Source organism: Mauremys mutica, chromosome 9 (genome assembly GCF_020497125.1).
Source record: "Mauremys mutica isolate MM-2020 ecotype Southern chromosome 9, ASM2049712v1, whole genome shotgun sequence".
NCBI classification, from domain to species: Eukaryota; Metazoa; Chordata; order Testudines; family Geoemydidae; genus Mauremys; species Mauremys mutica.
The window spans coordinates 8,352,767-8,424,855 of NC_059080.1; positions in this window are offsets into that span (position 1 = coordinate 8,352,767).

Consider the following 72,089-nt stretch of genomic DNA (forward strand, 5'->3'; position numbering starts at 1 on the left):
TTATTCTACTAAGGTTCACAATGCAAAATGTGAACATCACTATCTGGAGCTGAGATTCTAGTCTCAGCCTGAAACAATAGTTCTTAGAGGGACATGTTACTTCACATTGTCATCCTAAGGATGACGAGTCAACACCATCTATATAGCAGCAATATTAGTCTACTTAACAGTGATCTCCAGCATGATTTTTGGACACAGATGGATAGAAGGGTGAATGGTCGCCATAGGTATAAAGGAAGTGCAATGCTAGAAGCAGTGCAGTCCTGCAATGCTGGCCTCTCGTGCCTTGATTCACTGCCAGAGCCCATCCTCTGATTGACTCCATTCCCAAAAGAAGTGGGGGAGGAGACACTAGGTACTAGTGGGTTTCTTCACTCTTTGCCTGAGAAAAACTGGAGACAGAAGGAAGGATCAAGAAGAACAGCAAGTGGCTGTTGAACTTTCCCATTCCCTGTGTAGGGGCCATATTTTATCCTTCACTTTGGGTTGTTATCTTGGTGCAAAGCTCCCACTGGCACAAGTGAGAATTCTGCTTTGGATGAAGGACAGAGGGAGTGAAAATTTCAAAAATGCCCCGTAACTTAGCAGCTTAAGTATCCTTGACTTTTATTGAAACAGATACCTAAGGTCTAGATCCTCAAAGATATTTAGGCTCCCAACATCTGCTGAAATCATTGTAAATTGGGAGTCTAGACAACTTTGAGCATCTGGGCCTAATTCCATAAGTCACTTTTGAAAATAGGACTTAGATATAGACTCAGCTCCCAGACACTCCTTCATATAATGTGGCCGTCTTCACACATATGGTTCAGGTCACACATGTTACAACAGAATCACTTTCAGAACAATAAAGCATGGTGCAGGGTCTTGCAGCCTTCAATGTACTTTCAAGGAAATGTTTCATTTTATACCACCTTTTAAGGGGGAATCTCTGGGCCAGAAACTCAGCTGTTTCAACCGGTAGCACTGAAGTCAACAGAGCTACGCTGATTGAAACCAACTGAGCATCTAACCTTGTGTGTTTATAATTAGGACAGATAGATAGAAAGGAGACAGGACAAATAAGGCATGAGGAAGGAAGAGAGAGGTAGGTTCAAAATACAAATCAAGAGCATTGGGAATGTGACAATTTTTGTCCTGTTTGTGTCAGTGCAGCAAGTAGCAGTTACACTTACACATCAGGTCAAATGTTTTCATTACGGAAGGCTGACCATGAAAAGAAACCTAAAATTGCCTTTGGGAATGATTTTTTTTTAAACTATCATTAGATTTTGAAGAATTGACCTTTTGTTTTCCTGCACTCTCTCTCAGTAGAGCCATTTATAAATGTCATCAAGGTAACAGACCACATTATCTTACCCTTTTGACAACTAATCTATAACACACTGGGAAATACCCAGTGTACCACCACAGACTAGCTATTAAGGCTAGTGATTATATTGATAAAAAACCTCTGTGCATATTAATTAAACAAGACTTTGAATTAATCTCTGCTCATTGCAGGGAGTTGCATTAGTTGGTGCATGCCACTCTGTTTGCAAACCTCGGAACACGCCCATTCAGAAAAGACTACCTTGCTTTCGTGTAATCACTAGAGAAAAATATTTAAGGACCCACTGATGCTACCCAGAAAGATTTTATTTTCAAACAGTTCTGCTCCCATTTACACTCAATTCAGCAGCTCTGGCTTGTTCCTCACCTGAACTCACAACCCAGCTAAAGGAAAGTGCTAGGGTAGTACTTTGAAAAGTGACCAGCTTCGGCCTAACTATGCTTTTTAGTATTGGCTTCTAATTGAGCAGTTAGGCTAGTACTGAGTGCTTGAGCCGACCCCTCCACTCTTCTTAAGTTGAAAGAACACAGTTATTAATCATTCCCAATCCGAACAAAGATGGCCATAGAGTTGGGAAGACAATGTGGATGGGCCCTCCTCAGCACCAGGCTTTACTCTTTCAGTTTCTCTCATCCCTTCCTTTCTCTTCTGCTCCCTGTTGTAGATTGCTGATCCATGACACTATCAGTCTGTAATTGTCCAGGTCACTCCATATGATATTTTGTCTTAAGAAGTCTCCCCAAGTTCCATCAGAGACACAGACAATGCAGTATCATTCATCTTCTCCTTTACCATCCATCTCACTTGTACGTGTTCCTGCATTATACCAATTTACCTTTAATATTTAGTATTTGTACTACAGTAGCACCCAAAGACTCCAACAGAGATAAGAACCTCATTGTGCTAGGTGCTATTGTAACCCACCCACCTCATAGGTGTGGGGCTGGGTCCCATCTAGTGGCACCAAGACCACTTAGAGTCTGCTACAGTCCTAGCTGAGAGCCATGTGGCTCATGAAGTAATAGCTCATGCAGTTAGCTTCAGAGGTCCCAGGTTCTATCCTGCCCAACAACAAGGGTCTCTTGGTGTTAAACTGTACAAACACCTCATGAGAGACAGTCCTGACAAGATGAGTAGGGGAGAAGAAAGTGAGGAAGCAACTGGCCTTGGTTCATACAGCAGTTCAGTGACAGAGCTGGGAACAGAAACCACCTCTGTTGACTTCCAATCAGGTACAGTTTCCATGAGACTATATGGCCTCATTGAGCCATTTTTTTTTATTCCATTACCTAAAGACTGTGTGTACATTTAATCAGATAGATTGTGTGTCCTTTAAAAAAAAAATACACAGCAGGACAAAAAGATGCTGCAGCCACCATGAGAAAAACTAAAATAGTTTCAACAACCAAATGGAGGTGATGAAGTACCGGCAGTCGTGGTTCCTGAGGAGTCCATCCACTCTTCCAAGTCCTAGCTGGATGATCCTGGCCAGTCCAGTTGAGCTTTGCAGTCATCAGTTTTCTTGTTAACAGAATTTGTTCCTTTATTATGCCCCATGCTTGATTAGCTTCAGCTGCCCTTTTCTTTAACTTGGATGGGGTCCTTATCTTATGAAACCTTCCTACTTTATGTGAAAGATTGTACGGAGGCTAGTGAAGTTTTGTAGTTCTAGAAGTTTTGAGAGATTACACGGTGCTCAACTGGAAGAGTGTCAGATACTGGTGTCAGTAGACATCCAGCATCACAGGACTGGGGCTGGTGGGAGGGAAAGAAACTTCACCCACTATTGAAGTGACACGGAAAAAGGTACTAGATTATTCAAGATCAGCCAGAACCTAGCCAAGTCCCACCCCTTTAAAGCCCATATGTAATTCCCTAGAATTTTCTTCAGCTCTACCCCATAGAACAAATAGGGAAATCAGGACTTCCTTTGGCCAATGCTCATCTACCTTCAGTCACTTGCTGCATGTACGGGGGAGAGAGGTTACATCTCTCTGCAAGAACCGCCCCCCCCAATCACCATATGCTCCTTAATTCCCTCTTAATGAGTCCCAGGAGCAGCCTGGGAAGAACTCCCCTCTCTTCCTGACAGGATAGGCACTTTTCCTAGAGCTGGGTAGACCTTCTCTTTTGCACCCCATCAGCCTGTTAACTCTCTTTATGTCCGATCCATGGAGAGATACATGAACCTCATCAGAACATGGCAAAGCCAAATAGCATTGGTTCAGAATCCTAAGACTGCAGGTAGGCATCTTCCTGTGCATAAACTCCGAAGGCTAAGAAGACAGCTTCTTAGATAGTGTTTAACGCAAAAATTGCACCAGCTAAAAGTCCTGTGTTTTCTAATGCTTGAGCAATTTGAAATTGATTATACATCAGGCAGCAATGTCTGCAAAATTATCAGCTCCAGACAAATCTAGCTAAAGCAGTTTGCAGTAAATCCATTTGGGAAATAAGTGATCAACTACTTTTAAGTCTATAAACTCAGCATACTGTGGGCCTCAATACGTATTCCGGTCAACTGAAGTTAGATACTAAAGGATCCATCCTCAGGCCCATGTATTTATATTTGATAATGATTTTCAGTAATATATTTTCTTTGGTTCAAAGCTCCAGTGGCTTGCAGACTTTCCATAATGTATTTCTGCCCCAGAAACAGTACTTGGGTTTTATTTGCATGTATTAATAATTGATTTCCCCTAGCTGCAGTTGCAAATTTTTATCAAACTCAGACAGAAAAGAAGAAAAGAATGGCTAACAGAGGGAAAATCCTGCCTTCTACTGGGTGGGGGAAGGGCAGCATAAGACAATTCATCCCTTCTCTTTGCTCCCACAGCAAAAGGACAAGACTGCAAGTGCAACATAGTGCTAAGTGTCCTGGCTGGTGCACAGTTGTCGATTTGGAGTGTGGTTTGCCAGGCCCCTTGCTCCCCTGGTACTTCATTAAAGATGAATCCTACCTCCACATTCTTCCTCCTCCCTCCCCAGAGCCTCCATGAACCATCCTGCCCAGCATCAGCCTCTCTCAGAGACCAGCCATATCACCAATCCCTCTCTGAACCTCCCTTCACCCCTCTGCTTTCGTTCCCCAGAAGAGGTTGAGATCAAAGTAGAAATGATCAGATCCAAAGCGTTGCTGGTGTGAACAAAACAAAGAGCAAGTAATTCAAGCACACGAAGACATGACAGCTATAAAAACAGCGGTCCCTAGGACTGCAAAAATGAGGAGCATCCTGAGTAAGGACTATGCCACTTGTCTGATGCTCATTATATAGGCAGGAAAAAAAGTGACCCCAGAACTGGCAACCCTCTCCAATTCTGTACCCTGCTAGTTCAAACTCATCAGTGTCGGATAGATACCATATGTGTTGGCATCAAATGTGCTCCTATTTCTGGAAGGTGTTTACATCTTCCTTATGTTTGAACCACACTGTTTAAAAAGTTCTATCACTCTCAGCTTTCAAGCCTGGAATATTAATTAAAGGCAGGCATATTAGGAAAGGGTTAGTCATTTAAATGTGTCAAGTACAAGACACAGTAAGAGCTAATGCAGAGAAGTCTCCCATCTAGGGATCATATCCACATAGAGAGGGGAGGATACAGAGTATAGCAAGAGAAGTCAGGGACTCACGAACATGCAAGGCCCCACATCACGACAGGTCATTGGACAGATGCATTAAGTACAGTATATTTCTCATTGTACCTCTTTGTCCCTGCATAAGCCATGGTGGTAGCCACACAGCCAGTCTCTTGTTGTGGTCCCTCTGCTGTATTAGGGAAGACATCTTCTGACACTGCTGTGGGGTAGGGAAATATTATCCCTATTTTACAGGAAGGACACAGTGTCACACAGAGATTAAGGGGCAGGTTTTCACAACAGTCTTCAAGGCCAGAACAGACAACTGTGATCCTGTACTCAGACCTCTTGCATAACACAGGCCAGAAAACTTTAGCACACACAACCGGGGAGGCGGGGGGAACAGATTGGGAACTGTGCTTGTTTGACTTTTAGGTTACTAAAAATAAAGGCCAGTGTGGCAAAGTACCTTCTCAGTCTCCCCAGTCTCTGCTGTTTTTAGCCCTGGGGAGACAGGCTTGGGTAATTGCAGTCCCCCTTAGGACTCAGAGGAAGTCTGTTCCCTGTCTTCCCACCAGCCTTGTTTAAAGTAATTTTTTCCTGCCTTGTGGGAGAGCGTACTGCTGTTCCTCCTGGGGAGGCTTGCTGCTCCAACACTCCTGGCAGCCAGGCTCCTTCTCTCTCTCTGCTTCCCCCTCCTTCCTCCAGGAAGGGGTTTAAAAAGGTCTCAGGCAGCCCCAAGTTGGAATCACCTGGTCCTAATTACCTTCAGGTAGCTCCCCCTCAGCTGATTCTAATTTGCTACCTTGGTAACCCTTTCTCAGCTGAACCTGATTGACCTGTAGTTGTCTCTCAGTTGATACAGAGGAGGGCATTTTAACCCTCTGGGACTGACTCCTACCCGCCCCCCCCTTGCAACTGTCTGTCCTGAGTTTATCACACCAGGTTTTGCCGAAGTAATCAGCAGGCTGGGGGCTAGGAATTGTCTAAAAATCAGCCCAGAAGTCACCGCAGGTGCTTCTGGGTACTGAGTACTGCTGAAAGTCTGGTCCTAAGTGATTTGGCCAGGAAACCTGTGACAGAACTAAAAAAAATCAAATTCATATATCCCGCTTCCTAAGCCACTGTCTACTAAATTATCCTTCCTCTCCACTTCGGTTTTTCAAAGCACATCCCTCAAAATCCCTTTTCAGAGTCTACCTCAAAGTCAGGGCTGTATAGAAAGAGTCATGATTATTTTCTTTTGTAATTTGTCTGTAAGCCATCCTTGCCTCTCTCCCTAGTGTGAGCCGACGGTGCTCTTTAGAGGAGGGATAGTTTTGCACCCCTCTGGTTTGATGTCTTGTCACCATCTCTTAGTGGCCTCAGTTTCTGCTGACTGACTCCCCTTAGCTGGCTCTCAAGCAGGTCAGTGCCTGGACCTGCACCTCCAATGAAGCCTGTCAGCCCTTCACTTTTTGGGCTTGCAGTCACCTTCAGGCAGTTTTCTTGGAGGCACTCTGGTGCAGGGCTTTTCCCCTTTGCTATACCCAGCCTTCCTGCCCTCTTTTCCCTCCCTGTACTCTCCCATTTATAGAAGGTCTTGTCTCCTCTATTGGCCGCAGCTGTGGGTGCCTGCCTGCATGACCGGCAGCTGCATGGGGTTGTGATGCTTGTAAACAGCAGAGACTCGCCTCCCTCCCCTCCACACTCTCTATCCTCAGTATGAAGTTTGTAGAGCCCATTACATGTCAATGAAGATTATTTTAAGTAAATACAAAGATACAATTGTTCATTATAATACGGAACCCTGCAGGCCCATTGTTGCATACTCTGTAGTGCAGAAATATTTTCCCTAGCAAACAATAAGCTATTGTCTATTTTTATGCAGCCTTCTTTGCAAACAAGTATCCTACAAGCACTTATCTACAATGATATGATGATCTAGTGTATCAAAAGCTCATTAGCACACTTTTCATCCATGGCCAAAAAAAAAATGTCATTACACAAATGATTGCTATAGTAGGGTCACTGCTGTGTACTAAGCAGAAGCTTGTTTGGGACGGATCTGAATGCGGAATCATGGTGCTTTAGAGATGGCAAATTATTGTGTCTCTCCGTATTTGTCAAAATCTGAAAATGAGGCAAGATGCCTGTGGCTACAGTGATGACATGGAAACCACCTGTATAAAGCAGGGAACAATATATTTCAGCTATTTTCCAGTCCATAGGCAGCTCAGCTGAAGACAAAGATCTGTCAAACTGCGTAGTTGCTGCCTGATGCAATACTTCATTATCTATTCCTAACAAACATGCTTGAAAAATTACCATCTTGATGAAAAGCTTCACTGTTTCAGCTAGAATAATTGTGAATTTATCACGTGAATACCAAATATTCAATCAAAAACACAGCACACACCCTCACCATTCAAATCGTTATCCACTCAGAAGACTCTGGATAGAACTCCCCCAGTCAGATCTCATTTCCTAGCTTTTCTTTTAAAGCCATCTTGTTCTGCCACATCAGTTATTGATATTAACACACACTGCTAATAATGTAGTCATTTACAATATCAGGAAATGCACTGATATATTTTATTTAAATATTCCTGTAGTAATAAACCCACATTATCAGTTCTGTTGAGAAATAGTGGGCCTTAAATGCACCCTTGAGCTTGTCTTAAGGCAGGATTCGACTCATTATCTCCCAGTGGAGCTGGCAATGTCAAGTAACAAAGCTTAATTACAGATTCTTCTACTGCTAGTTGTAAATCCTGGCCTTAGACCTTCTCTTGTCATAAAGAGGAATTGATCACAGAACAAAAAATTAGGGGTAGTTTAAGTCAAGTACATTTGTACCTAATCACTTTTGCAAACTGAATGACGTTCAAACCAGCAATATGCATATATACATACACTTATGCATATAGTGTAAGCAATATGCATACACACACACACACACAACCACATAATGATTCGAAAAAGCCAATTTCACAAAGCTGAAAACAATTATGAGCCAAACAATTGGGAGAAATAATTTAAACAGAAAGATGTGAATAATGATTGAGAATTGTTTAAGGACATTATATTAGATTCTCCAAAAGCTACAATCCCATTGTCAAGAAATAAAGTTAAAACACCAAGCTATCTTAGAATAGAAGTGGAAGTAACTATAAATAAAGCTAATAAAAATAATAATTCACACTATATAACAAGGAAGAAAGGGGAATTTGATAATAATGAATATTTCTAAGAAGCTAGGAATTGTAGCAAATTGATAAAGGAAGAAAAAGAACACAAGGTGACATCTATAGCTAGCAGAATTAAGGACAATAAGGGGGAATATTTGTAAGTATATTAGGAAGAAAAATAATCCTGACAATGATATTGGTCCATTACAATGTGGAAATTCTAGCATTTGAATTTGAATAATGAAGAAAAGAAAAGTGTTGAATAAACATTTCTGTATTTGGGAAACCAGTGTTCTGTAATAGAAAAAAAAAACAAAAAAAAAACCAGATGTATGTGTACTACATGATGATGATCAAACACTTTATATTCCAATAGTAACTCAGAAAGATGTTTAAACAGCAGGTATTAAACTTTTAAACATTTCTAAAATCAGCCGGATCTGGATAACTAGTATACAAAAGGTTTAGATGAGCTGGCTGAGGAACTCTCTGAAATGTTAATGCCGATTTTTCAATAACCCTTGGAACACTAGGAAAGTTCAATATTGTTGTGCCAATATTTAAAGAAAAAGATAAATTGGACAGACACAGGTAATTATAGACATCTCAGCCTGACACCTCTCCTGAGCAAAATAATGGAATGGCTGGTACAGGATATGATTAATAAAAGAATAAAGGGGAGGGAGTAATACAATTACTATCAACGAACAAGGGCTTATGGAAAATAGATCCTCAGAAATGAACTTATCACTTCTGAATGGCATTTGACTTGGAACCACATGCTGTTTTGATTAAGGAAACCAGAATGACACAACATTAACATTGCATACATGAAAGGGAGTAAAACACGGCTAACTAATATGTCTCAAAATGTAATTCTAAATGGGGACTCATCATCGAAGGGCTCTGTTTCTACTGTGGTCCTGCAGATTTTTTCTTGGCTCTGTGCTATTTAACCTTTGTCAATGACCCAGAAGAAAACATTTCATCATCACTGAGAAAGTTTGCAGATGACACAAATTGTGAGAGTGGGAAATAATGAAAAGTGTGATCTGGATTGCTTGGTAAGGTGGGCACAAGCAAACGATATGTTTCTAGGAACAAAATATGTAAGCCAGCCTTTCATAATTCTATCCTGGGAAGCAGTGACTTTGAAAAAGAGTTGTGGGTAATGGTGGCTAGTCAGCTGAACATGAGCTCCCAATGTAATGCTCTGGTCAAAAGAGAGAATGTGATCCTTGGATGTATAAATGGAGAAACATAGAATATCAGGCTTAGAAGGGACCTCAGGGGGTCATCTAGTCCAACCCCCTGCTCAAAGCAGGAATAATCCCCAGATAGATTTTTACCCCAGTCCCCTAAATGGCCCTCTCAAAGGATTAGAACTCACAATGCTGGGTTTAACAGGCCAGTGCTCAAACCACTGAGCTATCCCCCCTGATCAGGTATGATGATTATATAACCTCTGTATTTGGCACTGGTGTGACCACTATGGGACTACTGTGCTTCTGCTGTACATAACTCAGTAAGGTTGTTGATAAACTGAAGAGGGTTCAGAGAAGAGCCACAGGGATCATTAAAAGATTGGAAAACATGCCTTATGATTGAGCTCCTGGAGTTTATCTCTTAAGCTTAACAAAGAAATGGTTAAGGGGTGACTTGATCATACTCTAGAACAGGGCTGGGCAAACTATGGCCCGCGGGCCGGATCCGGCCCTTCAGGGCTTTGGATCCGGCCCGTGGGATTACCCCTGGTGGTGCTGCGGGCCTGGCGCTGCTCTCAGAAGCAGCCCCCGGGCCGGGAGGCAAAGGGCTCCATGTGCGCACGCAGAGCCCTCTGCCCCGCCCCCAGGGGCCGCAGCACTTCCTGGAGTGGCGTGGGGACAGGGCAGGCATGCAGGGAGCCTGCCCTGGCCCTGGTGTGCGCCACTGCCACCCCGGAGCCACTTTAGGTAAGCGGCACCGGGCTGGAGCTCAAACCCCTCCTGCCCCGTGCCCCCCAACTTCCTGCCCTAAGCCCTCTGCCTGTACCTCGCACCCCTCCTGCACCCAACTCCCTGCCCTGAGCCCCTTTCTGCACTCCTGTGCATTCCAACCACCTGCCCTGAGCTCCCTGCTGCACCTTGCACGCCGTGCACCCCAACCCCCTGCCCTGAGCCCCATCCTGCACTCCGTACCCCTCCTGTACTCCAACCCCCTTCCCTGAGCCCCCTCTTACACTCTGCACCCCTTCTCTGCCCCAATCCCTTGTCCTGAGCCCCTTCCTCCACATCCCGCACTCCACCCCCCCTGCCCCGGCCCTGCATACAATTTCCTCACCCAGATGTGGCCCTCGCCCCAAAAAGTTTGCCCACCCCTGCTCTAGAAGCATCTACACAGGGAACAAAACTTTGATAATGGTTTTGCAGTCTAGCAGACAAAAGTATAAGAAGATCCAATGGCTGGAAGTTGAAGCTAGACAACTTCAGAATAGAAATAAGGCACAACTTTTAAATGAGGATAATTAACCATTTGGGACAATTTAGCAAGCACTGTGGTGGATTCTCCATCACAGGCAACCTTTAAATCAAGATTGGATATTTTCTTCTGAAAGATATACTCTAATTCAAATAGGAATTAGTTCAGGGAAGTCCCATGGCCCACGTTATGCAGGAAGCCTGATTAGACCAGGGTTTCTCAAACAGGGGTCGCCGCTTCTGTAGGGAAAGCCCCTGGTGGACCGGGCTGGTTTGTTTACCTGCCCCGTCCACAGGTCCGGCCGATCGTGGCTCCCACTGGCTGCGGTTCGCTCCTCCAGGTCAATGGGGGCTGAGGGAAGGGCAGCCAGTACGTCCCTTGGCCCAGGCCTCTTCCAGCAGCTCCCATTGGCCCAGAGCAGTGATCCGCAGTCAGTGGGAGCCGCGATCGGCCGGACCTGCGGACGGGACAGGTAAACAAACCAGCCCGGTCCACCAGGGGCTTTCCCTACAGAAGCGGCAACCCCTGATTGAGAAACCCTGGATTAGATGATCAGCAGGGTCCCTTCTGGCCTTAAAACCTATGCATCTAAGAATCTGTGAAACCCAGGAAATATTTTTGGGGAAAAGTAACAGATTTAAACCTTTTTCTCTTTTTAGTCCATGTAATGCCTTTGTTAAAAGGGCACCGATCCTTCCAATTGACATCCATGAATGTTTAGCCACTGACTGAAATGATGTCAGAGCAGCTGCTAGGTCACTAACACTAGTCCACTTAAATGGTTCTCCTCCCACCCCTAATGCTCAAGGCGTAGGTTGCAAAGCCGGGGAGGGACACCTGAGCCATGGTCTGACCACACTTTGGCCCACCACAGTCCAGCTCAGGGTGGGCGATCAGGGTCCGGAAGAGGATCCCACCTGCACACTGTGGCAAGAGACAGCGGGGGATGGAGCAGGGAACCAGGTCAGCCCCAAGGGACAGGAGCAGCGGCAGGATGAGTGTAGAGTAGACTCACTCTCCAACCCTCCTCCCATTGCCTCAGACCCACCCCATCCCCCACACACTTTAAATGGTGCTCCATGGTTTCTGATTCAAGGGCTTGAGCCACCAAGGGGATGAACATGCTGATCCAGTTGAGTAATTAAGCACAGTCTTAACTTTAAGCACCTGAGTAGTCCCATTGAAGTCAGAGTACTCACATGCTTAAAGTCAAGCATGTGCATATGTATCTGCAGGGTATGGAGTCTATATTTATGTGTGCTATTTCTCACTATAAATGTGTGTCTTTGTGTACCGAATCCACAACAATTCAATACTCACTGCTGTCATTACTTGTTATACCATCTATTAGCAACCTGGCTTTTTAAGAGGGCCAGGGACTTATGTGACTGGCACACTTTGACTTGAATACTAGTTGACTCCAATAACAAAGCATTGTTAAACCCTATTCATCTAGCATCCTTGTCTCAGAAAGAAGTGCCATCCTTCACATGCAACATTAAATAAAAATCTCATTTTCCCCATCTCAAGACACCTTTAGCCTCTTAAAATGAGTAATATCCATAGTTGCATGACCAATTTCTCCTGTGTCAAATAAAAGCATTGAAGATTAAATTGATACAATTCAAAGCTGCACTGAAAAGGATGCAGGATAGATATGGCTTTTTATAAACTATCCTCATTACACCCTGAATGTATTCTTCTGTTATTGGAGACAATCTTGGAATACAGTTTAATAAGAGTCAATAAATCTCTCATTAAATACAATTGCAATAGCACCATAGCACCAATAAGTAATTCCTTTTAATTAATTAATGTCTGTGTCTGATGTTTCTTAAACAAGAGCTGGTGACAATAAAACCCAACGTGTTCTTTTAACTATTTTGCTCATCTGGTCCTTAGGTTGTGACAAAAGCTCCAGCAATTGATCTATACTTACCCCTCACAAAAACATATAATAACATTGTTGCTTATAAGAAATGACAACGGGATTTCCTAGCCAGTCTGTTTCTATCAGAATAAAATACGGAATAGATTCAATACATGGTACCCTATAGCTTAATTTGTTTCATATCACAAAATGCTTTAATGACTACAATGGCACAATTAAAATTAAGGAAAAAGCCCAAGGAAGTAGAGGGAGATTAAAATGTTTTAAAGGTACTGGCTGGGTGGAAATGATATGTTTTCAGATGGGATTTGAAATCTGATGGTGAGTCAAACAGAGAGAGAACAGAAGTCTTTTCCAGAGAGCAGAAGAGAAGGTTCGTGCACAGTTTGAAATTAACCTCACCCACAGAGGGTATGGGTACTAGGGGTCCACACGGTGGAATGTGGAGCTAAAATCCTGCTGAGGGCAGGATAAAGGACTCAGAGGCTATGGACTGAAATAGCAGCTGCAATCCACAATGTCAATGGCAGGCCCTACCCCCGGATCACCCACTTTGTGTCCTCTGCACTGTTCTATGCAGGGCTACCACCAAGATCTAACAGATATTCTAGCTTCTACCCTAAATCTAGGTCAATTTGAAAAGCTATAGGCAGTGGACAAGTATTTTAATACCTGTTCCACTATCTTTATATTCTAAGGAGTTTTTCATAGAATGAATAGTCCTGTTTTACACAGAATCATAGAAGATTAGGGTTGGAAGGGACCTCAGGAGGTCAGCTAGTCCAACCCCATGCTCAAAGCAGGACCAATCCCAACTAAATCATCCCAGCCAGGGCTTCGTCAAGATGGACGATAAAAACCTCTAAGGATGGAGATTCCACCACCTCTCTAGGTAACCCATTCCAGTGCTTCACCACCTCCTAGTGAAATAAGGTTTCCTAATATCCTCCCTAACTGCAGACCTCCCCCACTGCAACTTGAGACCATTGTTCCTTGTTCTGTCATCTGCCACCACTGAGAACAGCTGAGCTCCATCCTCTTTGGAACCCCCGTTCAGGTAGTTGAAGACTGCTCTCAAATCCCCCCTCACTCACCTTCTGCAAACTAAACAGCCTCTCCTCATAAGTCATGTGCCCCAATCCCCTAATCATTTCTGTTGCCCTCCGCTGGACTCTCTTCAATTTGTCCACGTCCTTTCTGTAGTGGGGGGGCCCAAAACTGGACGCAATACTCCAGATGTGACCTCACCAGTGCCAAATAGAGGGGAATAATCACTTCCCTTGATCTGCTGAGAATGTTCCTACTAATGCAGCCCAATATGCCGTTAGCCTTCTTGGCAACAAGGACTCACTGTTGACTCATATCCAGTTTCTCATCCACTGTAATACCCTCATCTTTTTCTGCCTAACTGCCTCTTAGCCAGTCAGTCCCCATAGTCTAGCTTTAAAATGTAGGGATGTTTGCACACGTTGTAAGCCAAGAATTTGAGCAGTACTGTAAAGGCTTAATTTTTTAACTTTGTTTAAGGTCAAACTTTTGTCTGTCTGTGACGGGGGACAATCACCTCTCATCAGTTCCTCCTTCTGGCTGGGTGCAGTGATGCCATCTTTTCTTGGTTTCTGCTAGCCCCTGGAGGTGGTTGACCTCCCTAGTTGGGTCTTCAGTGGCTCAATCCTCCATCAAAGTCATATAGTTAATAGGTGAATGGATGAACCTTTCCAAGGGTAACAGAGTTAAACAAATGGATGCCCCTCACCAGGGTCTTCAACCCCATCTCTGGTCCTGTTTAAATTCCAGCCCCTTTCTCAGGATTTTACTAAAGAGTCTTGTCCCCTTTGGGGATATAGGCCTCTTCCCCATGGGCCAGTGGGGGGACCTGAGCCCACCCACTAGTTCAAGACCCAATCCAGGGATCCTGTGAACAGCAGCCACATTCCACTTCCCTTAATAGATTATGCTAAATGCCCTGGCTGCTTTCTACTTGGTGCTATCACCTTCATCTGTTACCTTAGGGTTACAATCCTCGGGTTCTCTCTGCCTGTTCCCTGTTTGAGCAGAGTCTCTACCAAGCCTCCTTATCTGAAGAGTTTCACAGTCTTCCATCCCTTCCTCACCCTTCTGGTGCCAACCAGCAACTAACCTGCTCCAGCCCTACAGCTCCTTTTATCTGAGCCTGCTGGGCCCTGATTGGCTGCTTCCCTGCAGCCATTGTAGGTAGGCCTGGAGGGTCTACCTTCACTGCTCCTTTTCTGGACCTGGATGTCATAGGCTTCTAGCAGGAAGCCTCAAAAGGCCTGGAACACAGTGTCACAAGAGTTTTAATTTACTAGCAAATAATATAATTCATTTTAATTAAAAAAAGACCCCATCAGAAAGAATAATGTAATTCACTCATGCCCAAAAGTACTTAACACTGATAAATGCTAACTGTAGCTTTTATACTGTCTCTGACTAGGAAAAATCCCCTATCAGTGATATAGAAATATTACAATTCGAAAAATAAAGCCAACAAGAATACTAATGGGAGTATATTTACAGATGTTAATAATAGAAGAGAAACATAAAAATAAACTGGATGTGTACAGAAAAGGGCAAGACATAACCTACCTGTATTCAGAAAGATAAATTATTACAATATCTGATATTAGAGACATGTCACACTGAGACTGGCAGTAAAGTTGATTGAGTGGCGCTACCGTGAGACTAGGATTAACAAAAGGGTAAAGAAGATGAGGAAAAAATGGGGAATAAGCCACCACATCCATCTTGTGAATCCTTGATCCCATCAATCAGCTGTGCTAAGATTATTATATAAAGTAGGTGAGAAATTGGGCTAAAATGTTAATGATCTCATGATTTACATCCTGCCAAAATCTCTTCCCTTTCACATATAGCCTCAGAAATAGTATATAAAGAAGCCCAGGCTTTGGATTTGAGAGGAAACAGGAGGAAGGGAATATTTTTTTAAATGCATCAACATTTTACAATGCAGCACATTATTATTTGTGTACGCAACCCAGTAGGGCAGCGTTCTTCTGCTGACCACCCTTTCAGCAAGTATTAAACTGGTGCATGAATATCTGCTGAGGATCTGCTGACTCATCATGGCACACATTTTAATTTCTCCCTGGATGTCAGAGACGTGGGAGGGCATAACAAAAGAAAAGGCACCGGGATGCAGGAGATCCTGGAGGGAAATCCTAGGGACAGGCAAGTTCACAGAGGAATTTTAGGCTGAAGTTTTATATTGTGTTATTGTTTCTTAGTTCTTAATAAAGTCAAACCCAAGGAAGGAGATGCATTTGCCCAGAGCTGATCAGAAGAACATTGACAGAAGAGTCAAAGTACTCTATGCAGATGACTCACGCAGAGTTATCTCTGTACTCAAGACTTGTCTTGCCTCCAAACAAAAGCCTCATTCTGTCTTGCTGACATCTCCTTGTGGATTTCTAGCCATCAGCACAAACTCAATTTGGCTAAAACAGAGCTCCTAATCTTCCCTCTCAATCCCTCCCCACTACGTCCTTTCTTGATCACAGTGTGTGGACAATACCACATTCTTGACTGTCAGTTAGGCCCATAACCCGGGCACCATCTTTGACTTTTAAGTCTCCCGTAGGTCCTCACATCTAGATTATTTCTAAATCCTTCCTGGCCATCCACACAGATAAAACGCTTATCCAGACTTTCATCATCTCATGTCTCGATTACTGCAGCATCTTTTTCTTTGGTCTTCTTAAAAATCTCTCCCCCCCCTCCCCAATTCAGAAGGCAGCTGCAAAGTTCATTTTCTTAGCTTGTCACTTTGACCTGGTCACCCCTCTCTCTGCATCCCTCCACTGACTCCCTTTTTACTGCATCAAACACAAGCTACTTGTTTTCACTTTCAAGACCCTTCACATCCTATTCCCACCCATTCTAATTTCTCATCATTTCTCATTCAGTATCAAAAGGTCAACTTCCTCTTCCAATGGGCCCATGATGCCAGCCTCTATTTACCACCGGTTAAATTTTCAAACAAGCCCTCTGCTTTCTCCTATGCTGCCGCTCATGCTTGGGAGAAGCTGCCAACAAACATAGACTCTCAGGGTTGGAAGGGACCTCAGGAGGTCATCTAGTCCAACCCCCTGCTCAACACAGGACCGATCCCCCACTAAATCCCCAAATGGCCCCCTCAAGGGCTAAACTCACAACCCTGGGTTTAGCAGGCCAATGCTCAAACCACTGAGCTAACATCTGCAAAATTAACTCATTATTCTCAAATCTCTCCTTAAAATGCTCTGCTAAGAAGCCTACAAAAAACATAACCATGGTTAGTCAGAGATCATTGCCTATTATTCTAACCAATTTGTAATATTTTCCTTGTATTCCCCCATCAATCAGTCTATATCCAGCTGTAGTCTCTTGTCACATATACTTAAACTAATTTTGGGGCGGCAGGGACTGTCTTTTTCTTCTGTGTTAGGAGAACTGCTACTGATTGAAATATATTCTATTCTAGGTCAGAGGGTCTCCTGTTTGTGTTATAATGAAACAGTTTGGCAACCAGAAGAAGTAAAAGATTATAAGTACTCAGTGTTCTAATTTGAAGAGTAGCTGTTTTCACTCTCCTTGTGTTAGCCCAGAATCATTTTTTGTAGACGTTTAAAAACAGGTTCACTTCTAATTAGTATATAGTTCTTATCTTCCTTTGAAAGTATCAAAATGGGAGTATCACAATAGCATAAAGGAAAACAGAGAAAAGGAACCACCGGGATGGAGGGAAAAATTACAAGGACAAAAAAGGGATTGAAAGAACATGGAGAAGGTGATGGGAGATAGAACAGAGGGAAAGAAAGGTGGAAGAGGTAAATGCAGAGAGAAGCAGCATTGGGAAAGAGGAAAAGGTTTAACAGAATGGATGTGGAGGAGGAAAAGATGGAATGAAAGAGCAGGACACATTCCAAAAAGGGAAAGGATGGGTCAAAATACCAGGTAAGGGGAATGAAAGAAAAGGTGGGGGTGAATGTGCAAAGAATGGAAAAGAGAAAAATGAAAATCAAAAGGATATACAAAAATGGAGAAATCTACTAGTCGGGAAAAATAGCAAGGGGTTTGGGGCCATTCTACAAAATTATTTTTCATTGGCAGATGGGAGTACAATTCCTCTAGCCCCCTTTGAAAATTCAAGATAAATTGCTATTGGTTTGCTGTGATGAGGTCTACAAACCCCCACATAAAATACAGGCAGGAAAGGGTTAATACCCTTCCCTGCTTCCAGACCCCCAAGCTAGCTGGGCTTTGAGAAATGCCAATTATGGAGAGACACACCCAGGGCTGCAGGGATTGATGATGGCAAGCCCAGCTATAAAGTGTGAGGAACAGGGCAACACAGGGTAGAAACCAGAGTAAAGGGCAGTGTGATACTCCAAGTGATACTCACGGGATCAGGGAGGTACTCAGAGTTAGAATGTGTAACTAGTAATAAACAGTAATTTATATTTCCTGAAGAGATACAAAGATGGATTCTGTAACACAGGTAAAGTTACAGGAGCAGTGGATCATCTGTATGGGAATGCCAGGAAAGAAAGAAAGGCTCTTTATGACTTAAACACTTTCAGGTGACAGACTAGCCTATGAGGGATTTAGTGAGTATTGGGAAAGTGGGGTAACATTAAAAAAGCTCTGCTACATTTTTGAGAAAATAGAGTAAGAGAGTGTAGAGGTGTGAATGCACTGGATATATAGTACACCTCTACCCCGATAGAACGTGACCCGATATAACACGAATTCGGATATAACGTGGTAAAGCAGCAGGGAGCCCCCGGCCCTTTAACGCGCCACTCGAGCCCTGCTGCTTTACCGCGTTATAGCCGAATTTGTGTGGAACCCTGAGCGCTTTAAATCACTGCCCGACCCCCGCTGCCAGAGTTCTGGTGGGGATTTAAAGGGACCAGGGCTCCCCACAGCAGCTGGAGCACCCAACCCTTTAAATCCCCACCAGGGCTCTGGCAGCTGGGCTCGGGTGGTGATTTAAAGGACCAGAGGCTCCAGCCACTGCAGGGAGCACCAGGACATTTAAATAACCACTGGGGAAGCCAGTCCAGTCCGGCACAGCATACCGGCTCTTGCCGGTCCACCATACCAGACCAAACCCAATATAACGCGGTCTCACCTATGAGGCGGGAGATTTTTTGGCTCCTGAGGACCACGTTATATCAGGGTAGAGGTGTATGTGGTGTTTATAGACTCAGTAGATGAGTCTGCTTCTCCGTAAAACATCAGAAGAAGAAGAAAGGGCAGAAGGGCTTGCTGCTGCTAAGAAGCAATAACTCTCTGCCAGCCAGCCAGATGAGTTAGCGCCAAACTGCTTCAGAGACTATTAACCCCCTTGGAGGGACAAGAGAGATAAACAGACATGAAAGCCCAGAGGATCTTGGGCCTTTGGACTCTTTGTTATCTTACGCTTGTTACTCTACCTTTTTCTTGATGATTTGATTTTAACCATTGTTGCATGGTTCAGGGAGTGACCCAGACTGCCTGAAGTAGAATTTTTCCATAAGGTTGTGTTCGTCACAGCCAACACATCAGTTACTATGAAAGAATACCTAACAAAATGTGTGTTTGAAAAGTTTTCATATCTTCTAAAATGCAGAACCCTGCATCTAGCACTTCATAATATTCTTCAGAGGGCCGCTGGACCATGCTCTTTCCCTCTTGTGCTGAAAATAATTTGCTAGCCTTCCCTCCTTTTCTTGACCCTATAGTCCATCACTCAGATTAATTGACGTTAAGAAAGCCCCAAAATAATGTTCCACATTTGGAAAGCAAACCCCCAAAGACCTTTCTTTTCATCATTAGGGAAAGCTTAATGAGGACAGTTTTCATGTGCATCACAAAAAGAAGCCAAACCCAAAGTATATGTCATTGCCTGAATCAGATGGGACAGCAGGAAATGAGTGTGATGCTTATTATCTGGCACTAATGCAATATCAAAAGAATAAAACCATATTTGGCAATCTTGATTAGAGACACTGATTCTTGATCAAGTTCATGTTAATGAGGAAAGCCAATAATATGCCAGAATCCATCTGATATATTATACCAAGTAGCTAAAAATAGAAAAAAAGGTTTGGGAATTGAGATTTCTGAGTCAGCAAGTGGAGACAATTCTGAGACATATTATAAAATAAACTACTTTGTATTGAACTAAACCAGCCTATTTCATTAAAAATACTGAGCCTCTAGTTTTTGTTTTAACTAATTAATCCAAGCTTTCAAAACAGAACATCTCATTAGAGAAAAACTGAAAACAATGGTGCAGTATTTAATTGCATTTCCAGTGATTCACACAGCACAAAGGTGCCATCCGTCCTTTGTCTCTCCGAGTTTTTTCTTATATTCACTATGAGCATTAAATGTGCATAACTGTGTGTACAAAAGTGTGACCTCAATTTTCTGTAATTGTACACACAATTGCAGTAATTGCACGTGCAAATTACCAATTACACGTGCAATTGTATCCATGGAATTATGAAAATCTGGCCTAAAGGGTCTGCTGAAAGTCAGGGTTTGCCTTTTTCATGTAAATATGGTCATTTTCTATAAAAACAAGAATGAATTAAACAAAAATAACTGATAGGAAGATTATACCTTAGAAACTTTTTGGGCTTGATGCTATACTTTGTGTCATCATTTATAACTTGTGCAAAGTTGGTGTAATTGCTAACTGATCAGAACTGGTAGCATTTCACCCTCTTACTGCACAGGTGAAAGCAATGACGTATCTTACAAAGTAGAATCAGGCCCTGCCTCTTTTAAATTCAGATTATCCTTTTATGCTGATCAGAATAAGTGCGGTTATCAAGGCTCTGTCTGCCTTGATATTAAATAAGTCAATATTTGAAAAAAAAAGTGTTGAGTGAATGCACAAGCCTCTATCATATAGCAAAATGCAAACCTGCAACTGCCACAGAGAGCAAAGTTTTGATGGAAAGAATTAAAAATACCTTAGGTGAAGACATCAGGAACACTAGCCAATGACATTTTAACACCTGAGAAAGCAATTCTTTGGGTCATATCTTTTCAGATTTCATAGCCAGCCTTTTAGTTATATTTTCAATGTGATGGAAAGCTTTTTCTGTCCTCCATTGTGCAAATCCTTGTAGCAGAGTGGTGGATTTTGTACAACTGAATTGTTCTTTTGGAGTAGTAGCAGAAAAGTATCCTACTGCTTTTCATGCCGTTTGTTTTCATCAGTACCTAAAGCAAATCTGTGAGCACTTGTTAATTCATAAGGCTGGTCAGTGACCAATGAGTGGAAGAAATTCTCTCTCAGACTTCTAAAGCATGAGCAGAATGGAGCAATTTGCAGAGGTGAGCAATAGTATTGGCATAGTGTATGAAAGAAAGAGCCATCGAACAGGAACATCTAAAATGGGTAATTAATGGAATGTTCTTGAAGAATTTGCTGCTTCTTGGCTACAGTTTGTCCTTTTTTATTTTGCAGTTTCTCATCTGGAAGTACATAGTGGTGGAAGAGTAGAATATTTGACTAGTAGGAATGTCAAACAGTATCTTCCATAACAAATGCACAGCCAATTAAGCTCTGTATTTTAATTGCAATATCAGGCTGGGTGGTCTATTTCAGGAGAAAGGCAAAAGCCCATGAAGGTTTTCTCTTAAGAGAAGAGTCCTTCAGGAATCTTTACAACCAAGATCCTAGTATATGAACATGTATTACGCCTGTCCCTAAATCCAGTGAAATTAACAGGAAGACTCGTCTTGACTTCAATGGAGGAGGCCCAGGCAACAAAATATTGGTTGAATGTTATTTTTTGTTTTATTAAAGACATGTTTTAATATCTGTGGCATGAATTAGTACTGTTACATAGAGCTATCTAAAAGAAAACAGACACATTCCATTGTAACATGGGGTTCTGTCCACCAAATATAGACCTTTGGCATAGGAACATCTTAGGGCAGGTCTATACTTACGTGCCGGGTCGACGGGTTGCGTTCGACTTCTCGGAGTTCGAACTATCGCCTCTAATCTAGACGCGATAGTTCGAACTCCGAACGCACTCCCGTCGACTCCGGAACTCCACCACCATGAACGGCGGTGGCGGAGTCGACGGGGGAGCTGCGGACTTCGATCCCGCGGCGTCAGGACGGGGAAGTCGCGTACCTTAGTTCGACCCCCCCCCCGCCCCCCGCCAGTGTAGACCAGGCCTTAGTGGAAGTGACCTCCTGGGCCATCAAGTCTAATTCCCTGCTAGCACAGGCCACCCCACCATATAATCCCATTCATACATTTTATTAAAAATTTAACCATTTGCAGCCTAAATGTATTCACAGTCTCTTTATACACAAACATCTTATGCAGGGTTGTTTGTCCTGTCATATTTCAAGTGAGAAAGAGGAGACCAACAGTCATTAAAATGAACAATAAAACAACAAGTACTCACCTGATTGGAATATGCTCAGCCTAATGTAACATATTTTGATATTATATTGGAGATGACAAAAGTCTGACCAACAGTGGCATTGTTATTTTAAGGTGCTCAGACACTTTAGAGCTGATCATATATACTATTCATTTACTATACACTTGTTACTATTTCAATCTATTTTGAATTCTCACAGCAGCAATCTATCCATATATATAAATATTTGTGGTGAATACAAATATGGAATTTTGCATTCATGTCAACACAAACTGCTCATGAGTTTGTAGCCTGTAATTCATCTGCAAACTAAAGCGAAAAAAGGGAACTTTGCAGAATCTTTTGCAAACGGAAGTTGGCAGGGTTCATTCAGCTCCAGTCATCTACACATCTGGGCCTTTCCTGCAGTCTCTGTCTGGCATCTTAAAACAAATCCATTTGTCCTGAGTGATTTGTCAAGAAAGTGAAACTGATCGAAGACCCTTATCCCGCTGACCTTTGTAATCATGGTAGATGTTGGGAGAAAGTGTCCTAATAATAAAATAACATTTTACTTATGTAGCCATTTCCCTGTGGATCTCAATTCACTTTATGACAGGAAAGCTCACAATTCCCCAGGAAGTTAGATAAGAACTCTTAAACCCTTTTCACAAAGTCATGGAGGCTAAGTGAGTTGACCAATGTCACAAAGCAATTCAATTGCACAGGTGGAACTCCTAATCCCCAGCTCCAACTCAGAGTTTTGTGATTTTTTTGTTGTTGTTACATTTACTACTAGTAACTATGATATGCTCTTGATTTCTCAGTACTTATATCTGAATTACACAAATTGTGGGAAATGGAGTTGGTTTGCAAATGTGTAACAAATTAATACAAAGCATCCATGTTTAGGAACTGATCCAAAGGCCACTGAAATAAATTGACTGCAGTTGCTCTCAATAACCTTCAGTATCGTTATCATTATTTATATTACAGTAGTGCTTAGAGGCCCCAACAAAGAATGAGGACCCCCTTGTGCTTGCATTATACATACACATGGAAAGAGGCAGTCTCTGCCTCTAAGAGCTTACTGTCTAAATATACAGGATTGCAAAATGGGATTGATAATATTTTGTCTGATGGGGAACAGAAGCACCAAGAAATTAAAATAACTAGTCCAAAGTCACACGGGAAGCTAGAAGTAGACCCATCTCTCCTGAGTCCCATTCCTGGCCTTACTCACAAGACCATCCCTCCTCTCAACCTTACATTTCCGTAGGCTGTGAAATTGCACTTTGCTTACGAAGACCTCCAGATAACACTTCCTTAACCACCTCAGAAGCAGAGACTTTAAAATTAGCTGTATGTCCTCATAAGTATTTGGGGAACAGATTTTTTTTTTAAATGGTGGTAAAACACACATAGAACTTTGCTTCTGAAACTTTGAGTGAAACTGTTGAGAGCTATTGAAGGAACGTGTAATAAACAAGTTCGGAGACCAAAGTAAAGTGAATTGGTTCTAGTGTAAATTTTGTAGATGGGATTAGATAATGGTTAACCAGAACTATTTTCTGCTGTCTCCTGTTTGGTGAAAACTCTTCTAAAACAGCTAGCCTCACCATTATCTGTCTTGCAGTTTTCTTGTCTTTGATTGTGTGGATCTATTCTTTGAATCGCCTTCGTTTACATATTTTAATTTATACATAAATCATAAATACTTCCTTATCTGTAAGGCTATCACTCAAAAATGGCAAAGATCTTTTTATGGTGATTTATTTACACCAGATCCCCAGATACTTATGCTCAGTTTTGATATCTCAGCTTCCATCAGTGCTAAAAGCACACTTGTATCAAGCAAGTGTCTGACACTAATGGTTCACAAGTGATAGCAGATTGCCACTGGAAAGTGTTTTACTGCATTATCTAGACTCGCAGATTCAGACGACCTTAGCTTTAATTCAAGGGCCTACTTAGCTATAAGCATGACAGCCAAGAAAATGTTGTGCTGTGCCAGATATTAAAAAGAGACATGCCATTTTATCTGCTATGTGGCAAAAGAGTATAAAGTAAATTTTTAAAAGAAAAACTTGGTAGTTCATGATCCTACCACAAATAGTACAGTAATCTTGTCTCCATAGAGACAGCACAGATTTCTGTTACTCAACACAATTACAGAGAAAAGCTCATACCAACAATTCTGTTACAAGACCTTACAGGATGCAGCAGAAAGCTACCTGATTTGTCACCCTTTAGATGTATATTCTGAACCATATTATTAAATTCAATATGCTGAAGTAGTTGTCTCTAAATCTATTGATCTCTACAAGAATGAGACTGTGCTACTTTTCCACCAGTCAATCTAGCCACATTCTGTTGCCTCCTGATCATTCCTGAGCTTTTTTGTAGTCAGAGTGTAAGGCTTTGGCTACACTTGCACTTCAAAGCGCTGCCGCGGCAGCGCTTTGAAGCGCTAAGTGTAGTCAAAGCGCCAGCGCTGGGAGAGAGCTCTCCCAGCGCTGTCCGTACTCCACCTCCCTGTGGGGAATAACGTACAGCGCTGGGAGCCGCGCTCCCAGCGCTGGGGCTTTGACCACACTGGCGCTTTGCAGCGCTGCAATTTGCAGCGCTGGAGAGGGTGTGTTTTCACACCCTGCTGCAACGCTGCAAATTTGCAAGTGTAGCCAAGGCCTAAGTGATGGCTTACTACAGATATTTAGTCCAACAAGCAGGTCACATATCATAAAAACAATATTCTAAAGAGCTCATGAGAAGGCAGTCACCAAAACATTCAAGAAGACAGGAAAACTAGTCAGTCTCCCTAACTATATATTGCAAATATCTTTAGATATCGTTAATCCTTCCTTCAATCTTCCAGGTCACCTTCTTTCTCCGATTCTCTTTCCCATCTTCATAAGGTTCTTAAAGGGAAACTTTGAAGCTAACAGTAAGAAGTTTTACCTACAGTAAGCCAAATAATTGCTCCATGCTTTTACCATTTCCTGGAGTATACCAGTAAGAATGCCAAACCTTAGGATATACATACATTCATTAATTAAAAAAAAAATGAAAGGACAAACTACAGCAGAGGGAGAGAAAAACCGTTTCTGACAGGAACTTTATAGCTACAAATTTCCTTCACTACTAACTCATACATTAATATAATAGTGCTTCTTGTATAACTTAGCATTTAAGTAACATAACTAAAAGACCATAATAAGGACCCAGAAATAATTATGTCAGCTGGAAAAGTATCACTATTCTCTATTTTTTATTTTCCTCCACTCTTGTAAAATGTGCTGCAACTGGCTGTAAAATTTAAAATAAATAAATAATAAACAAGAATAATACTGTGGGTATTCTTCAAGTTAATTGCTAGATCATCTCTGTGTTCATGCAGAGCAGGGTGAAAAGTCCCTGTGCAGGCAGAGGGAATACCCTGCCATCTAACAAGGGGCTAAACAGAGTAGGTTAAAAATAGTCCTGTCTAGGATTTTAGGGTACCAGGAGAGGGATAGCTCAGTGGTTTGAACACTGGCCTGTTAAACCCATGGTTGTGAGTTTAATCCTTTAGGAGGTCATTCAGGGATCTGGGATAAAAATCTATCTGGAAATTGGTCCTGCTTTGACCAGGGGGTTGGACTAGATGATCTCCTGAGGCTCCTTCCAACCCTGATATTCTATGATTACAACTAATTTTAATCTTTTTTGAGGGGGGAGGGATAGCTCAGTGGTTTGAGCATTGGCCTGTTAAACCCAGGGTTGTGAGCCCAATCCTTGAGGGGGCCATTTAGGGATCCAGGGCAAAAATCTGCCTGGGGATTAGTCCTGCTTTGACCAGGGGGTTGGACTAGATGATCTCCTAAGGTCCCTTCCAACCCTGATATTCTATGTCAAATAGAGCATCAGGGCTCAGCAGGTTAGAGAATGATAAAATGTAGAAACAACATGAATGAGCCTAACTGACATCAGATTACCACACCACTCTGTGTGGGTTTGTTTGCTAGTTTAACTGCTGGCTGTATAATTTCAATAATTAGAATCCAACTGGCTAAGCAACATTGCAATGCAGCTGCTACACCCTAAAGAAATTTTAGACAGGCTATTAAAGAATGATTTATGAAGCAGGCTTTTGTTCAACCAAGTGTTTAGAATTTAATAACATAGCCTACTTAATTTTGAACTGGACACAGCCAAGCTAAGCAACAGCAAAGAACAACAAAAAGAAATGAAGCATCACAATATCAGTGTAGACAGGACAAGTAGGGTGATGTGAAAATGATTAAAAGTTTGAGCAACATTTCACCCTTTCATTTTGGGCAACTTGTCACATCTAAAATTGGGCTAAAGTCTTGAGACAAAGGTTATTTTTCCATTTTGAAACAAAAGAGAACCTGGGGGGAACAAACAATCAAACAAACCATCTTTTCGTTGAAAGTCCATGAGTTTTGGGAGGAACTGGTACAAAGGCCATCTTTGATATTTGCCTTTTGTGCTTTGCGGGCACAAACAGAAGCTGGGAGAGACAGAGGAAATAAATATTTATCAATATTCTAGAAGCTGATACTGACCTTCTTCCTAAACAAAATTTCCTTACCCAATGGGAACCCATATAGGCCGAATCCAATTCCATTAAAATCAGTAGACAGACTCTTACTAACTTCCAGGACCCAAAATGAATGTGCAGCTATTATTTGACCATTAGTGTTCATGATGGACCTGAAGAAGAGCTCTGTAAGCTTAAAAGATTCTCTCTCTCACCAACAAAAGTTGGTCCAATAAAAGCTATTACCTTGTCTCTCTAGTATCCTGGGATCAACATGGCTGCAACACCAATGCATACATTAGTGCAAAGGTCTATTGGGAAGCAAATTATCTCAGTTATACAGTTCCTCATGTCAGTGAACGAAAATGACAGTAAGTCAAGGTGAGGCATTTTTTGCCAACTTTGCACTAAGCAAGTGGAACATGAGTAGGCTAAGTAGGCAAGACATAGTGATCAGCAGCTCTCGTTAGCAATTGATTTTGACTAATACAATTTAGATGAGAAAGAATATGCACAATTGCACACAGAGAAGTGTCATCTGCTGTCACGTAACTGGGTGCTGGTTCTCCTGACAATGCTGTGCACAGTGAATAAGTCATAGAAGCAATAATTCTTTGGGTGAAGTGGGGACTTGGTAGGTTTTGCTGCTGCTGAGTTTTTGGCAGAAACAATGAGGCCACTTGCTCTGAATTCCACAAAGATGTTGCTTTATATTATTAATATGCATTTATTTTCCCCCAGCCCTTTACAATACAGAAAAAAACAAAGACAGTTTTAGTCCTATATGGCTTATTGTGTAAGTATAGACACATAGAAGACAGGTGACACTGGGAAATCCAGGGGATAATTTATGGGTAGGTCATCTTTTAAAATATTTTAAATAATTTATTACACAACATAATTAACACTGCATTCTGTCTTCCTGCCCCCCTTTCTCATACAACTCTCTAAAGCATAGGGGAAGAAGTACTTTTCTGGGAGGAAGAGATTTGAATGTGGCTTGGAAATTATTCCATAGATAGAGGGCAGCATCATAAAAACGGATCCAGTTGAGGGATGCAGAGATTGGAGGCTGATATGGTTAGGTTAACAGATAAAGAGGATAACTTTAGTGGCTGCCACTTTGGAAGAACTGGAGAGTGGTGATGTAGGTATCAGAAATGCTAAAGATGAGGAGCAGGGTGAAGGAATCAAGTATTTTGAGCATCTGGACAGAAAGGAAGAAGCAAGATCAGCAGGACTTGTTCACAACATGGATGTATGGAGCAGAGGAGAAGAAAGAGTCTAAGAGGAAACACAGATGCCTTTGTAATCAGGAAGTTAGTGGTACCGAGAAAAAGAAATAATACTGGGATGTGGTGGAATTTCAGATGGTGTGTGGGGAGAAGAAATAGATGGGTGGTGGGGAGGTCAGACTAGCCCAGCCGAGAGAGCCAGATGTACATACTGGGGAAAAAGCATAGGGGGATGAATGAGCTGTTCGACTCTCTCTCTTACAATATGCCAATAAGCAAATATAAAATCCACATTTTTACTTGCCTGTGGCAGCACTATATATTTCAGTGTCAAAAGTAGGGTTCAGAATGATGGTTCTTCCAGGAATCACATTAGATCGTAGCAGAACACTTATTTGCCATCATTTTATTCCCAGAAGTAGTTGATAGCAGGAGTAGTTCTAGGAATAACCTTACAAAGTAGCAGATACAATATGTCAAGCTCCATGCAAGGAGGCAGGGATTCTGTATTCAGTTAACTAAACATGTCAGTATTTTAGAGGCAAAGTAATAAAGCCTTTTATTTACTGACTATAATGAAGTCTACCTGCCTTTGCTGTTCAGAAGTGTGTGGGAAAAAGTGTATGGAAGAAAGACTTATTTCAGGAAACTTAAAGGGCGAATAAACTCAGCATAGAAACTTTTGATAAACTGCCTTTTCAAATTGTACATCTATTTATCAAAATACCTTTGAGACACACACTATTTCATCTCTTGCTCTGTAGATAGCTAGGCAATTTTTTCCCTAGCACTATTACACTTTCAGCACAACCTTATAATATATATATTTTTGCTGTCATTCAGACTTCCTCATCTTACCATCAAATGAAAGACAAGTTCTGAAAGGTTTTGAATAACCCTTTTAATATATACCAACCCTTTCAATTATACAAGAATCATGAGAACCCAAGATGATATGTACCTTTACTATCTGATTGACCAAATACCAAACATTCTGATATTGGCATAATTAAGTGTCTGGGCATAGGTCCATACAACACAAAATGAAGGACTACACTTGGTAACATTGTTTACTAGATTGACAGTCATATCACTGGTCAGAATATGCTAACCTGAAATTTACAATGAGAAAGGTCTGGCACATATTTTATTTTTGTTCCCTGTTTTGGAACAATGAGAAAGTTAGAAGGAGGAATTTAAAAAAAAATCCTGCAAAAAGAACAGATTATTAACCTGGGAAGCCTTGTTTCATCTCTTTGATCTTAGCTTATTAAGCAATGTCTTAGATGACAACAATTTGTAGCTAAGACTCTAGATCAGATTAACACAAAAGTGTGATACACACTCACATATAAGTGTCACAGTACAATGGAATCAAGAGATCTTGCATTAGCATCCTCAATGTGACTTTTATTAGGCCAGTGATGGAATTCCAAGATGTAGCCCACCAATTGATAAAGTGTGATACTGTAGCTCTTTGCTGCAATTCTTTGGGTGTCTCGGAACAATGCGTTTAGAGATGACAAGCTCAAAGAGGGTTTTCAGTTCATCCAGTCCAGCAATGTGCTGTGAATATTTTATCAAGCATCTCTCGAAAACATCTTCCCCTTTAGCCTGAGATTCAGCTTTACTCAGAGATGAGGAGTAAGAGACTGAACTATCTATTCATTTGTTTACTCATTCAAATTAAAATGTTTTCTTGTGATCAGAACCAAGAAAGAAAGCAGCACCAGTGGGGTTACTTTTCTGTGAGAGAATATTAGTGATAGTTCACTCCTGAAAAGAGAGAGGATATACCATGAATACAGTCAAACAAGGCTGGTGGATACTTAAAGTTTGGTAAGTGGTTGGAGAGAGGGTACTCTCTTTGGGGAACAGTTGGAAAATATCTTCCATTTAATTAAGTCCAGTCCATCCTAAGACAAACATTACTCTTCAGAAACATGTTGATAAAGCCCATGATAAAGCATTGCAGGCAGAAATTCAGAGAGCCAGGGTTATTTTCCTGTCAAATGAGCAGAATATTATAATTTCTATTATGATAGCAGCCAGAGCTTCCGTTGAGATCAAGGTCCCATTGTGCTAAGCACCGTTTAAAAACAGGGTGAGAGGAAGACCTTGCTGTGAAGAGCTTACCATCCAAAAAGATCAGAGAAGCAAAATGTAATAGAGGAAATGGGCACTGAGAGGCAAAGGGACAGATTTTTAAAAGTATTTAGTTCTTCAAGATGCAGCTATGTGCTGACTGGGATTTTGAAACCAATGGAAGATTGGTACCAGGGCTCTATTGAAAATCTCACCTGGTGCCTATCTGTCTCATTAGGTGCCTAAATACCTTTAAAAATCTGGCCCAAGGTCAGTGATAGAGCCAAGAACACAACCTGAGACTCCTGACGCTCATCCATTTTCCTATCCACTGGACCATGCTGCCACTTAATTAGAACAAGGATCTCCTGTGAGCCCCCAAGCATGCCCTTTGATCTAGTCTAACACTTTGATTCAAGCACGAAGAGGGTGATCTATGTCTTAAAAACTTTTAATAGTGACCTCAGTGAGGAAGTTGTTCCACTAACGTAAGGGAGTTTAAACAACTTGACTTGTTTGGGGCCCATTTTGCTAGCATGAGAGCAAAATGTGTGGGGGCCTTCCTAAATCAGGCATAAAATAAAGCAACGTGATCCATTGTCTGATAGAGAATAAGATGGAGAATAGCTTATTGTCCTTATATAAATCCATGGTACGCCCACATCTTGAATACTGCGTACAGATGTGGTTTCCTCATTTCAAAAAAGATATACTGGCATTAGAAAAGCTTCAGGGAAGGGCAACTAAAATGATTAGGGGTTTGGAATGGGTCCCATATGAGGAGAGATTAAAAAGGCCAGGACTTTTCAGCTTGGAAAAGAGGAGATTAAGGGTAGAGGCGGCTCCAGGCACTAGCACGCCAAGTGAGTGCGTGGGGCGGCAAGCTGCCGGGGGCACTCTGCCAGTCGCCGCGAGGGCAGCAGGCAGGCTGCCTTTGGCGGCTTGCCTGCGGAGGGTCCGCTGGTCCCGCTGCTTCGGCGGACCTTCCGCAGGCGTGCCGCCGAATCCGCGGGACTGGGGACCTCCTGCAGGCAAGCCGCCGAAGGCAGCCTGCCTGCCGTGCTTGGGGCGGCAAAATGCCTAGAGCTGCCCCTGAATAAGGGGGGATATGATAGAGGTCTATAAAATCATGAGTGTTGCGGAGAAAGTCAATAAGGAAAAGTTATTTACTTGTTCCCATAATATAAGAACTAGGGGCCACCAAATGAAATTAATGGGAAGCAGGTTTGAAACAAATAAAAGGAAGATTGTTCTTCACACAGAGCACAGTCAACCTGTGGAACTCCTTGCCTAAGGAGGTTGTGAAGGCTAGGACTATAACAGGGTTTAAAAGAGAACTAGATAAATTCATGGAGGTTAAGTCCATTAATGGCTATTAGCCAGGATAGGTAAGGAATGGTGTCCCTAACCTCTGTTTGTGAGAGGGTGGAGATGGATGGCAGGAGAGAGATCACTTGATCATTACCCATTACGTTCACTCCCTCTGGGGCACCTGGCATTGGTCACTGTCGGTAGACAGGATACTGGGCTGGATGGACATTTGGTCTGACCCAGTACGGCCGTTCTTTTGACACTATATGTGTTACACCTTTAAGTTCTTTATTTATTTCCCAAGTGCTATATTAAGTCTTGTTTTTGTTGTTGTTGGTTTTTGTGTGTGCGGGGGGAAGGAGGAGGAGATGTTTTTGTTTGTTTTTTAAGCTTTTTGCTACTGGAAAGAATAGACTACTGTGACAGTCTGCTTGACACTGTGGCTAGTTACCAGTAGGGAAATAAGCTTAGATTTAGCTGCTGGAGCAAGACAGCTTGATTCGACATTCAAATGGAAAAGGTTTCCTTCAGCCAAGTCGAGACATAAAAGCAAAGAGCCTCTGAGATGTCAGTGGTTCAATATAAAGACTGTAAAGCCTGATTCTGCATTGCCCCGGACTAGGTGTAACTATTTGCACCTATGTCTAGTGGGTGTAAAATGCTACCCTTCTGATATGGCTCCATTTTACAGCCACTTTGCAGTGGTTAAAATGACTATGCAAGGAACAGGGCAGAAGTGAATCAGGCCTATAAAGTCCAACAATGCATGTCATGTCGGAAAAGCTCTCATTGTCAGAATGCTAACAATCTCAGAAAGATACTCAAGAGCTTGCAGCTGTCCTGGGGCTAAAGGTTTCTTGGCAAGAACAAAAATCCAGCGTATTGGCACAAAAGTTGTGATACAGATGTCTGTGCTTCTGGACAAACCATGGAAATAAGAGTGGATGACTTCATCTATCTAGGCAGTAAACTGTGATCAAACAGGTGCAGCCAGCCAGCCAAATGAAAGGAAAGCAGTTTAGCAGCCTCAGCCATGAAGGGCCTGGGGAGGGTCTAGAGCAGTGATATTCAGACCTCAGTGGTTCAGGAGCCAATTTAGCAAACATTACCCAGCAGAGCCCCAGCACTGTGAATTCATTGTTTCATTTACTAGAGTACTGTCTATATTATTCTTACAGCAAATAAGTTAAGAATTTAGTGCACATTGATAACTTAGTTGGTTAATAACATAGTAAAAATATCCTGCTTGGTTAATAATTAAATCATACAGCGTTTTAATATCATGTGCTGCAAAGAGCCACAGGAAACACATTAAAGAGTCACTTGTTGCTTATGAGCCTCAGTCTGAGTATCGCTGGTCTAGAGCTAAAAGAAGGCGAAACGATGTACAAAAGTACAGATTTATCAAACCTTTCTACTTCCGATCTTATTATATGCATCCTGCTTAAACAAGACATCCGGAGGCTGTAAGCATTTCATATGCGTTGTTAGCGGCAACTACTGAGTATAAGATGTTTTGACTGTATCAGTAATAGGGATGTATCATTGAGAACAGGCCTCAAGAGGATTGAAGACATCATTGGCCATTTTTGGTCACGATGCCCACCTTGAAGACAAAGTCCCTGCACACTGAGTCCTGAAGATCGGACCTGAGGTCAGGAGGGGACACTGCCCAGTCAGGGACTGGTGGCGGTCACACAGTTGTCTATGATTAACCAGGCTGCACCAGATCAGTAATATCCTGTAGAGTTCTTAGATGCCTGTAATAAAGCCATGCAGTGGAGTTACGGAAAGTTGGTGCTACGGACCTCCACTCTCTCAATGTATTGTTGTTATTAAGCATGGTTTCTATACTAGCAGAAGCTGCAGGACTTCTACTTGCCTAGGGCAGGGTTTTAAGTCTTTGCTTGCCAGGCGTTATGTGGGGCTCCATCTAGCCTGTTTGAAATAGGCATTTTGCTTTTCTATAGATCGTCCTTCAATCGGCATCTCATAATTCTTACAGTGGGTTGTTGCTGTTTTGGATTTTGAATACTTTACATTAACAGCAGAAAAGGTAGGGAAAGCCATGTGCTTGTTCCAGAGGCTGATGACATACTGAGACAACATAGGGCTAACTAGAAGATAATATAGTGTGTCAAGTTCTTCTCTCGGGATGATATAGTCGAAGGAGATGAAGAGATCTGGGCAGCTTCTGATTCTGTTAGGTTCCCAGTCAAAGCTACCCAACTGATTTCAGTAGGTTTGCATGCATGTAACTGAAGACAGAATTTATGTCCCAGTCTGATTTTTATCTATTACTTTGTTCTCTAGAGTTCTTGTTATTAAACAAGACAAACTTTGCACAAGTTTAAGTAAAAAAAAAAGTGCCCATTTTCCTCACCCAAGAAAACACCAACATTTTTCAGATGCATGTTCGAGTTTATTCATGCTGACAAGTGCTTTCTATCTTTTGGTGTTTCAGCATGCCTTTCTGACAAAAATGGCTACAACTTTCCTATAAATAGCCAGATTACATTAAGCTCTAATTACTTCAATTAAATCCCTTATTTGAGATATGCCCCACAGATCAGATAATAGAATTTGGGCATGGGAGATGGTTTTTGAGACTCTGACAAGGAAGTGTAGAACAAATCAACTCAAATACATTCTTTTTCTTTCTTTTTTCTTTTTCCTGTAAAAAAAAAAGAGTAATTTTTGATAGAGTTAGACAAGAATTAGATCAGCACTATTTGATAAACGGCATAACAGCTGTGCACCATACAACACTATGATTATGATGTTATACCTGGAAATTCAGCCTCCTGAGATACATAATTTTGAAAGTGATGTCAGTGCACCAGCCAATGTATGTTCCCAATAGAGCCATGGCAGGGCCAGAAAGATCATTTTCAATGGTCGCACAACCAGGAATGCTCTGAATTTACATAATAATTACACCTGTTACCAAGGTAAATGAATAGTACACTGGGTTTTACAATGCCCAGCAGGGCTTTATAAAGATTCTCCTTTATCAAACCTGTAATATAAATAAAAAACAACAACAACAGTGACTTGTTCACGTTACTGACTTTTACAGTAATGTCTCAGATTCGGTGACATTAATATTTTCTTTTATTTCTGTCAGTCTCCATCTATATTTGATATGCCCTGATCCTCACAGTTCTCCTGTGAATTGGGCAAGTATCCACAAACAGAGGAACTAGATTTGAGTGGTTAAGTGACTTGTCAAGGGTCAGCACGCAAGTCTGTGTCAGAGTCAGAATTCTTGGAATTTCCCACCCAGAGCACAATTTTCTAGGCCATGATGCATCTCCAAATTAACTTAACTTCAAATTAACTTAATAAAGAAGGTAGGGAAATAGGATGACTGACAACTCTTCTCTTATTTCAAAGGCTATCACATATTTTGGCCTAGTGTTTTAAAAGCCAAAGGACATCAAAGACATTTAGCTGATCCTAGGACCTATGTGAAGCCCTGTTCTTCATAAGGAGAGTAACTGTGGTTATCATAGACGAGGGTAAGAATACTTTGAAATCCAAGAGATCATTTGTGTTCTTATCTGTCCTTTTGCTGACAGGTTGTCACTCAAGCTAGCATAACAAGGTATGTAAGCCTGAAGAGATGCAGCGATTCACCAGCGCAGCACTTCCTGCTGGTCGTCCTGGGAATTAGCTCTCCAGCTCCGGAGCGCCCTCTGCTGGCCACAGGCCCCTGTGACCCTCCCAGACCTTGGTGCCCCTTTACCTTGGGCACTGCCCCCTAGCAGTACACCCACGCTGTGTCTCCCCACCCAGGGGAACCCCCCACCCTCTACCCCCACCTCATCTCAGTGGCTACTGCCAGTCACCATCTAGCCCCGCTCACTGGGGCAGATTGCAGTCTATACCACTCATCATCGGCAAGGGGGGGGGTTGGACCTGCTGTCTTTGCCTACCCCGGGCTGCACCTCTGCAACCCCAGTACCCTTCCTGGCCTTTACCAAGGCCCGCAGCCTGGAGGTTTTCCAGCCTGGCGCTCCCCAGCTCCTCTGGCCTTTCCCCAGCCCTGCTCCACTCTAGGTACCCTGCTGAGCTCCCCAGCAGCCAGGCCCGTCTCTCTCCACAGCTAGAGAGAGACTGCCTGAGCGCCTGGCCCACAGGCCAGCTGTGGCCTGATTGGGGCGTGGCCTCAGCTGTGGCTGCCTCCCCAATCAGCCCAGCATATTGGCTCCCCGGGGACAGCCCTTTCCCAGGGTTGTTTTAACCCCTTCCAGGCCAGGTGACCACCCCACTACAGAGTCCCATCTCTGACATACATGTAGAAACCATTCTCCCAATAATTATACCATCTTTGTTCTTGCAGCGTTAAGAGTCCTCATTAAATAGTACAGTTACACAAATCAAGAAAGGAGATGTCAAGTCTTTGCAAGAGAGAAATAAGAGAATGTGTGTTCTCAAGGAAGAGGTGGCGACATCTTTCAGTATTTCTAACCGAGGTATAGAATTTTTATCAGATGTGTGAGACCAGATCATAATATATTGCTCATAGCAAAGAGTTTGATTTCTTCAAAACTGATATTTTCCCTTTTGAATTCCTTCCTTTGGAAACTAGCCATGCTGTGGAACTCAAACATCTTTTACCCACCCATTCAAGCATTTTATATTGCCACCACAGTATGTGAGCACCTTCCATGCAAAAAGAATAGCAATAGCAAAGTTCCTAGTGGATTTCACTGAGTCTGCATGGGCTTCATTAACATTTACACAGGTTTTCTTAGCCCAGGTTGAAGCATTAGTTTTTTTCAGGTTAGTTTGTTACATTTTTTAGACAGACACACTAAGATAAAGTACTATTTATTTATATCCAATATGGTTTATCTTGGATGACATTAATTCCATCACAGGGCCAAATTCTTCTTGATTCACTCATGAGAGCCAGCCTATTGATTTCAGTGAGGCTCCCATGACAGTGATGGGAAAATGCCTTAACTAGGGTATCTATCCTTCTCTTTCCTGATCACTAAGGGTACGTCTATACTTACCTGCCGGGTCGACGCATAGCGTTCGACTTCTCGGAGTTCGAACTATCGCGTCTAATCTAGACGCGATAGTTCGAACTCCGAACGTGCTCCTGTCGACTCCGGAACTCCACCACCGCAAACGGCGGTGGCGGAGTCGACGGGGGAGCCGCGGACTTCGATCCCACGGCGTCTGGACGGGTGAGTACTTCGAACTAAGGTAGTTCGAGTTCAGCTACGCTATTTGCGTAGCTGAACTTGCGTACCTTAGTTTGACCCCTCCCCTTAGTGTAGACCAGGCCTAACATTTGCCTGAAAAACAAACTCCAGATTTTGAAGACTTCTCTTTCCTTTTTAATTTGGTAGATGGATTAGCTGAGTTATTCTTTGACTGCTCCATGCTTATCTCTAACCCTTCTTTAAAATCACCTTTATCATTATTTTAGTAATTTGTTTCAAACTGAACTTTACTTGATCCCTAGATGCACTGTGATTGAGACCTTTAGAAGTTGAATATGATGTCTAATTTAGTTTTACTTTAACAGGTTTATTCCTTCAAAAGATACTAAAATGAGAGCTACCAACCTGACATGTTGTCTTCCACTGCAGTAGCTTTTTGTGTGTAACTTTACATGCTGAGTTGTGCTAGCATGCAAGAACCAGAAGCAACTGGGACACATTTGTCTCTTAATTTCAATTGTTTCTACAGAACGTAGTGGTGACTGGAATAAATCAATCTTCTGACAAGATAAAAAATATGTGTGCGGTAGATTTCATAATGCATAAGGTCATTCATTTTGCACATGAATATTCCCATTTTGCTTAATGAAGCTATTCACACAAATGTTGGCAGGATCAGGGCCTAAATTAATGACAATCACTGATGCATTCACTGGTTTGGATTCATTGAAAACTGGTTTGGATTCATTGAAAAATAAATAAGTTCCTGATAGGATTCTAAAGATTTGTGAAAGTATAAACATTTAACTTTTTAATAGTAGGTTTAGCAAAGCATTTGGTGCTGTGTCCATGAATTCTTACTTGAAAACAATTATTCAAATAATCTGAGAATTAAGAATGAAATGAAAATGGGCTAGAAGCCCATAAATGAATTCACTTAAATTAGGATTTTAAAAAGGCAACAAAAATCCTATTGACTTCAATAGGAATCAAGTGCACTCAGCCTTTTCAAGGATGGGGCCCTAAATCTGAATTGTATCAAGTATGACAAACAAAAATTATGTACATATCACACAAGGGAAGCAGTAACATGGATAATTACAGGTGCAAAGTTATCAACAATCCACATAAAAAGGTGAAATATCAATAAGGAGAAAAAAACCCTGAATCTTAAGGCCAGGTGGTCATTGTCTTTTTGGCCTTGATTCATCAACGCATTTAAGAATGCTTTTCTGAATTAGAATCATAGAGCTGGGACATATGAGTCCTGGGAATCTTTCCATTGACTTCAATGTGTGTTGGATGGCACTCCTTCTGCAAACATATGTTTGCTGCAGTAAATTAAGTCCTTTTCCTGCCCGCAGTGAAGTCAACAGGTGATTTGTGCACATGAGATCTACCCCTGTCACATGAGTGATCTCTTGCTCTGGGCAGGGTGGTAAGGGATGTTCACATCTGTGAAAGGGTGTAGCAAGCCTTTTGAGGCCCCTTGCTGGAGACCTTGTGGTCCTACCACACCCTGTCCCAGAAAAGGAGCAATGAAACTGGGTCCTCCAGGCCTACCTAGAAAGGCTGCAGGGAAGCAGCCAATCAGAATTCAGCAGGTTCAGTTAAAAAGAGATACAGGGCCTGAATAGGTCAGTTCCTAGCTAGGACCAGATGAGTAAGAACAGGTGCCCCCTACCGAAGATCAGTGGAAAACCAGAAGATGGGTCTGGTGGCCCTGGCATTCAGAGAGGGGTTGAGAGCTTCAGCCCTGAGGTAAGGGTGAAGAGGAAGGGGCTGTGTGGGAAGCTGCCCAAGAAATAGGAGCAGTAATTATTAAAGAAAGCAGCACGTGGCTGCTATTTGTAGGGTCACTGGGTTGGGAGCTGGAGTAGTGGGTGGTCCCAGGTCCCCCCACTGGCCACTAGCAGAGTAGCCAAAGCACCAAGAAGGAGACAAGTTTCATTTAGAAGCCCAAGCACAGGACTAGTATTTAAAGGGCTCAGGGATGGGGCTGAAAACCCTGCAGAGAGCTAACCATTTGTTGGACTTTGTTACCCTGGAAGGGGACTGAACTTGAAGGAGTGACCTGGATGGACAGCTGGGGCAATATTCTATTCGACATTGGTGAGGCCTCATCTGGAGTACTGTGTCCAGTTTTGGGCCCCACACTACAAGAAGGATGTGGAAAAATTGGAAAGAGTCCAGCGGAGGGCAACAAAAAGGATTAGGGGGCTGGAGCACATGACTTATGAGGAGAGGCTGAGGGAACTGGGATTGTTTAGTCCACAGAAGAGAAGAATGAGGGGGGGATTTGATAGCTACTTTCAACTACCTGAAAGGGGGTTCCAAAGAGGATGAATCTAGACTGTTCTCTGTGGTAGCAGATGACAGAACAAGGAGTAATGGTCTCAAGTTGCTATGGGGGAGGTTTAGGTTGGATATTAGGAGAAATGTTTTTACTAGGAGGGTGGTGAAGCACTGGACTGGGTTACTGAGGAAGGTAGTGGAATCACCTTCCTTAGAGGTTTTTAAGGTCAGGCTTGACGAAGCCCTGGCTGGGATGATTTAGTTGGGGTTGATCCTGCTTTGAGCAGGGGGTTGGACTAGATACCTCCTGAAGTTCCTTCCAACTCTGATATTCTATGATTCTATGAATAAGAACTGATAAAGGCAAAGAGGGTAATCTGATTGCGGGTCACGAGACATTTTGCTGACATTGACCGTCCACAGGCATCACCCACCGCATCTTCCAGTGGCCATGGTTCACTGTTCCTAGTCAATGGGAGCTGCGGGAAGCGGCGGCCAGCACGTCCCTGTGGTCCACCGCTTCCCACAGCTCCCATTGGCTGGGAACAGCGAAGCACAGCCATTGGGAGCAGCGCGGGGCCATGCCTGTGGCCGGTCAATGTCAGCAAAATGTCTCCTGGCCTGCAATCAGATTACCCTGATGGGCCACATGCAGCCCATGGGCCACAGGTTGTCCACCACCGCTCTAGGTAGAAAGCCCTGGGGCACCATTCTATACCAGGGCAGGCACAGACTTAAGGCTAGGCCAGAAGGAGCTGAGCCCAAAGACAGGGCCATTAACAAGGGCCCAGGGACAAGCCGTGTTGGAGCTTTTACCTTGGCAGGGGTTCATTCATCTTAGACTATGAGTGACTTAGCTAGAGGGCTGAGCCACTGAAGACCCACCTGACGAGGGCAACAGCCAACAGGGGGCTGCACAAGCAGAGAGAGCATGCAGGTTTGCACCCAGCCAATAGGAGGTGCTCATGAGAGGTGAGTGAACCCCATCGCAATGTCCAACTGATGAAACAAGGTGTTAGAGAAATATTTTCTTTTCACATTAGCTGGCATGTTGTAATTCTTTAAGACTCCGTTAACCTTGCTTGTTGAAAGTTAGTGTCAGTCAGAATTGGAAGATTTTTCTTTCAAGGGGGATGGAACCAGTGAAACCAGTGGACATGGAAAATGGAACCCACTAATACCACCAGAATCTCACTACTTTCTTAATCCCTATCAAGAAAGGCCAGGCTCTGAATAACAGCGGGTGATGTTGAAAGTAGAATCCAAGTCCTCCAAGACACACAGTAGGTCTGATCCTGCATTTGCTACCACATGATCAGACTGTGCGATCCATGTAGTCTAATTGACTTTAATGCATCTCTGCACAGGTGCATGGTATCAGCTGAAGGATTGAAGCCAATAGTATTAGTATATGTTGTAAATATATATCTTGACTACACTTTGCAGAAGCTTTTTCAGAGGAACTCACTTGGCCAAGATTCATTATTACTTATTATTATGTATTTAATTATGATATTGGGGATCTGTTTGTACAACCTATGAATGCTAGATAATATTATGGAATTGCTCTTATGGACATTGCTGTATCATAAATTCCTCCTCTGATGTGCATTTGGCATATCCTATCAGCCTAAAACCACACATTCCCCAGACCAGTGACAGTGGCAAATACTTAACGTTAACAACAGTGCTTTGAATGGACTATAGAGCTGCTAAGCATGTTTGCACAGCAGAGAGAAGATGATTCCCTCTGTGAAGAGAGGGGAGAAGAGTGGAGTGTGGAAAGTTACTCAAACAGAGAAAAAAAAGCCAGGTGATCAGCCAGAAATTTAAATGAGGATTCTCAGAGGAAAGTTAGGGAGAATGACATCCATGAGTTATAGACAGATGGAGGATGGAAGGTCACAAAAGCTAGCAGAGGTGACTCCATGTTTCAGGACACAAAAGCCTTTAGAACAAAAAGTATCAGGCTGGCTCCAGACAGCCCATACCCTCATCCCAATGAATGCTATGGAGCGGTTAGGAAAATGAGGTAGGGCCTTTGTTTTAGCTGATCTTGTGTTTTATTTGTAAAGTATAAAAGAGTAATTATGTTAGACTCGGGGCAAAGTGTCTCTAAGTGTTATATGCTTCACAATTACCATGTGTCTCTTGAGACAGTTGAAGTGTAACCCAGAACACTAACCTCTTCATTGGAATTCTGGGAGAGGGTGATTTTAGACTATTCAGGTATCTTGGGGGTCAGCGCTGGACCCAGGGTCTAAGGCAGGTGAGCTGAGGAGTTCCAGTGTTCAGGAAATGTTCCAGAGAGACCAAGGGAAGAAACCATGCTGCAGCCTGGTGAGAACCAGGGAAGCTTAAAACATCCAGGGATCCAGAGGCTTGCAGTCCCTGCCCTAGAGTTTGGTGCATGGACACCATGGATGCCGAACTACAGCTGTGAGAATAGTTCCAATTTTGCAACTTTTTATGGTTAATCTGTTGCTTTCTGCTTGTTTCATAAAGTGAAAAGATTGTTCAAAGAAATAGCAAGATTGTACTGTGGGACAGGAAATTTACTTTTTGCCCCCTATAAAACTTCACTAGATTTACTTTAGTGCATCAGCTAATTAAAGGGGACATCAGATTTCACGGGGAAGGGCTTATTTCATGGTCCGTGACATGTTTTTCACATCCGTGAAATTGGTAGGGCCATAGCCATAGGCAGAGCACAGGAAGAACTGATATGCTTGAGGTTCATGCAATGGAGGGGAACTGATGTAGATCTACCCCAATGCTCCCAGAAAGTGACTCATGGCCCATGCAGCAGAGGAAGGCCTGGATAGCCATGAATCAGTGCAGAGGGGGCCTGATCCGAAGCCCTTGGAAGTCATCAGGAGTCTTTTCAAGGACTTCTGTAGGCTTTGTAGGAGGCTCAAATGGACAATCAACGGCAGAAATTCTGTACTACTAGCAGCATGCATATACAATGTATGTGAAATGGATCTTTGGCTTGCATAGATGTGATTTCTCTGGTGTGCTCTGGCTTTTATGTCTTATTTTTAATATTGTAGGTTTATTTCATACAAAAATAGTGTTAAATGTGAAAGTAATTTATGGTGTTGGTGTTACACAGTTTAAGGCCAGAAGGCACCAGCAATCTGACCAGCATATCACAGGTACTAAATACGATTCAGACACCCCCACACCAAGCCAACAACCAGATTAAGACAAATTTTAGGAGCCTAAACTCTTGTGTGCCATAGGTAGGGCCCTACCAATTCACAGTCCATTATGGTGTCAATTTCATGGCCATAGGATTTGAACATCGATACATTTCATGTTTTCAGATCTTTAAATCTGAAATTTCATGATGTTGTAACTATGGAGTCCTGACCCAAAAGGCAATTGTGTGTGTGTGGGGGGGTCACAAACCTGTTGTAGGGGGGTAATGGGATTGCCACCTTCAGCTTTCAGGGCTGGACTCTGAAGGCAGAAACTGCAGAGCTTCATGCAGCCGCAGGAGGTTCCTGGAGGTGGAGATGGGTCTGATCTCCCCTGCACCCCAGGGCAGTTGTGTAAGGGATCGACAAGTCCTGTCCCACCCTAGCCCAAATTATTAGCTTCACTGATTCTGTTGAGTGTTCTCTCCCTCCTCACAATGTGAGTTGTTTAACTGTGGCATTCCCACAGTTACTGAACGAGAGCTTGTCACTGAGAATCCATCTGGTTTTGAAATAAACTTGAATTAAAAAAAATAAAAAACGCAAGTACTGTCCTAGCTGCAAACGAGTCATAGACAATTACCTTTTTGTTTTCAGAGTAACACAAACTTAGATTCTGTGCCTGCCTAATTTTAAAAGGCCAGATTGCGTAAGTACTAATTATCAACATGAGCAAAGGATTCACAAACAGTCCCATGGACTTCAGTGGTGTTGGGATACCATAGTAAACTATGGTAAATACGCAATTCCCAATCTAGCTGTAACAGTCTTTGCAGCTAGAAAATAGGCATGCTGCATTGGGCAATGTGATTTGTGAAGGTGCATCATAGTCCCAATATAGAATGTTATAGGTTGGTTTATAGTTCTGTGGAAAGCTTATTTCTACCTGTTACACTCTAGAGCCCCTTTCAATAAGGGATTCCTTACTCTGTCCTGAGTCTCACTTATCGTAGCTCTCATTGTTTTCTGCAGAAACATTGGACTGAATTAATTTCTGGTGTAACTCCTTTAAGGAGATATGACCTGCCCCCTTAGAGGTGGTACTGCTTGCACTGACAAAGCGCAGTTTGCAAGATTCTGGCTGTACCAGGCAGAGCTGCAGAATGATGAGGGAAGATGCCTGTGCTGTCTCCCCACTTAAAGACAGATTCACAATCTGTCTCATCACTTTGTAAAAAGAGTAGAAGGAAGCACTCTAAAAATCCTTGTGCCCTTGGATAACAGGGTGGCAGATGGCAAGCAGTGATTATTCTGATGGTGAGGGCACCATCTTAGTGAACATACACGGGGATTGCATTACAGTCCTCCAGAGCAGAAAGCAAGTGTTTCTATAGCCTGTGCAAGAAGACCCAGCCTCAGTAGTTGGAGTTGTAACCAATACACAACCTGCATGCATCAGGCACAGAAAGGGACATGTGACACTCCCACTGACTAATGGCTTATGTTACTGTTTGGCCAGGAACTGTGCACACAGCTAGTCTGTGTTGAAACATCCTATTAATGTTTTTACGCTATACTCCCTACATATACTGTATTCCCTCTCTGCTGCTGCCTGTTTATTTCTTTCACCCACTGTTTGTGTCATGTCTTTTACACAAAAGGCTCTTGGGGAGGCATTGTTGCCTAGTAGTTAGAGTATTAGACGGGGAATTGGGAGACCTCAGCTCTATTCCCAGCCCTGCCAATCAGTGACATTGCACAAATGACTTCTTCTCTCTGTGCCTCAGGTTTCCCGTCTGTAATGATACTTACATCCTTCGGAAGGCAGTTTGAAGTTTGCTGATGCACTATATAGGAAGTAGGTATTAGTATACACATGTGTTTGTACAGTGCCTAGCACAATGCATCCATAACTGCTAGAGGCCTCAAGCTGCTATTGGAATATAAATGAAAACAGCTACTAATATGTATATGATGAATAATTACTGGTATGACAGTGGGTTTTTTTCTAATTTAAATACCTCCATAGAATCATAGAAGATTAGGTTTGGAAGGGACCTCAGGAGGCCATCTAGTCCAACCCCCTGCTCAAAGCAGGACCAATCCCCAACTAAATCATCCCAGCCAGGGTTTTGTCAAGCCTGACCTTAAAAACCTCTAAGGAAGGAGATTACACCACCTTCCTCAGTAACCCATTCCAGTGTTTCACCACCCTCCTAGTGAAAAAGTTTTTCCTAATATCCAACCTAAACCTCCCCCACTGCAACTTGAGACCATTGCTCCTTGTTCTGTCATCTGGTACCACTGAGAACAGTCTAGATCCATCCTCTTTGGAACCCCCTTTTCAGGTAGTTGAAAGCAGCTATCAAATCCCCCCTCATTCTTCTCTTCTGCAGACTAAACAATCCCACTTCCCTCAGCCTCTCCTCACAAGTCATGTGCTCCAGCCCCCTAATCATTTTTGTTGCCCTCCACTGGACTCTCTCCAATTTTTCCACATCCTTCTTGTAGTGTGGGGCCCAAAACTGGACACAGTACTCCAGATGAGGCCTCACCAATGTCGAATAGAGGGGAATGATCACATCCCTCGATCTGCTGGCAATGCCCCTACTTATACAGCCCAAAATACCATTAACCTTCTTGGCAACAAGGGGACACTGTTGTCTCATATCCAGCTTCTCGTCCACTGTAACCTCTATGTCCTTTTCTGACTAGTCATTTGATCCCTAGTCCATAGCTGTCCAGTCTGTAGCATCTTTTTTTTCAGACAAGAGTCATTAGTTTAAATTAGAGACTAACTACTGTACCTTCAACATTTCACTTCTGAGAGGTGATTAAAATACAGGAATCACAAATATCTTGGGTTTTGTGTTTCTGTAATTTAAAAACAGCACATCCAATTTACTTCCAAAAGTTCAAGAAGTTATTCATCCACCCAGACCTGTGCCAGATTTCAGGCTGAAGTTAATTTTTCTGACCATAAACCTCTAAAATTGACATTTATAAAGGAAATGTTAACAGACCCTTGATCACATGATCATAAGTAGCAATGAAATGCAGCTAATGATAAGAGACAGATCAATATTAAAGAGAGACAAGAGGATGGAAGTTATATAAATAAATGTCTCATTTGTAAAAATGGAATATGTCAACAAGAATAATGATGAAAATGTTACTACCCCCCTGCCCCCACCGAAAACATTCTATATGCACTGACCAATTTCATATGTAGACTGAAGAGTTTCTTACAAGGCAAAGCAGATCAAACAGAATATGCCTGAAAAGAAATAAAAGACATTATTTTTTCAAAGAAAACACAAAACAAAACGCTAAACAAAATAAAGATAGTGATTTTGCATGCTAACAGAGATGCGAAGGAAAGGCCATTTGATTTTATATTCAACACACAACAATTTATAACAAGTGGAACCAAAATCCAGGAGTCAACCGAGGTATCCTGCACATCTGAGCCAACGACACGTTAAGGAGAGAGTTCCAGACTAATGAGAATTGCAAGCAAGCCAGTTCACAAGCTTTTATGAGTTGTCCCACTGATATCAATAGGGACTGTTAATATACTTAAAGTTAGGTAAGCTCTTAAGTACCTTGCTGAACCAGGTCCTTAGTCGGTAACCTTGAACCATGCCGGTCACCTGAGGTATGCTCCAAGAACCTTTAAATGAACATCCTGTCGTGGTTCATTTTGACATTAGCATTGGTTAAGGTACTGATCCAATGCCCACAGATGTAAATGGAATAACTCCTATTCCTGTGAAAGGCGATGGATCAGTGCCTAAATGTTTTGCATGAAGATTGAGAGTAATAGCTGTTCGGGGTTAGGCCACAGAATTGTCTCCAAGTGTGGTTCTTTAATGGCCTTTTTCCTTACTAACTCCACTTTTTATTTTTATTTTTTCTCTGTTGCATTCCACTTTGTGGAGCACTGGGTTTTCCTGGAATATTTCACATGTTTAATAGGTCCTTTGGTTCACTTTGTATTTGGATGGGTCCATCTTTTGCCCTTTAATTTTTAATCCTCATCTCAGCATACATATATTATGTTGTTCCTTGGGAACCAATTATACGCTTCCCAACATCTTTTTTTCTCCCTTTCTCTGCTATTTTTCATCATTATGAATTGGAACTCACTGAAATATAGATAGCAGAGATGCACAGACTCAGTTCTGTGCTTTCGGATACTCCATGTCAGAGACATTAGGGTTGAAACATTGCTTGGGACCACATTCTCCTTCTTCCTGCCCTTTATCCAGCGGCATAACCCTTCAAATTTGCCATTCCCAGCTCCCCACTCCCTGCAAATTGTACCAAATTATCTTTCCCCTCCCTTTCCAACCCTATGCAAATCTGATTCCTGCAGCCATTGAAGATGATAACAGACAATTTAGCATGTTTGTAAGGCTTGCTGTTTGGCCTCAAGCTGGCATTCAGCTCATATTTCCCAACATGGGGCTATTCAGTCCCGAATTAAGCATATATGCTAGAGTATATATTTGGACTGACTGGCAGTCTGGTCCCAGCCCTCCAAAAGTATCCTTAAAAGTTAGGAGGAATCCAGGGGGTTATTTTTGGGTTAAGGAGGAAAAAGACATTTTTTCTTAGCTGTAAATGTCACATCTCTGAAGGCCATGGTGATGGAGTTTCACTTACATCACACTTGAACAGGAGCAAGCAACCAGTGAAACTGCACAATGTTTAGAATGTCAATCCCAGATTTCTTGAGGCATTTTTTTTAGCTTCCCCGGCTGTGAGTAGCAAAGCTCTTATAACAAAATATTTATCAAGGAAGAGGGAGAGAAAAACCTCCATGGAGTAAAAGGTTCCAAGGGACGAAAAGGAGCACCATGCAAGTTGAGTCCAGATGAACGATTTTATCCAGAAAGTGCAAGCATAATACAGAAAAAGTGACTGTTTGAATGAGTTACATTTTAGAGAGCAGACAAAAACACATAAAATACAGTAACCATGCAACAGTAGAACTGGGAGGAAAATAGCTCTCTCATCCTATGACATTTTCAAGATTGAAAAGTTTGTCAGAAGAAAATCTTTCCCATAAAAAGGTTTGATTTAGATGATTTGGCATTTTCTGATGGAAAAATGTTGCTTTAAAAAAAAAAATGTCCAGCCAGCTCGAGCCCACAGCACTCTAACAGGATGAAAACCTGGCTCATTGTGTCCTTTCAATCAAAGCCCTTTTTGTTAGGGCAGTGGTTCCCAAACTTGTTCCACCGCTTGTGCAGGGAAAGCCCCTGGCAGACCAGGCCAGTTTGTTTACCTGCCACATCCGCAGGTTCGGCCGATCGCGGCTCCCAGTGGCCGCAGGTCGCTGCTCCGGGCCAATGGGTGCTGCTGGAAGTGGCACGGGCCGAGGGACATACTGGACACTGCTTCCAGCAGCTCCCATTGGCCTGGAGCAATGAACCTTGGCCACTGGGAGCAGCGATCAGCCAAACCTGCAGACACGGCAGGTACACAAACCGGCCCGGCCTGCCAGGGGCTTTCCCTGCACAAGCGGTGGAACAAGTTTGGGAACCACCGTGTTAGGGTATGTCCACACTGAAAAGTTGTCGACAAAACTTTTGTCTTTCATGGGTACTTAAAAAAGCCTCTCCGTGAAAGACAAAAGTTTTGACGACAAGTGGCAGTGTGAAGGCAGCTTTTTCGGCAGGAGCACTCTCCTGCCAACAAAGCTAACGCCACTCGTGGGACTGGAAGTATTTTGTCAGCAAAAGTGCTGACATAGTGCCGACAAACAGCGTTTACACACGCTGACTTTTAGAACAAGGCCTTGTTGCTAAAAGCTGCGTGGTGTAGATGAGCCCTAAGTGTTGTCCTTTGAGATATGTCCATAAAAGATACTACATGCACTTATACTCGACTGTATCATATGGATTTTGGAAAAATCAAGAAACATTCAATTGCATTACCCAGACCAATAAGTTATACAAAAAGACAATTTAGATAACACTTTATTCATTGTATTTGAGCCACAGAAAGATGTAATAATCTATTGTACACTACTAGAGAAGATTAGAAATGTTTAATGAAGGCAACAAGCAGAGTCTAATTTATCTGAATTGTCAAAAAACACTTGATCCAGGAAAAAGAATACTTTCTTGAAATATAAATGATGAATGTCCAAGAGTACAATTTAACTGCTTTAAATTCCATCCAAACTTCTAGAGAAGGAAATAAAGGAATTCAAAATCAATAGTGATAATTCCTTGTGTCTCAGGCCTAATGGCACCAAATAAATATAAATTCAGCTGGACAAATAATGGATTTTTCAGTTCACTGGCAATTCAAATATATATTGGGTTGAACCAAAAGCTTAAAAAAAAATCAGTAGGTCAAAATAAAATTATAGTCATGTCAAAATGAAACATTTGGTTACACATTTCTGGAACATTTTCATTTTTTTCCTTTTGGTCGAAACTGTAAAACTTGAAAAAAAATCATGAATAGGTTTGAGTCAACTGAAATTGCATTTTTCAGTGAATAAACTCTTCACAAAAAGGTGGGAGGGGAGAACCAAATCACCCAGCTCTACATATAAACGGAAAAGTCGACTAAGTAGTCAAATTAGCCAACGTTCTCAAAAGCATGCAGTAAAATGTATGCATATCCATATGAAAATCCCAGGAGCTGCACACACCGAAGTGCATCTGTCCAAATGGAGGAAATAGAGTCTCAAAGACACCTTTCTCAATATTACAATGTACCACAGAGAATACTGTCTGTTTAAAAATATGGAGGAAGTCACAAGTTTTCTACCACAAGGAGTCATTTCCCAAAATAGGGAACCAGGTTGAATACTACTCCTGTTGTAGTCAAAATGAGTTTTGTGGAGGGAAATAAAATCACTATTTGTACCACAAATTTTCCAACAGATGAAAGAGAATAACTATATAAATTCCTTGGAAAGAGACTAATGCAGTTACATAAGCTAATTAAATTTGTCAGTGATAAACTGTCTGATAGAATAGTGAAAAGGAGTGTTGAGCAAGTAGGAGCATTTCACAAGGACTGAGATTTACTATGTATCAGTTGAAACAAATTAATTTACTGGTAAATGTAAAAAAATAAACTTCAGCCTAAAATAATAAACATTTAATAACACTTTAAATATTTTAAATGTGGACATTATTTATTCTGGATGTAACACTCTAGTAATTCTGTGTCAATAAAATACACAGTAACTCACGTGCTCTAACTATCTTTTTAAATGCCAATTAAAATCAGAGCATGCCTCATAAAATGAAATATATTAATAATGCAATGAACTACTACAAATGGTGTAACAAGGAATCAACAGCAGGAAGATAAAAGAAATCACCACTTTAAAGAAATCTCTGAAAATGCCTACAAGCACCCTCGTTCTGAAACTTTTGTTTTTCTGTTCAATTTATCTAACCATAAAAGGGCTTAAGCCAAGATTCAGCAAGGTCCTTAAGTAAGTGCTTAACTTCAAGCATTTAAGCTACCCTGTTAACTTCAGTGGGACTTTTCACATGGCTAAAGTTAGACAAGTGCTTTAGTGTCTTGCTGAATCAGGGCCTAAATGTAGATTCTACGTAGCTGTGTTCAGTTTATTGCAACCTGCCACCTTATGGGCTTTAAAAAGGATCCTACACCTTGTGGAATAGTTATCTCAGATTAAAATGGAGTTTACAAAATATGTTCAGAAGGGTATTGCTAAAATATCCAGCTTGTAGTTTGTGGCCTAGAATAGTGTTCCCTGCCAGTGTTCACAAACAGACATGTCATGCTACAAGGAGATGTCAGCTATATAAAACACAGGTCAATCAAGCAAGTAAACCAATGTTTTCTGGAGGGGTTTTTTATTAAAAAAAATCTAGTTTTGCTGGGTCCAGGCAGCATGATGAAATACAGATACATGGCTGAGCGGTGCATGTTACTGCTTTGGCAGTATGAGATGAAAAACAAAGGTTTTGATGAAACACAATGCAAGTTCCATGTCCAAGAAATCAGTCAGCCACACATATGCACATAGTGCAAATGTATATGTATATAAAATGTATATTCAAATTGCATATATTTATCTTCCTCTGCCCGCCCCTTGTATGTCACTGTAGATTCTAAGCTGATTTTAGCAGGGACCCACGGTCTATGATCATACAGCATCTCGCACAGTGATGCTCTGATTTTGGTTGAAACCACTAGATGCTACATATTAGAAACAACATAACTTGTTTTTGGGGACATAACTTGATTTTTCATCTTTTCTTCCTTTGCTTTACTTCTAAGTTTCTTCCTGATTTCCAAAATTGTCTTTATTTTTCTTCTTCTGCACCAAGGAAGCCCTACATGAATGGTTAGTTTGCAGCAAGCTGGGGTATGAATCTACCTCACATAGGCTGCTGTGTACTGTCGGTGTGGACCATGATGATGCACATTAATTGTTTATTACCGTGCTTTGATCTAGTCCTCTTTGAAAGGGGACTAATCAAAATGCATAAACAAATTGTTAATGCATGTCAGCAGGGTCCACACAGACAGTTAATCCACAGCAGGCTAGTGGGGGGTAAATTCACACTTGCCGCAAACGAAATGTTCATATAGACAAGTTCCAGGTTTGCAGACCATTGGGCCACAGAATTCTGTTGTGTTTGGGATCTGACGCCTCCTATAACCAAACTTCAAAAAGCCTGGATTTTTTTTTTAATGAACTAAAGAGACTTTGCAATTGTTTGTAACCAACTGGCATTGCTATTGAAATAAGAATGGCTGTCAGTGACTCAGACGCTAATACTCCTCCACCAGTCTGTCAACATTTGTGATAGTTGCAGACTCGCTGAATACTCAAGGAAGGAAGGAGAAGGCTAAAGAATAGTGCAGCTTGGACAACAACCAGATATAAAGGGCACATAATTAGCCCTATTTTCTCTTTTCTGTTTCCTTATTAGATTTTCTGTTTCTCTGCTTTTGTTAGAAAAATAATCATTGCAACTGTGGCAAATAGGTTGAATGAAGATGCCTTTACTTCAATGAAACAGAGAAAGAACTGTGTACTTGTGTTTTCAGTCTCCTCTGAACCTCAGAAAAGAACAGATTACTTAAAACCAAACACCAAGCTGCAGTAAGAGTAAATTAAAGTTTAGGCTCATTGAATTCAATGACATTTCAACAGGAAGATTTTAGCCTACTATGCAAATAAAATATGACCTCTCTTTATGAGCGATCCCTTGATCAAAATAGTCTTTCCCTATTTTAGTTATGAATATGCTGAGTGATTGAGGACTTTACAACAGTAAATCAGGTGAGCACATTCTATTAGGTAGGAAAGCTTGAGTGCCGATTAGGCCTACATTTTCAGAAGGAGAATGTGAATTCTAGGTGCCTCAATTGTTTTTAGGAGGGTACCCAACATGAGACAATGCAAATGGATCTGATTTTCAGAAAGCACTGAGCAGCCACCCACCCTCCCAAATTGGGCACACACAAATTGAGGCACACAAAATCACTAGTGACTTTTAAAAATTTAGACCCATGTGCATTACGGCTGGCTGATGACAGACATATATGTTTTAATACAGCTAAATGTATACATCCAGGAACAAAGTATATAGGCCGTACTTAGGAAGCGGGACTCTATCCTGGGAAGCAATGACTCTGAAAAAAGATTTAGGGGTCATGCTGGATAATCTGCTGAACATGAATTCCCAGGGCAATGCTGTGGCCAACAGGGCTAGTGCAATTGTTGAATGCCTAGATAGGGGAATCTCAAGCAGGAGTAGAGAGAGTATTTTAACTCTGTATTTGGCATTCATGTGACCACTGCTGGAATACTGCGTCCACCTCTGGTGTCCACAATTCAAAATGGATGTTGGTAAATTGGAGAGGGTTCAGAGAAGAGCCAGAAGAATGATTAAAGAATTAGAAAATATGCCATGATGATGACTGAGCTCCTGGAGCTCAATCTAATTCGCTTAATAACGAGGGGTGACTTGATTACAGACTATAAGTACCTACCTGGGGAACAAATATTTAATAATGGGCTCTTCAGTCTAGCTGAGAAAGGTATACCATGATTTTCTGAAGGTAGAAAAATTCAGATCAGAAATAAAGCACAAATTTTTAACAGGGAGGGAATTAACCATTGAAACAATTTACCAAGGGTCATGGTGGATTCTCCATCATGGACAATTTTTAAATTAAGAGTGGATGTTTTTCTAGAAGATCTGCTCTAGGAATTATTTTGAGAAAGTTCTATGGCTTGTGTTATACAGGAGGTCAGACTAGATGATGACAATGGTCCCTTCTGGCCTTGGAATCAGTGAATCTTTTCTAAGTGTCTGACCTGAGCAGATAACCAAGAAAAAATAAAGGTATTATGAGGTTTTCAGTCTTGTTTTATAAAAGACATTTGGATAAGCATTCACGTTTTGAATGTTCATCCAACTTTTAGATGCTCACCTGAATCAGTCATGGATTGCTGACTATCTGAGATATATGCCCTAGTCAACTGACCTCATAGAGGTTTTAAACACACCATAATTGGAGCCAAGCAAGGAACGGCTCAACCAGGGTTAAGAGTGGGTATGCAGTTACACTCCAAGAAGCTATTGTAATAATGGCCCATTTGAACTCATCAGCTTTGCTCTAGATGTGTTTCATCTGCTGACTGTGGTGTCAAAATTAAGTGTTTACATCTTTACTCCTATTAGTCCTGTAGATCCAATGCAGCTAAGTTAGGATGAGTTACAGATTTCATTTAATCATCAAGAAAACCCCAACAAAGTTCAAATCAGTTATTCCTGTGCAGACCTCACTACAACAAATGTAGTTTGCACAGAATATCAATGAGAGCCTACTTAAAGTCCACAGAGAAAGAGATGGAACTATTGGCCTTCCTCCTTAAGCAGGCCATAAGAGGCCCCTGCCACACAGGCCCTCCCCAGTGGAATATCTGTACAGCCTCCAAAGATCTTTATTCAAGGTGACTTAGCCAAAAGGACTGTCATGCCTATTCACTATCACCAATGGAGCAACTCATTACTGCCAGGTGCTTAAGCTTTGTCCTCTTGTCTGACCATCCCACTTGTATTTCACCTCCTGATCCCCAGCTATTCTCCTAAACAAACGCTGCCACTCCTCACCATCTCACCTGCTTTCTGCAGGCTTGCATACCCTCCCTCTCCCCTCAGTCTCTCCCCTACCCCTAAGATTACAATGGTCATAAACAACAACGTTAGCTTATCAGCGGGAATGTAGCTGGTCAAGCCACATACCTCGAGAAAAAGAAAAGTAATTTCATGCTTGCAGCTGTTCCGCATAGTATCCCAGGTCCCCTATCATCATCCTCCCCACACAGCTCCCAAAACACTGAACTATCACTCACTGATATGATGTCAAAGTGTAGGTCATGAGCTTTATGGCTGCCCTCTGATCACAAGTGGGGATTGAACCAGGGACCTCTACCAGCTTGAGATAAATACTTAAACTCTGTAACTAGAGGCTGTAGTAGACTGTCATCTTCTATGAAGCTAGCAGAACAGAGGGACACATAAGACACGCTGAATAGTGGGTTCCTTAAGTTCTCCAGGGGAGGGTCAGCATCTTCCCTTTATTTTTAAAGGGCCATACAAATGGATGGCATTGAATGAGTAAGTAGAAGTAGCAGTATAATATATTACAGTAACAAGTAATAACACTTCTTGTTGCAACCCAAGGAAGAGATTTACAAACATTTAATTGTCAAGGAGACAGGGAGAGCTAGGGTATCATGAGAGTAAAGGGAGAACCTAAAGGAACTGGTGGGAGAGGAGAAGAGAACAACTCGGTTGGCTTAATTCTAATATTGTTGGAAAAAATTTCAGCTACTCCCTTCTCAATAAATATGTCTCATCTCTATTATTGCTTATATACTTTATCTTTTTCTCAAGCCGTCCCTTATTTATTTTCTCTCATTTGCCTGAATTATATTGCCATTAACAGCCATAAATCATTTTGTTGTAGAGGGTTTGTTTGTTTGTTATAACTGTAAAGTGACGTAGCCGAAAGCATTTTGTTAAATGAAGTATTGGTGTAGCAAGAGTGAATCATACACACAGCAGGCCCAATTCTGCTCCCATCTAAGTCTGTGTACAAACCCCATTGACTTCAATGAGAGCAGCATTGGACCCAAAGGCTTTTTCCTCAATCCAAGGGGAAAGAATAAGTCTATTCACTGCAGGAGAAAGGCCTTATAATGGAAAACATCAGAGAGCACCATAATATTTACTAATTCAGGGTCAATAGACTGCCCGTATGCAAGAACCTAGCAGAGTTGGCTCTGAGGAAACAGAGAGAGACACGGAGTCCACTATAGAAGCCACAGGAGAATCGTACAAAGTGAGGTACTGTGTTTCACATGCACAAGGAAGGAGTCTGTGGTCAGAATATTTGAGGAGAGGCAGGCAATTCTCTCAGATCTCAACACAGATTTAGAAAGGAAGAAGCAGCAGACCGAGATGAAACAGAATGGATAACAGCAACCTCCTGGCAACCAGCCAAACCTCAGACACTGCACAGAGAGGAAAATATGCCTACTGAGAAAGCCCTGGGGGCTGGGATAGAGAAGGAGATTCTGAAGTTGGCAAAGATGTCTGATTATAATAGAAAAAACAGTTAAGGCACTTGGCATTATCAGACACTTTACTACCTGAGGGACTTAACACTGATTCATATCTGCAAAAAGTTAAATCACTCCAGCCAGGGATGCCAGTAGCTGTAAAGAGCTAAGTAACATCATCCCTTGACCATGATTTCTACTTTTTTATTTTTGTAAGAGGAATTTCATTTGGTCTCCCAATAAAAGACCACTGACCAGGACAGCAGCAGGAAGAAAAAAACTGTCAATTTTATTGCCTCTCTACTTTCAGTTGTGGGATAAATTTACCGAACTGAATGCAATGAATACACCATTTAGTGCCCCAGAAAAGGAATATGCAACTTTGTGTCATAAAAGGGATGGTTTTTAGAGGTGCTGAGCACTTGCCCTTCCCACTGGAGTCCACGTTACTGTGCTCAAAGGTGATTGCAAAGAATCGGGATAGCTGCCACGATGCTGGCCCTGGACTGAGGGTAATCATCAGCAGCATTGCACCAGCTGATTATGATTAAATCCTGCTCCCAGCAAGATTGAATTGTGATTAACTGATGTGATGATGCTGAGTGTGATCCATGATGATGATGGGTCAAGCATCAAAGCAGATCTCTGGACTCTTCACAATCCTATTTGAACACAACATCTTTTGGCAAACAGAGAAGCCCACTGAGCTGTATGCAAACTGTGGGTGATCAACAGCTCTGAAAACCGAGCTCATCGTGTACATTGTTTGCATTTCAAAAGATTTTTCCATAGCTTTAGCCACTGTGAAAAGTTCACAACCAGAGAACCAAAACAACTGAACTACTGGTTTGGTACCACATGTGGACATCAAACCAAGGTTTTTCTACTTTACCTATCACTGAAGCGTCTAGGTACTATCATAATGACATAGCAGAGACAGCTCCTAAGCAGCTTCTTATATGCAGACTATATGGAGATGAATCACAATTTAATGTCTGTATTAAACATAGCATGTTGATTTTTTTGTATTCAGTAGGGAATAATGGAGAAAAGGTACAGCTGAAGTGGAGGCTCTTCAGATTCTTGTTTGTTTCCTTAATTTATCACCCTGTATTGTATTTCTTCCTTTATAGCTCATGTAGTTGTTTTTGTCCTGATGCTTGTTTTGCAATTGTAATCTATGGAACTAACCCAATTATTGTTAATTCTCAGTATACAAGGTCATTAACACAAATGAGCTAAAACAGATGCAAGAATGTAATGGTCTTGTTTAGCTATGGTAAATGTTTGGCCAATGGTTAATTTGAGGATTTCTCCACTCATTTGTATTCGCATTTATGTTGCATTTTTCTAGGCATTTTATTGTGTTCATTTTATTTTTTTTCTGATAAGAATGTAATAGCATAATTTTCAATGAAAAGGACTGCTCAAACATTGGAGAAGGAGGTGAGGATATATATGTATATAAAATTTAAAATTTATTAAACTACTTGTGCTGTCACAGAATCTTTTCCCTCCTATAAGAGGCGGTGTTTCCTTCCCTGGGGCAAGCGAAAGTTTTAGTGTCAACTGGTTGTATATTAAGAGCAGGGGTTCTCACAAGTTCATAGTGTGGTGTGACATTCTGAGGATCACCCAGATCAGTAAGGAGTTCTGTCACTGTCTTAACGCTATGCTGGTATGGTTCAGAGCCATAGCACCAGTAGCCAGCCCACAAGCATTAAAGTCTCATCCTGGCTTCCAACAGCCAGGTAACTCCTTGCAGGGTAATCCCGCAACAGCCCTTCCAATCCCAAGTCTCTCCAAATCTGTCTACCCCAAGTTCTTAACTACCAGGCACTCAGACTTTTCCCCTGTCACTTTGGCACACACACCACAGTTTGTGCACCCGAGACCTGCTTTGGGTAAAAAACAAACAAAAAAGTTTATTTAATAGAAAAATTACAGATTCAAAGATGAAATAGTAAGGGAAAGCAAACACAAGTTAGACAGAAACTAAACTTTACATTTCTACAGTAAATAAATTCCCTTTTCTAGTATATGTTCTCTATGTCCTCTGAACAATTTTCCTGTTTACCCCCTATATAGAGGGGATCTTAGATTTCACAGACAGCTTCCTGCTTAGATGCCACCCTTCAGTTTTGAGATAAAACCTTTTATTTCAAGCCTCCTTTTAAAAGGATGTTTTCCCCCTAAGCTCCATAGTGACTCAGATTTTTAGAGTGGGGAAATTCCAGTCAGGATGTCTCAGTGTTTTCCCACTAACCATAATGGCCATCATTGGCCTTTTCCTGAGCTGTGCTATGCTAGGTCCATGGAGCTAGTCTCGTCCGGTAGGGGTGACATCCTCTCTCTGCCTGGCTGACCACTGCCCTGCTGTAAGGTGGAGTTCAATGTTGTATCACAAATCACAAGCACAGTTCTACAAACACATAACCTCATAATCACCATTTGTATACATATCTCATAATGACCATCAAATTCAGAACATTATAACCATTCATAAAAGACCTTACTTGACATTTTTATTCACAATACCATTATATACAACCAGTTGATTCAACTGCTTATTCTTTGTGGTTCAGATGCCCCTGTTTCCCCTTTGGGGTGTCTGTATCCTGATTGTCACATGTGGACAACAACTTAATAGAGAAACTATCTTGACCTTCCTGTTCACATCCACACGGACTGTATCCTTTCCAATTGGTTTCCATTCTAATGGAAACTGGAGCAATTTTCTTAGATAGAAAAATAATGTAAGGGAGGTATTTATATGTTTTCAACAGTCTTTAATGTGATAAGAGTTTGTTCATTCCATCACCAATTAATCACATTGTCTACTTTGGCTCTTCCTTTCACCCTCCTCTCCAATCTATTCTGTTCCTCCCTGTTCCACCTGCATGTCAATAGGTTTGCACAAGGGTAACTGTGGATATGCTTAATTTAACCTGTTAGTCTTTAAGGTGCCACCAGACTCCTAATTGTTTTTGTGGATACAGACTAACATGGCTACCCCTCTGATGATTGTGGATATGCTGTTATTTAGTCTGCCAATTTTTCTAATTAAATTTCAATTTTCAAATTTCTAATGATGATGAAGGAGATTAACAAAAATATCTTACTCATAAAAGGGGGAGATTTACTATTGGATCATTAAGACAGATCATGGATTTTCATGCCACCATTTTGGCCAAGTCATTTTTCAAAGCAGAGTTGCACTAAACATTTGCTCACACAAGGTACTCATTGAATAGTTACATATAATCAACAAATACATACATAAAGACCATAATGAGCCTTGACATAAAAAGTCTAAATTTGGCCAATGAATTATGCAGAATAAATAAGTCAACCAGTTCCATTCATATGCACAGTGCTGTATGAAATTTAATTATAAGAATTTAAGTATTTGCTTCTCGTGTATGATTTTTATTCCGCTAATTTAATGCCATTTCCCTTTTTCAGATAAATGATTGCAGCTCATTTTGACATCTGTTTTTCAAAGAATTACAGAGAAGGTTCTCAAAATATACTTTACAATGTTTTATATAAACCTACCCACTTCTATCAGGCTCTATAATAATTATTTTAAGTTAGGAATGATTGCTTTTCATTTCACTCATATTCATTAGACACTGGCTGATATCAGGAGTATGGGGGTGAGTGAAGTTGCTTAGAAAGTGTGAATTAATGTCTACAATCAAGTCTACAGGGAGCAGAAGTGAAAGAAGCAAGAGCACATACTCTAGCCAATACTTTTTGGGACAGAGAGCAATAGCTCTCAGCTTGTAACTGCCTGTTCACTCTAGAAGATATCTAAATGCAGCCTCACAGTGCTAAACACAGAAGTTAATGCCCTACCATTAATGGAAAAGATATTGTCAGAGGAAGCTGAACATGAATTAGAGCAGCCCATTGCCCAGAGGAACAAAATATGCAATGTCACCACCACTACTAGTTTTCGGAAAGTTTTGAAATCAAAGCCAAAGCTCTAAAAATATAAAAACTGTAGTATGTTCTATAAACAAGTAAATGAACTTACATTACTTGCTGTGAATTTTCCCTACTCCTCACTAGATTTTCAGCCTATTTAAATGGAGTCTTTTTTCCTCATTCGTGTATCGCAACCCCAAACATTGAAGCACTTTCCCTTATGCATTATCAATATTAGTGGTGGATAACTAGTGCTAAATATTTGTTCACAGATTTGAGAGAAATAGCTTTGTCCATGTTTGCTATCTGTTTTTTGTTACTTTCTATGACTATTCATGGGGCTGATGTTCCCTCTCACTAATGCTTGTGTAAAGTGAGTTTTCAACATAAATGTTTGAATACGGAGAAAGAATGAATTTACTTTCAATAAGCACTAGCCCCAGAAACCAGATTATTGCCCAGATTCAGGAAGGTAGTTAAATTCTTGCCTAACTATAGGCACATTAAGTAGCTCCACTGCCTAGGAAGGAGTACTGCAGAAAGGGATGTGAGGATTATAGTGGTAAAAAAGTGAAATGAGTCAACAATGTAACACTGTTGCAAAAAAAAATGTGAGCAGCATTCTGGGATGTGTTAGCAGGAGTGTTGTGAGCAAGACATGAGAAATAATTCTGCCACGCTATTCCATGCTCATAAGGCCACTGCTTGAGTATTGTGTCTAGTTCTGGGTGCCGCATTTCAGGAAAGATGTGGATAAACTGGAGAAAGTCCAGAGAAGAGCAACAAAAATGCTTACAGGTGTTGAAAACATGACCTATGAGTAAAGATTGGAAAAAATGGGTTGTTTAGTCTGGAATAGAGAAAACTGAGGATGGATAATAACAGTTTTCAAGTACATAAATGGTAATTACAAGAAGGATGGGGGGAAATCGTTATCGTCAACCTCTGAGGATAGGACAAGAAGCAATGGGCTTAGCTTTCAGCAAGGGAGATTTAATTTGGACATTAGGAAAAACTTCCTAACTGTCATGGTAGTTAAGCACTGGAATAAATTGTCTAGAGAGGTTGTGGAACCTCTGTCATTGGAGTTTTTTAAAAAGCAGGTTAGATAATCACCGGTCAGGGATGGTCTAGATAATTCTTAGTCCTGCCTTCAGTTTGGGGACTGGACTAGAAGACCTCTTGAGGTCCCTTCTATGTTCCTATGAAATTGAGCTGTTCAAATATAAGGAGGGAAATTTCCCCAAAATATTATTATCTTTAAAAAAAAGATTTTAAACCAGTTAGGAATTATCAGCTCAAATCAATACATCTTGAGTAGAATTTGTTCTGTAAAAAATAGGTTGTCAAATATAAGCCTTAACTGTAACTATTGTATATTTATGTGGTCATAGAATACTCTCTGGAACTCTATACACTGTGCTTATGAAACAGAGTAATCACGATTTGTATTCACATGAATAATAGCTTTGTCAATTACTTTGATAATGAGCTCTAAGAAGAATGCCACCTGATGTTGAAACATCAGTAGGTTTATTAGCTATCCCTCTCTGAGTGCATGTTTCATTTCACAATAGCTGTAATTAATTATTTATTAATTATTATTATTATTCATGTCTACTACAGTAGTGCCTAAGGACCAACGAAGAATGAGGCCGCATCGTGTGAGGTACTGTGCAACGGTTTCATGTGTGGAAGGAAAAAATATATACTCCTGTTTTTCTAAAATACTAACTGAAATACAGAAAGGTATTTTAGAAATAATTTCAATCTGCAACATCTGGAGAAAACAAATATCCTTTTTCAAGATGACAAAATTTCTTCAGCATGTTGTTAAAGTTCAGGTGCAAAAAAAAGAACATATCTCAGGGCCCTATGAGAATACTTGCAGTAGTAAGTACTACACTTAGTAGAAAGTGTTTGCAGAAATTGGTGCTATACCACATAAAAAGATGTTCTCAATCTATGGTCATGATCCCAACCAGTATCGGGGGAATCACAAAACTAGTGTATTTTATGTTGTTTTTTATGCAACACTCATCACCAGTGTATCTCAGTGTCTTGCTCTTCCCATATTGTTAAATGGAGTCGGGATGAGAGGAAGAGATTGCTGCTTCCCCTACTCTTGGTATGGAGAAGGGTGAGAACTAATACTATAGAGTAAATCACTTTTTGATCCTAGAACAATTCATCCTGTTTACAAACAAAATAAGAGTATCTGCAGTAGAATGTAAAACGGACTGTTTACAGCATAGTTATAATAATTAATGGCACTGTAACATTTGTTTACTCAGAGTCTCATGAAAGCATTACAAATTTAGAGTAACTGGATTATATATTAAGCTTTCTATGAACAAGGATATTTTTTGCTGAAGGAAAAATGGGTAATGATCCAAAAACTACATATGTTGAAATAATTGACTTTTTAACATTCAGGACACCAGAGGGCCACAATGATCTTCTCTTCTACAAACCCAGATGCCTGCATTGTTATGGGGTTCTCAAATTGCAGGTTAGGAACCCTCAGGGGGTCGCAAGTTTATTACATGGGGGGCATCACGAGCTGTCAACCTCTACCCCAAACCCCGCTTTGCCTCCAGCACTTATAATGGTGTTATAATGGTCACACTCAGAGATTTGCTATGTGAAAGGGGTGTAGACGTGTGGACTCACCCCTGCGGCGCCTCCTGCTGTTCTGGGAATTAGCTCACTCCAGCTCTAGAGCGCCCTCTGCAGACCAGTGATCTGCCTGTCCTCTGGCCCCCATGTCCTTCCCTGGACCCCGGTGCCTCTGTAACTGGAGTGCTGCCTCCTGGCAGTACCCCTCAGTCTTAGGGTCTCCCCTCCCTGGGGAACCCCCCACCCACTAGCCCCACCTCACCTCAGTATAAGGCTACACCCTGGGGCAGACTGCAGTATCAGCCTACTCATCACCGGTAAGGTTGGGTTTGGACTTGCTGCCTTGGCCTACCCCTGGGCTGTCCTCTGCAACCCCCAGTACCCGTTGGCCTTATGCTAGGCCGCAGCCTGGGAGTTTCCAGGCTGGAGCTCCCCAGCCTGTCCCCAGCCCTGCTCCACTCAGGTACCCTATCTCTAGCCCCCTGCAGCCAGACCCTTCGCCCTCTACAGGCAGAGAGAGACTGTTGTCTACCCCTGGCTTCTCTGCCTTTATAGGGCCAGCTGAGTCTGTTTGGGGCGTGGCCACTTCCCCCAATCAGCCCAGCTTTTCGAGCTGCTTTCTCCAGCCACAGCCCCCTCACAGGGCTGGTTTAAGCCCTTTAGGGCAGGAGCAGGGTAACCACCCTGCTACAGGGGTCACCAGTAAAAAAGTTTGAGAGCCATTTTTCTATTTATACATGACATTTTTGGAGGAAATACTCAGGATAAGCACCAGCAGATATACAGTCAATGCAGTAGTAAGCCAGTACAGTATATGATGACAATATTACAGAAAGAATAGCAAATATTGCAGAAAGAATAGCAAATATGGCAAGCTATCAGCTTAGCTTAACAAAGAAATCTTCAGTGAGCTTAAAATAACAAGAAGCGGAAACTTGGACAGTTGACTAGGGAGGAGTATAAAAATATTGCTAAAGAATGCCGGGGTGTAATCAGGAAGGCCAAAGCACAATTGGAGTCGCAGCTAGCAAGGGATATGAAGGGTAACAAGAAGAGTTTCTACACGTATGTTAGCAACAAGAAGGAGGTCAGGGAAAATGTGGGACCCTTACTGAATGGGGGAGGCAACATAGTGACAAATGATGTGGAAAAAGCTGAAGTACTCAATGCTTTTTTTGCTTCGGTCTTCGGACTGCTGCACTGGGGTGCACAGTCTGGGGAGGAGGTGAGCAGCCCTCAGTGGTGAAAGAACAGGTTAAGGACTATTTAGAAAAGCTGGACATGCACAAGTCCAGATCTAATAAATCTGAGGGTGCTGAGGGAGTTGGCTGATGTGATTGTAGAGCCATTGGCCATTATCTTTAAAAACTCGTGGTGATTGGGAGAGGTCCCAGATGATTGGAAAAAGGCAAATATAGTACCCTTCTTTAAAAAAGTGAAGAAGGAGAATCTGGGGAACTACAGACTGGTCAAGCTCACCTCAGTCCCTGGAAAAATCATGGAGCGAGTCCTCAAGGAATCAATTTTGAAGCACTTGGAGGAGAGGAAGGTGATCAGGAACAGTCAGCATGGATTCACCAAGGGCAAATCTTGCTTGAACAACCTGGTTGCCTTCTACGATGATATAACTGGTTCTGTGGATATAGGGAAAGTGCTGGATGTGATATACCTTGACTTTAGCAAAGCTTTTAATACGGTCTCCCACAATATTCTTGCCAGCAAGTTAAAGAAGTATGGATTGGATGAATAGACTGGGTAGATCGTGGATAGAAAGCTGGGTAGATCATCGGGCTCAATGGGTAGTGATCAACAGCATAATGTCTAATTGGCAGCTGGTATCAAGTGGAGTGCCCCAGGGGTTGGTCCTCAGTTTTGTTCAACATCTTCATTAATGATCTGGATGATGGGATGGATTGCACCCTCAGCAAGTTCGCAGATGACACTAAGCTGGGGGGAGAAGTGATACCCTGGAAGGTAGGGATAGGGTCTAGCCTGACCTAGACAAATTGGAGGATTGGGCCAAAAGAAATCTGATGAGGTTCAACAGGGACAAGTGCAGAGTTCTGCACTTAGGACAGAAGGATCCCATGCACTGCTACAGGCTGGGGACCGACTGGCTAAGTGGCAGTTCTGCAGAAAAGGACCTGGGGATTACAGTGGGTGAGAAGCTGGATATGAGTCAACAGTGTGCTCTTGTTGCCAAGAAGGCTAACAGCATATTGGGCTGCATTAGTGATTATTCCCCTCTATTCAGCACTGGTGAGGCCATATCTGGAACCAGTTTTGGTTCCCCCACTACAGAAAGAATGTGGACAAATTGGAGAGAGTCCAGCGTAGGGCAATGAAAATGATTAGGGTTGAGTCAGGGATAGCCTGACTCTGAGGCCATGCTGTGTTACAGGGCTTTTTGTATGAACAACCATGGCTTCTAGCAGGTCTTGATATGTCCTCGGTGTTTGGGGATCAAACTCGCTGCTTATTCCATGAGGAGGGGACCAGAATGCAAACCTTAATATCCTCTCTTTGCCTCCTCCCCCCAGATTAAAATAGGAAACACTCTGCAGAAGGAACCTCAGAGGTTCACTTCCCTAGGTGGATTCTTCCCCCACACTAGGGATGACCAGGTGATGGTTGCTACATCTACCGATATCTTTAGAAGATCTTGTTATCTATTGCTATAAGAACATTCTGTGACCTGAAGCAATTTAAAACTCACCTTTTCTGTACTACATTCATAAGTTATTTTTTGTAGAACAGATTTTGTCGAGACGAAGGAAGAAAGATCAGTGTATCTTGCTGTAACATACAGAGGTACCATTTTCAGTAGACAAGCTTTAGATTTATGGAGCCAGATTTTCAAAAGGGTATGAGTGCACTTTCTGCCATGCCCCGCTTAGACACAGGAATCCCCAATATGCCAATGCATAGCTGTATACCTTCCTATATATACAGACCCAACTCCGACTTCCGCATGCCGCGGGGTCGGATTCATGCATTCAATAGGCAGAAGTGAGCGAACCCCTTTCAGTCATGCATGTTGCAGTCATTTGAGGAGGAGATCCAGGGTTGCTGTTCAGCATTTAACACTACTGTCCTTTCAGAAGGAAAAAATGAAATATTTTAACCTTTGGGATTTGTAAAGTACAGTAAATTCCATCCGATACTTTTTGTGGCTAGGAGAAGAATTTAAAGGGCACGGGGGATGTATTTTTAAAATGGATGAATATGTTTTCCTGTATTGCAAATAGTCTTCAAATAAAAAAGGAGGCTCCCTGTGTCTGTCTCTTTCAGCTCAATTAAATATTGATAAGATGTCATATCTAATATTTTCCCTACCCTTCAGAGAAGCCCCTACCCAGGAAGCATGGAAAAGTGTTTTTCAATAATCGGTTTGTTGAGAGTGGGGCCTGATTTTCCCTTTGTTATTTTCTGCTTTATTTACTTTCATTACATGTATTTTTGAGTCATTTCCCTCCCTCTGATCTGTTCCTTTCTGTGTTGTAGTTTTCCTTGTGAGTGTATATCTTCAGGCGGCACAGGATTGCTCTGGAGATGTGGCATCAAGGAACTGACTGACAGAGAAGATTAATGTAGAAGACTGTTTGAACAGTTACTGCATGTCAAACAGCATTCTTTGTCTTCCTTTAATAGCTAATTCCAAGGCACAAAACTCTTTTATTCATGGGCAATTGTAATCTTAATTGTCATATAAAAATGTTTCCTTTTGCTTTCCTTCTAGAGAACTGCCTCAGTAGGTTTTACTGGGGTACTTGTGGCAGCTTTGCATGTTTTTTTTATCTTTCCATCACTCACCCTACAATTTCCTCCAGCCACTAGTTTTAATTTCATTTAATTTCATGACCTCATGTACATGTGACAAAGGGTTTCCAGTTAGACAAAGAGGAAATAAAATAAACAAACAAACAAATTAATAAAATAATGGAATGGAAGGTGTTTTGGTTTAGAACATTGCCCATTTTGTCATGACGTGTTTTTCAGTAGGGTGATCCTAAAGATGTTGGTCTTCATCATAAATTATGTTCATGTCAGCCCAACAAGAGCAATCTAATGAACAGAACGCTTACATTGTTGGTATCTGAAGGAGCCCTCTCACTTCTAAGCAATAGGTCAGAAAACTCCCCTTTCAATTAATGATTTCCACTCTTAGCCCCTTTGAGTTATTCAGTAATTCATATCTCATTGTAATATATTCTTTCAATTCCCAAACCACTTACTCCAGTTTACACACATCTCTTATTCTCATGGTTTCAGTGACCTTGATTCGTACTTGCCTTCAGAGATCTCAAGACCAAACTAAAATATTTTTAGTGCATTTAGAGGAATGGCAAACGTTTCAATTCCTAAGCAGTTTACTCCAGTTTAGACACATCTTCTATCCCCAAAGAGTAGCTTTATTCACCTTGGTTTACAGATATTGTCATAGAAGTGCAAATCAAATTAAAATAACATTAATGGACTAAAAAGCATGGGAAACCAGTGATGTAAAAGAAATATATTAAAAAGCCTTACACTGAAACAAAGATGTTTCCAACTGGTTTTGGGAAGGCCTTATTCTAAAGATTCTGCAACAATTAGTTTGAAATGAATAAAGGTGTTATTCTTGGCTTCTGTAGTGCTCTACAGATCCCTGGATAAACTTCTATTATTCTTAACTAGTAAAACCAAACTAGTTTGGAAACTGAAATGTCCCCTGTGAAAGATTAGCCCCCATGCTATTAGAATACCTATCCTCCTTTCTTTGCAGCAGCTCTGAACTTCAAATCCGGCCCATAGTTTAAATGCTCCCATGTGCATAATTGGCCTGGTTCCAAACTTTACAGTTCATTAGTCTGTTCATATGATCACCCCTTCATTTCTTATCTAATTAGTCTCTGATCTTTTTCAAAACTCATTTCAAATTGTCCAGAATGCAAACATTGGGCATTCAAAGAGAAGTACTGCAAAGGAATAATTTGTATGATTTTACCCATTTTTACAATCGCTTTCTATCTTGCGATACATCGCCAAGGTTCTTGCATGCTAATACATTTTTTGCCAGGCCGAGGTGACTAACATACAGTGAGATACTGGCTATTGTCACATGTTTTCCTTCAAATTAACCACAACATCATTATCTCTGTGATTGTCCTTATCCCTGATGTTTTCCAACTTTTGGTCCTCTTCCACTGTTTGAGCTGAAGGAAAATCTCCACTATAGGAAAATCTCAGCTACAGGAAAACGCTTTCAGCCAACTGAGGGTAATATGCTCACAAATATAAGTAGTGCCCAAACCTGTTCCCACTGATATCAGTGGAGGAAGGACTCCTTACTACCCATTGAAATCAATGGAAGGCAGCTTGTGCACAAAACGACACGCACCAAATTATCATCAGTCACTTTACTGGTTTACAATCTAGATTCTTCAAAGGTTCTCAGTGCATGAGTTTTGAAGGAGATTTATTGACATGTAAAATCTGAAATCATTTTTAATCCAGAGGGAAACAAGTCAACATTAGAGAAAAGTCAGGATTTTAATTCAGGGCAGATTTAAAAACGATCTGCCTCTCAAAACCTGATGCTTTTTCTTCATCCTGTGCAGAAGAATACTTTCTTTTCTTTTACACTACATGTGACAAATTTCAGGCCAATCACAATTCCCAAATTAACATTATAAAAGTTGAAAACTTAACAATGAAGAGGTTACTCTCTACTAGACGGACACAACTTGGAGGTGGGGACGGGGAGAGAGAAGAAGTGAACCACCGTTTTTTCTAACTGGAATAACGATTCAGTTACAATTCTGAATAAAGGTTTAGGTTGGGTTATATTTTATCTGAACCATTCTGCCTGTCATTTAGTCTTTTCAGGAAGGAATATTTATCTTTGTCAGTTAAAGGAGCTGAAGATGTGCTGAGTATTTTGGGAATTTTGTGCTGATTACTGGCTTGCATAATGCAAATATTCTCCCAAGTCCCCTTCTTTCATCTCGCCTGAGAAATCTGGTCAAGACAGCAGGGAGCTAGAGTTATAGAACTCTACATTAACCAAGATAATATTTGGAATTCAGTGTGTGATTCCTTGGGTGGGGGGGAACTTATATATAAAAAAAACAAGATGTGAACCAAGATTATTTTTTTTTCAGCACGACTATAAAAATACATGGCCTGCATGGAGTCAATACTTAAATGTGAAAAAAAAAACAGCATAGGCATGTTTGAAAACTGAGTCCTGGATACACACATAAAAAGTGGATTTTTTTTCCTTCATTTTAATTTGTTTGCTCATAACAAAGACATTCACTAGCAGCAGCCCCTGGCGGCTATTCAGTGGACAAGAAGAAATCACATACAATGAGAAATGTGCATTCAGTGACAATCTGAATCCCTACTGGGTCCCTGAGCAAGATCAAAACATTTCTGTCTAAATGCTGCAGCCATGTTTAGATACTAGTGTTGGGAAAGTGTTTTGTTAAAATTATTGTGGCTTTGAAAGATATGAAAGAAAGGTGAGTGAACCATGTTTACGTAATGACCCATATTTATCTTATTTTTAGATGGTCTTTCCTCAATCTCCCAAAGACCCTATGGATCAATCCCATAATTTGACAACCACTAAAACAAGTAACAGGGGATTTAAACTGCATTACCCAGAAGACTCACATCTTCACCATTATTATTAACTAATACCATCGACTTTGTGATGCCGGATACCCAGAAACCACAGTCATAATGCAACATTTACTACCTGTCGCAGCACTTCCAGCTATCTTCAAGACACCACTGCAGGGCCGTCCTTAGGCATAGGCAGAATAGGCAGCCGCCTAGGGCACCACTAGGTCTGGGGGCACCACTCTGCCGGGAGCCGGGACAGACGGGAAGCAGTGGAGCATGTAAGAGCAGGCTGCTGGGTCCTAGAGAGAGCCCAATGCAGCACAGGCTGAGGGAGGGGATTGGCTGCTGGGGTCTCTGGGAAGGGGAGGGGGTAGAGGTTGGGGAAGGAGCTCACCTGTGAGTGTGACTCTCCCCCTGGCTGAGGTGAGGTGAGGCAGGCTCTGCGGCTCTGGAACCAGTATCCTTGTCCCCCATAACATCCATTCTTCTCCCCCATGCCCCATGGAGCACCCCCTCCTTTCTCCCTCCTCCCCAGGAGCATCCCTCTCTCTCTCCTCCCTCCCCTCCGTCAGGGCTGGGTTGGGTGAGGTGCTGGGGGGTAGGTGGGGGGAGGAGGCTGCCTGCCTGCTGAGGAATGAAAGTGAAAGTAACTCACTTCCTCTGCCAGGATTGGAATGTCTCACAGGGCTGGGCTGGGGTTAGCCAGATGTGTGAAAAATCAGGACGGGGGTTGGGGTAGGGTGAGCAGATATCCCTATTTTACAGGGCCAGTCCCAATTTTGGGGTCTTTTTCTTATATAGGCTCCTTTTACCCCCCACCCCCTGTCCTGATTTTTCACACTTGCTGTCTGGTCACTCTAGGTGGGGGTAATTGGTGCCTATATAAGACAAAGCCCCAAATATCAGGACTGGCCCTATAAAATCAGGACATCTGGATCTGATCACCTTAGCTGGGGAGCACCTCTCCCCCGGGCTGGCAGCTGCCAGCGATCCATCTCATCCGGGGGGAGCTGCACAGGGCAGGATGAGCTGCTGTGGCTCCATGGGTGACCTGTCCCTGAGATCAGATGCTGTGCTAACTTCACCATGGTCCGTAAGGCTGGTGGTGGTGCCCATTGGCGTGTGATTGGACCTGAGGGTTTGCTGCTGCTGTTGCCACTCTGCACCCCAAGAGGTGGATTTTGGGGTCTACTGCAGCTGTTGGACCAGCAGGCTGGGGGGTGAGCCAAGCATGAAAGCAGTACTGCCATTTAGATTGTCATTTAATAACTTTGCCAAAAATTCTTGCTAACAATCCTGAATCCAATTTCAATATTTTTTTTAAATTAATATCTTAGCCAAAAACAGAAAATTAAGTTGTTGACAATTATTAGTGACAGGTTTGGTTTGAGGCAGGGAGTGGGCCAGTTTTCATCAGAGAAACAAAAAATGTTGACTGACTTTCCTATAGCCTGTTACTCCTGATAAGAGCCCTCCAACAACTGTAATATGCTCATCACCTTACTAGTGTATAAAGCAGGGGTTGGCAACCTACGGCACACGTGCCAAAGGTGGCAGGTGAGCTGATTTTTGATGGCACGCAGCGGCAGGCTGAGCGGTTCAGCCCATCACTGCTCTGGGGTTCCGGCTGCTGCCCTATTGCCAGCCGGCCGCACTCAGCACCTGCTGCTGGCCTGGGGACCCCTAAGGAACCCCAGGCTGGCAGCGGGCTGAGCAGGCCGCTGAACCACTCAACCTGCTGTCAGCCTGGGGTTCCATTCATTCAGCCGGCAGCGGGCTGGGGGGTTGAGTGGCTCAGTCTGCTGCCAGTCTGGGGTGCCGGCAGCACTCAGCCTACTGCTACTCTGGGGTTCTGGCTGCCGGCCCCTTGCCAATCAGGAGCCCAGCCGCCGACCCCACTCTGCCTCCTGCCAGCCTGGGTGAGCAGAATCCCAGGCTGGTAGCAGGCTGAGGGGGGTTGGCAGCCGGGATCCTGGGTGGCAGGAGTTGGTAGTCAGAACCCCAGACCAGCAGCGGGCTGAGCAGGGCCTGGGATCCTTGTCTAGGGTTCCAGTCCCCAGTCCCGCTCAGCCCGCTGCCGGTCTGGGGTTACTCAGCTGGTAGTGGCCTGAGCAGGACCTCAGATAATAACAATAGTTTATTTATATAATATAGACATAGAGAGAGACCTTCTACAAACATTAAAATGTATTACTGGCACGAGAAACCTTAAATTACAGTGAACTTGGCACACCACTTCTGAAAGGTTGCCGACCCCTGGTATAGACTGACCATATGTTGTACTAAGATTCTCCTGCTTTTTTTTTTTTCCTGTGAGTCAGTATAGCTTTTGCCAGCCCAGAAGTTGGGCAGCCAATGTTTTACATTTTCACAATGTTTTCTCCAACTTTCATAAAGTAAATACATAGTTAATATGAGTTAAAAAGGCCAGGGACACTTCCTTGTGAAGAATCTGTATAGCAGATCATGCTAGAGCTGTGAAAATGTCAGTTTTTGATGGAACTTTAGAGACAGTGATTTATCATGTATTTTATCATGTGAATGTGCTGCTAGTGCCAATGTCTTTCCAAACAAAAATAAGGCACAATAGGACTTCTGTAACATTTCTGTGCTACCTTAATCTAGATGAGATGATTCTGTGCTGACTTCATTTTGGTCACTTTGTGCTTTACCTAGCGGTAAAACTAGGGTTATATTTTCCCACTGTTTGGAAACCCAGCTTATTAAACTGATTTTGCAGCCAAAAAAGCCAGAAAGATTGCTTTTAATTAAAAACAAATCTTTGTTTCAATACCGCTTCATATAAATTTCCAATAAAATTTTGACAAATTAAAAAAATTATATTATTTGCATCATTCTGTCAAATCAGAATTTTTTCTATAGGGCTACTTCTTTAGTGCTAGTGCATCAGCATTACAGTGTGCTTAATTAAGTTAAACTGGTTTTAATAACGTGAATGTGGCAAGTTTTCCCATACTGTATGCTTATATTTGTGTTGCTAAGAGCAGATTAGGCACAGGGGCACCAGTTTAATAATCTCGCCTAGGGCACCATAAATCCTAAGGACAGCCCTGCACCACTGACTTCCTGAGGAAACTACAATCCACTGGTGATCTTCCAGAAAACACCATCCTAGCCCCTATGGATGTAGAAGCTCTCTACACCAACATTCCATACAAAGATGGACTACAAGGCATCAGGAACTGTATCCCCGATAATGTCACTGCAAACCTGGTGGCTAAATTTTGTGACTTTGTCCTCACCCACAACTATTTCCGATTTGGGGACAATTTTTACGTTCAAGTCAGAGGCACTGCTATGGGTATCCGCATGGCCCCACAGTATGCCAACATTTTTATGGCTGACTTAGAGCAACGCTTCCTCACCTCTCGTCCCCTAGTGCCCCTACTCTACTTGTGCTACATTGATGACATCTTCATCATTTGGACCCATGTGAAGGAGGCCATTGAGGAATTCCACCAGGATTTCAACAATTTCCACCCCACCATCAACCTCAGCTTAGACCAGTCCACACAAGAGATCCACTTCCTGCACACTACAGTGCAAATAAGTGATGGTCACATAAACACCATCCTATACCAGAAATCTACTACCCGCTCTACTTACCTACATGCCTCCAGCTTTCACCCAGACCACATCACACGATCCATTGTCTACAGCCAAGCTCTAAGATGCAACCACATTTGCTCCAATTCCTCAGAGACAAACACCTACAGGATCTCTATCAAGCGTTCTTAAAACTACAATACCCACCTGGTGAAGTGAAGAAACAGATTAGCAGAGCCAGAAGGGTACCCAGAAGTCACCTACTACAGGACAGGCCCAACAAAGAAAATAACAGAATGCCACTAGCCATCACCTTCAGTCCCCAACTAAAACCTCTCCAGCACATCATCAAGGATCTATAACCTATCCTGAAGGACGATCCCTCACTCTTACAAACCTTAGGAGACAGGCCAGTCTTCGCTTACAGACAGCCCCCCAACCTGAAGCAAATACTCACCAGCAACTCCACACCACACAACGAAAACACTAACCCAGGAACCTATCCCTGCAACATACCCCATTGTCAACTCTGTCCACATATCTATTCAAGGGACATCATCATAGGACTTAACTACATTAGCCACACCATCAGGCGCTCGTTCACCTGCACATCTACCAATGTGACATATTCCAGCATGTGCCAACACTGCCCCTCTGCCATGTACATTGGCCAAACCAGACAGTCTCTACGCAAAAGAATAAATGGACTCAAATCAAGAATTGTAACATTAAAAAACCAGTAGGAGAGCACTTCAATCTCCCTGGACACTCAATAACAGACTTAAAAGTGGCCATTCTTCAACCAAAAAACGTCAAAAACAGACTTCAGCAAGAAACTGCAGAACTGGAATTAATTTGCAAACTTGACACCATCAAATTAGGCCTGAATAAAGCCTGGGAATGGCAGGGTCACTACAAAAAGTAATTTTCCCTCTGTTGAAACTCTCACCTTCTTGTCAACTGTTGGGAATGGGCCACGTCCACCCTGTTTGAATTGGCCTCGTAGCACTGACCCTCCCACTTGGTAAGGTAACTCCCATCTTTTCATTTGCTGTAATATATATACGCCTGCCTACTGTATTTTTCACTTCATGCATCTGATTAAGTGGATTTTAGCCCTCGAAAGCTTATGCCCAAATAAA